This window comes from Amphiura filiformis, chromosome 12 (genome assembly GCF_039555335.1).
Source record: "Amphiura filiformis chromosome 12, Afil_fr2py, whole genome shotgun sequence".
In the NCBI taxonomy this organism is placed as follows: domain Eukaryota; kingdom Metazoa; phylum Echinodermata; class Ophiuroidea; order Amphilepidida; family Amphiuridae; genus Amphiura; species Amphiura filiformis.
In genome coordinates, this window is record NC_092639.1 from 46,630,026 (window position 1) to 46,692,262 (window position 62,237).

The 62,237-nt window shown below is 35.8% G+C and overlaps 1 protein-coding gene across 3 annotated transcripts; it reads right to left on the reverse strand.

Moving 5' to 3' along the window:
• Positions 1–24,005: 24,005 nt before the first annotated feature.
• Positions 24,006–60,298, reverse strand: LOC140166295 (uncharacterized). 3 transcript variants are annotated; one of them, XM_072189707.1, is made up of 7 exons: positions 60,090–60,298; positions 56,282–56,424; positions 33,443–33,526; positions 32,748–32,831; positions 30,559–30,663; positions 28,325–28,358; positions 24,006–25,726 (listed from the first exon to the last, which is right to left on the reverse strand). In XM_072189707.1, the coding sequence occupies exons 2-7, from the start codon at positions 56,282–56,284 to the stop codon at positions 24,426–24,428; spliced, it is 1,611 nt and encodes a 536-aa protein (XP_072045808.1). In that variant the 5' UTR covers positions 56,285–56,424; positions 60,090–60,298; the 3' UTR covers positions 24,006–24,425. The 3 variants fall into 3 exon arrangements, with proteins under 3 accessions (XP_072045808.1, XP_072045809.1, XP_072045810.1); XM_072189708.1 differs by lacking the exon at positions 60,090–60,298 and adding an exon at positions 57,020–57,237; XM_072189709.1 differs by lacking the exon at positions 30,559–30,663 and having other exon boundaries at positions 60,090–60,294.
• Positions 60,299–62,237: the final 1,939 nt, after the last annotated feature.

The window sequence follows — 62,237 nt, forward strand, 5'->3', positions numbered from 1 at the left end:
CCTTGTTTATTATGTTCTTTTACTACAGATTTTCAGTATTAAAAAATGACAAAGATTTTTTCATCTGGGATTTTCCAAGTCCAGCATCTTACATATTTTCATCTTAAAATGTTGCATATATTGGGAATTCCCAATTACCATTTTGATAGCTAATTGCTATTTCTTAACCAAAAATGTATGCAGTTGGGATTTTTTAATGCATTTGAGTCACTGAGACAAACATCCCTCTTTATTTTGCCTTTAGAATATGGGAGTCATTTTGATTGACGATGTAACTTGCCATGTCATATAATTGACTTCCTCAATCGAGCTTCAAATTGCTATGAAAATGGAAATTTTCTTATCATTTTCAGAAATCATTTATTAAATACTTTAACAGCACAAGTGATGCTATACTTCTTGAATAATCAGGGTTGGCGATTTTTTTTTTAAATAAACGGGATTTATTTGATTTAAATCAGATTTTTTATTTAGATTTTTTTTTAAATCAACTGCTAAACCCCATGATAAAGCCCAAAGAGTTCAGTGGAATGATAGACATATGTACAATCCTATCAGGTATTTACAAAAAATCAAAACGTGTTTTAACATAATTATGAAAATTTCAAACAAAAAATTTGGTAAAATCATGGGAAAAAACCTGTTGAATTCTGCACCTTCAAGTTGAATTTTTTTGCAATAGATATGCTGACATTATAGAAGTATTTAATTGCATCCAAAAGTTCAAGAAGCATTAGGAATGAAGTAAAACAGTTAATTTAAGAATGAAATTAACTTACATTTATCAAAAATTGTAAAATATGAAATACTTGATTTAATCAGTGATTTAAAAAAACATCATTTAAGATTTAAATCGCGCCAACCCTGTTGAATATGAATGCTGTAAAATTTATGTTTTGGCATCGAAACATAATTCATTGGTGATTATGAAAAATAATTGGTGGTTATTTGTATTTTAATTTAAAGTCTAACCAAACGCAAAAAAAGTGCGTATGTAGGCCTACATCAGGGTGCATTAACACATGCAAGATCTTTGCAGTGCACATCTTATGAGCTACCGTACATGTAGCACTGAATGAGAGTTTAAATTTTAATATTCAAGATCACTTAGCTGGTAGTTGGTAACAAAAATGTTGATATTACTAACGTATTCTATTACTAAAATAATAGAAGTCTTTATGTAATAAGATTTAAGATAATGATTATCAGAGTTTGTGGTTATTGTTTCAAAACTCATGGTACTAGCTAGTGTAAGATCTGGTATGTTGTTAAATAAAATAAAAATGGTTATTGATCATTCTTGAAGTTCTTTATTATGATTGAATGGTCTTATAAATTACTCCAATACCCTAATCTACACAGTGATTCCCCTGTTGAAACTTTGATTTTTAGATTTGAATGAAAATTCCTGAAAATTTCCAAAATACCCGAAAATTCCCATTAATTCCCGTTCATTCCCAAAATTTCCGGTGGAAACTTTCCACTCTGAAAATTCCCGGGAATTTCTAAAGCCCCTTTTTCAGCGTCGCTGTCACCCAAAGACCCCATATTTTTTTATGAACACATGTTTTATCACCCAAAGACCCCCTATTTTTTCATTTGATCTGTCACCCAAAGACCCTTACTTGTTCAATTTTAACAGCAACTTTCATTTATCACTGATTTTGTTACTTATTTTGAAAAAACAAAGAAATTTGAAGCCATTTAGAACTAGAAATTCTGGAAAAAAATGTGTTAAAAACGTGGAATGGTTGAAGAAAGTAATGTGTTTTCTGAAATTTGGTTAATTAATTAAATGACAAAGAAAATGTAAGTTTTTTGTATGTTTGTATACAACAATTGTAGCACTAGGCAGTGCATCAATGACATGATCATATTTTACAAAAAATGGTGTAGGAATGAGCAACTATCATGTTTTGGTTGAAATCACATTAAACATATCACAAAATTAGGTATGTGATTGAAAATCCTAAACACTTCTTGGCTAAACACATTGTCCTAAACATACCATGTGTTGATTGTGTTCAGTTTGAACAGTCAACACCATGATTGTTTAGAAACTAAACACTATAATGTCCAGGTCCACTAAACATTATATTGTTTAGTTTCTAAACATGGTGTTGATTGATGTAAAAACTAAATGTGTCACATCAGTGTCTAATAAGTGTTACAGGTAATTAAACATATCACATTGTTTAGTTTCTAAATGCTGTGACATGTTTAGTTTCTACAGCAGTCAACACCATGTTTAGAAACTAAACACTATAGTGTTTAGTTGAGCTGGACACTATAGTGTTTAGTTTCTAAACACGGTGATAAATACTGTGACACTTTTCATAAGTGTTACAAAAAGGTGTTTAGAATCTAAACACTTGAATTTTGCAGTGTGTACAGTGGGAAACGAGTGAGGAAGAATCTTGAGCTTGCTATGAAACAAATGAACTATGCAGTCACCAGGCATTGATAATGTACCGGTAGGGGAGAGGGGGAAGTGTTCGCCCTAGGGTAGGTTCGGCGCGGCGATGGCAAAATTAGGTGACATAGGTCATTATCAACTTCTCACTTAGCTACGCGACATTATAGGGACGTGTTCATCGAACTGCAGCCAAAACAAAAAAATTACACCAAAACGTATTTTTTCTTGCATTAATAATGTTGTATTATCATTGATACATAAATACAGATGGTTTTAATGGAAATCTGTATTGTGAACATATGGGATTTTGTCAAAGATTTAATGCAGTTATAAACTCCTTATTGGATTTGTAGTTTGCATACCCTGAAGAAAATACAAAAATGTGCACAAGGGGCACGTTCGCCCTTTTGAGACACGTTTAAGCTCACGTTGGACCCCTACATTTTACCCTGACTCGACCCCTGCAACAAATTTAGTGACTCCCCAGAAGAGAATGATGCCCTGTATACTTTTGCGAAATGTTTACATTGAATATGTTATTGTTATGCAATGTTTAAACCTTTTTTGTGATTAGGGTAACTTACCCCACCATATGGGCGAACCTGCCCCAATATGGGGCAAGTTCGCCACTTTGTAAAACTTTTTTGTTTGCTCTATCCTGTTGCTAAATTGTAAGGCATATAGTTCTGGGATTGTGGTCGTATATAACTAAGACAAAGTGCTTTCACATGGGTTAATCAGGTCATCCCTAACCTTAAAATTGACATCGCTAGGCTGGTCAGAAAAATAGGGCGAACACTCCCGCTCTCCCCTACTGGTTATGAGTTGTGAAAGGCAACTGGGAAAGAAGAGATAGGCCTATACCTAATGTGGCGTCTATGTTGTACCCCTAGCCCCCCCCCCCAATAATCTGAGGTAAAATTTATAATTTTAGGGTAAAATTCAAAAATTTAGGATACAATTCATAATTTTAAGGTAAGGGCCTATTTAGGTATAATTCAAAATATAAGGTATAATTCATGTAAAAATGTATCCATTTCAGAGGCTTCCGCGAAACACCCCTCCCGCACCCACCCCCTTCGGCGTTTCGCGTTCCTCAGTAGGCCCAAAAATCCCCCCCCCCCAATATTAAAAATCTTCTGGAGCCTCTCTTGTATCATCTGGAAAAAGAATAAATGGCCGAGAGACTGGTGTAATGCAGTATTTATTCCACTGCAGAAGAAGGGAAATTTGAAAGAGTGTGCCAATCACCGGACCATCAGCCTGATTTGTCATGCAAGTAAAGTGCTTCTAAAATCTGAAGATCATCATCAAGAGAATAAAGAACAAAATGGTGCAAGCAATATCTGATGAGCAGGCAGGATTTTATGAAGTATGGGGAACTATGGGACATTGTCAATATCAGGAATGTGATTGAGAAATGCAGAGATCAAAGATAGCTTTTATACATCTTCCTACTGAGGATAGCCTCATACGTACTTCGTGCTATCTACTATATATGGTTTGAAATTAATGACTTGCTATCTACTGAAAATAGCTTCTGTGTGTCTTGTTATCTACTAACATAACATAACAGAAAACTTTTGGTGCGCTGTTCCTTATGACAAGCTCGTAGCGCTTACAAAGTAAAAATAAAAACATCTTAAGATACACAAAGCAAAAACCCTTAAATAAATAATATTAACCTTAAATTTACATAATACAAGTCATAAAAAATCTACTGATGATTGCTTCATGGATATGTCTTGCTCTCTCCTGAAGACAGCTTCATGTGTGTCGTATACGTGCTATATATCATCGCAGATTGGTTTGGCAGCCCTGAGGATCTTCGAAAAATTTTATACGGGGATATGCCACTTTTGGATTTTTGGATGCTGACTTTCTCTATATCTACTTTTTGCTGTTGTTGCTAACCATCAGTATACCAATATGTATAACAAAAAGCATCCAAAATTTGCCCTAATCGGAAAACCCACCAATCTATAAACCAATGTCGCTCACAGTGAAAACTACCGGTACCCCTTAAGCGAGGCACATCGGCACATCCCCGTATGCCTTCAACCAATGAGACCCCCCGATCTGGAGCAGATATACGGTAGCCTATTTCTAGTTATACCTATTGAGGATAGATTAATGCTTCTCTTACTACCAACACTGAAGATAGCTTTTGTTTCTGTCTACTGAAGATAAGTCAGTGGACCATATTGGGGAGGTAAGGGGGGAGGACCGATCATGATGGGGGGGCACCGGGTATGAGGTGGGCACAAGCCGTTTTTTGGAAATTTTCCTATGGAATTTTCTAAATTTTTCAATCGATTGGGGCAGGTACCCTCTCCCCGTGCCCCTATGACGCTACGCCACTGAGATAAGTTAAAATGTATGTCATTCTATTTGTTCAAAATGACTTTGTATATATTATACTTCTTGCTATAGCCCCTACTATTTTAGTTTTTGAATTATCGTCTGGCTATCTGCCTTTTAGATACCCGGTATGTGTTGCTATCTACTCGAAATAGTTTCTGTATGCATTGCTATCTCCTGATAATTTCTTCTTGGGTATGTCTTGCTATCTGCTGAAGATAGTTCTTGTCGTACCACCTGATAGCTGTAAGTGTACGTTAGATAGACAGCTTTAAATGTACTGCTATCTACTGAAGATAACTCCTTTCTGTCTGCTGAAGATAATTTTACATGTATGCTATTCTGTCTTTTGATGACAACTTTATATGTACTTCTTAATTGCTTTTTAATCGATGGCTTTATGTAAATCCTTAGGAACATTATTAGATACCAACGAAGATTTAAAAAGGAGAAAATGTTTAGCAATAGCATCATAATCAACTCAAACAATTCCTGCAAAGCAAAAGAGCAAACATTACAACAAAAATGAGAATTTCTAATGGCCACTAAGGGTTAACATTTTGTCTTGCTACTTTTTGAAGAAATCTTTAAATTGATGTATTGCTATTTACTGAAGATATACAATTTATGTATAATAGTCATGATGTCTACTGATGACGATAGCTTTACGTGTACTTCTTGCTATTTAGTGTAGTTAGTTTTAGATTAATGTCTTGCTATCTACTGACGATAGCCTTTTAGGCATGTGTTGCTTTATACTGAAAATAGTTTCTGTACGGTTTGACATCTATTGATGATTGCTTTCTACTGAAGACATACTGTTTGGTATTGTTTGTCTGCTATGTGCACGGTGATTTCTGTTTGGTTTTGTTTGTCTGCTATGTGCACAGTGATTTTCATCACTCCGTGTACTTTTGTACTGTTTTCCTGACACTTCTATGGGCTCTGGAATTGGCCATTTTTGGCCATAGAACTTTGCCTGTTTTTGAGCCTACATTGGTTGTTTGGTTCATTGTGTCTGTTTATGTGCAGTGATTTTCATCACTTGTTCTTTGCTGTTTTTGCCCCCCCCCCATCTGCATACTGTCTATAGTCTGTATTTTACATGCTTCTTCATGTCAAGTTGGTGCACCTTGCTCTTTTTCTTTCCAGTGATAAGGTTCTACAAATAACCTTAAAGATTTAAATATACCTAGGGACGTTCTAATTAATTAATTCAGGGACTCATCACAAAGTTAAGAAAAGTGAAAAGTAGTGTTAACCCTTTTTGGTACTAAAAATCATTTTCTTGGATAAAGAAGCTTTTTTCTGTTCTACTTAAAACCCTTTGAGGGTTCTTTCTTAATGGTTCCTTAAATGTTCTTCAAGCTTAACGTTCTATAAGGAACCATTTTCTTGGCTAGAGAATTTTTTGGTTCTACAAAGAACCCCATTGGTTTTCATTCCTAGGCATCCAACACTTTTCCAATGATTGTTTTAAAATAAAACTCTACCATTTATGGGTTTACAAGACACATCATACCAGCAAAAATAAATAAATAAATAAATAAAAATAAAAGTAAATTATTCGACCTTGACATTGGGGTAAATAATTGTTTTCAAAAGCCAACTGTCGGTCCCTACCCCAAATGTAGGCCTACTTTAGACAACAGACCGTTTTTGCTATGTGCACAGCGATTTCTGTTTGATTTTGTTTGTCGGCTATATGCACAGTGATTTTCATCACTCCGGTGTACTTTTGTATTGTTTTCCTTTCAGGGGTGGTGCAATAATTATGTGTACCCCCGGGGTGGTGAATTCTCAAAATGGTCTGCCAAAATCGCTTGCCCCCCCTTTGGCCGTGCCAAAAATCTTTGCCCCCCCCTTTCGACGTGCCAAAAACCTTTGCCCCCCTTTTGACGTGCCAAAAATCTTTGCCCCCCCTTACATGCAAGATTTTGGGGAACCCGAATTTAAAACCTTAAATTGTCTTATCATTTAATGCGAGCGCAGCGAGCAGGAAAGTTTGCATATTTGAACGTGTTCCTAACGTTTTCTTACGCCTTTTTAGGGCGTAATATAAAATGGTACCCAAAATATCTGTGCCAAAAATCGCTTGACCCCCCTTTTGACCTGCCAAAAATGCTTCCCCCCCTTTTGGTCTGCCAAAAATCTTTGCCCCCCCTATAATTCACCACCCCGGGGGTACACATAATTATTGCACCACCCCTTATGGGCCATAGAACTTTGCCTGTTTTTGTGCCTGCATTGGTTGTTTGGTTCATCGTGTCTATTTATGTGCAGTGATTTTCATCACTTGTTCTAGTGTACATTTGTACTCCAATTGATGCTGGTTGTTTTTGCAGGTTTTCATGGTTTAGCACTTCTGTCTGTCATCTCTCTGTGGGTCTTGGAACTGGTACATTTTGGCTATCGAACTTTACCTACTTTTAATGCCCATACATTTGCTGTTTTGCCCCCCCCCCCCCATCTGCATACTGTCTTGTACATGCTTCTTCACGTCAAGTTGGTCTTTTTCTTTCCAGTGATAAGGTTCTATAAAGATGGGCCTAGGGACGTTCTAATTAATTCATTAGGGTGAGGCGCCGCCGCAGTGTTAGCTTTGGATATTTAATGATTTTTGGTGAAAATAAAGATAATAATTAAATATCCAAAGCTAACGCTAAATAGCCTACGGCGCCTCCGCCTAATGAATTCAGGACTCTTCACAAAGTTAAGAAAAGTGAAAAGTAGGCCTATAGTGTTAACCCTTTTTGGTACTAAAAAAAATTATTTTCTTGGATATAAAACCTTTTACTTTGAACGCTTCGAGGGTTCTTCAAAGGTTCTTCAAGCTTAAGGTTCTTTAAGGGGACACACCACTAAATAATCGTCCCATTGAAATACACGTGAAAATACAAGAAAGTAAATTCCTTTTTCCGAGTCTACCCTTACTAGTTACTTAGTTCCGAAAATGAGAAAATGTCTTATAAATTTTTAAAGTATAAAGTCTGAAATTTAATAAAAATTTATTTTTTGTGACCAAACTTGTCAAACTTTTGAGCTACGGGCACCTGTGAACAGCGCCCTCACGAATTTCAGCCGACAATAATCGCCTCCTTACCAGATCCGGCCTTGATATTATTCCGACAGCCTGTCACTAATTCACAATAATGTTGAGGTCCAAGGGTGAAAATAAGAGAGCTTGAACCAGGAGCCACTTTGGCAAAAAATTGGCCCCTGGTTTACCAAGATTTGGATTTCCAATTACCAAGGGGCCAATAAAAATAAAATAAAGATGTGTTGGATAAGTTAAATACCCAGCAAACACAAAAACGTTTTAAAAACGTTTTAAATAAGTTATATTTTGGCTTTTGGTTTAGGTAAAAACGTTTTAATAACATTAAAATGTCGGGTTATACAAAGGTCATGGTAACGTTTCAAAACGTTTTGTATGAAAACACACTACAACAATATTTCTAAATGTTTTCAAAAAATGTTATTGTAAACATTTTTTGCAAACTTTTTTGCCAAATATTGTGTCAATACTTAAATAACATTATGTTAAAATATTTAAACTCAGCAAACACATAAATGTTGTTAAAACGTTTTTTTTAAAACCTTTTAATAACATTTAAATGTCGGGTTATATAAAGGTCATGAAAACGTTATTAAAACGTTATTGAAAATATTTTGGGCAAACATTTTCCGCAAAATATTTTTTCAACCCCAAAATAACATTCTGTTTAGAATGTTTTGTATCAAGTTTTCAAGAATGTTTTTGGAATGTTATTAAAACGTTTTTATACCTTTTATATAACCCGACATTTAAACGTTTTCTGTAAAACATTTTGTTTGCTAAGCAGTAGATTATCAAAAAATGTGTTTTAAGGGTATGAAAACGTTTTATACTCTTAATATACCCTTTATATAACCCGACATTTAAACGTTTTCTGACAACCTTTTATAACCTTTTGCGAATGATGTCGAAAACGTTTTGTGTTTGCTGGGTAAGCACTATTTGCTTGTAATTTGATACTTTAGGTTCACTATCCAGGGGGCCAGTTTTGTGAGAAAAATGTCCCCTGGTCAACTAAAATTGAGATGGAACCAGGGGCCATTTCAGAGTTTCTGGGGGCCAAACGGCTCCTGCCTATTTGTATAAAATGATGCTCTAAAAAGGGGTCACAGGGTATAACAAAATGAAAAATGAGTAATTTGGTATAAAATTTTGATAGCCGACCTAAAAGTAAAGGGGTCATCCAGGGTATGACTTTGAAAAAGGGGGTCATCAAGTGTATTTGTTTTGTTTTTAAATGGAGCCTATTGACAGACTCATAGCACCTGTCACTTGTAAAGTTGAGTGCCCCCTGCCAAATCCATATGTTATAATTTCATAGCAAAGATTCCAATAGAGAATTTTGAACCAATTCCATAAACATGTATAGTCATTTTTGTAAACAATAGAGAATTCAGATTAATCAAGCTGCTGCACAGTAATGCTGTGATCAGACCATGATGCAGTCATGGTCCATGGCAAAGGCGATTCGACCTTTGTGGCATTAAACCCAGTTAACAGGAAATTAATCCAGTAAATCGATTCAGTAAAGCAAATGACGCTCTAAACAATAATTATAGTTACATGCATTTCAAGAAAAAAATCTTATTAAAACGGTAGGCCCTATGTTGTTTAGAAAAAATGTAGAAAGTGATGATGATGATGATGTCGATGATGATGATGATGATGATGATGATGATGTCTCCAAAAGTGTCCCGGTTTGTTTTTCTTGCCCTAAATCGTGCGTATCTATTAATAAGGCACTTCAATAATCAATAATCAGTCCGTGACGGCCTCCACTAACTAGCTACTAACTTGGGTTGGGCGCTGATATTTCATGTTCACGGTCACTTATTTATCAGAAAAGTGCGACCCTCTGTCAATCACCTACAGTACCCAATTTCGGCATACTATATAAGAAACTCATCATGATGATTGCCAAAGAATAGTTAAGATGTAGCGTGTACCGTTTTTGTGGCATCCTTCAGAAGTGAGCGGTCCGATACCAATATTTTCGGTCAAATCTCCATTCAATTAACACGGGGAGTTGGCTAGCTATGCCTTGCCCTCACTCATATTTTACAAAAGTGCGACTATTTCTGAACATCTAACCTAGTTGTAATTTTAGGTCATGTTAGAGAAATATATTTGCTAGAAGTTTGGAGAATAGCTAACATATTGGCTGGTTATTTTTCACACAGTGATGTTAACTAGGCAAGTGCCCATTCTTGCAACGTACATCATTTGTAGGGGTCACGCGTCAATGGTGAGAGCACTGTGTATTGTGTATAGGAAAACGGACAGTAACTGCAGTATGCTCTCCTCCGTTCTTTTACAATGAGACAACTACATGTAGGACACTACCCCACACCAATTCCCCTATTCACACCCACTGTCAAACCCCACCCACACAGGTGTCATTTTCATACCCTAGGTAACTCCGAAGGTAAAAACTACATGTATCACATGTCAACAGTCCGCTGCGGGGGTATTTGTGTGTGGGGGTGTGTGTGTGACACACTACACATGTATCTGAGTTGTGGCCGATGACTAGAGAAGTGTTACTAGGTTGCATGTGCCAGCATTAGGGTGGGGCGAAAAACACCTTTTTTCTCGGATCAACTTGGAACTCTCAGAGAATTTTACTAGGGTACATACTACTATCGATCCGAGAAAAAAAAGTGTTTTTTGGCCCACCCTAGCCAGCATACATCATTTGTCATCATCATCATCATCATCATCATCATCTTCATAATAATATTAATACTAATAGAAATTCACCCTTTCAGATTATGATTGTGTGATATTAATAAATTATTCTAAACATCTTTTTTAAAATTGGATAAATGTCCCGGACAAATGTTCAGTGACTGCCAGTAAGCAGTGAACACAACACATACAAACCACAGACACCCTAGCCCTATGGATGGGGGTGTACATGTCTGTGTGCATGTTTTCTCTCTTTCAAGAGTTTAGAAAGCTTCATGAAACAAGTTTTATACAGTCAAAATATTTATTAAATTATGAATATTTATCAATTATTTCATTAAAGATAACAGTATTGATTCTGGGAAGTGACAGATAAATCTAAATAATTTGGTGGATATAGGATATTATGACAGATCACAGATTTGCAGCTCCCCAATTAATAAGTAAATGGGCAAAAGTGAAGTCAACAATTTTGAATCAAATTTGAGATCTATTTTGACATTTTTTTCACATTTTACATGGGACCTTTTGTGTCCAAGTCTGAGCGGAGCCGAGTCTGTTTGTGTCCGAGTTCAACCAAAAGTGAACTTGAGTCCGGACTTGAGTCCGAGTCCGGACTCCAACAATACATCACTGATTTATGGTAAGATGTCACAACCTACTTTTTATTCCTTTTAATATTGATGAAGTAGATTTCGCAACTCATTCATTTTACACCAAAGGGCTATCCAACATGCAAGCTACATTATGTTGAGAACTGGCATTAACTTCACTGTGTACCCGGGCTATGTGTTTCACCCAGTATCAACAGGTACATTGAGAAGTTGATGGATATTTACATTTAAGAGACTGAAAATTAATAAATCAGCCACTTCATAGCTTGATAAATGAAGAAATTAAACTTATTTGACTTTTTACATTCTGTATGATTCAAGTTGTTTAAATTACAACCTCTTTACAAAAGAAATTTTGAAGTCAATGATTTAAATTCATTGAAAGTAGCATTTCATCCAACCCTAAATTGTCAATCAATTTACAGCCGTTTTAGCCTAATTATATTTAAAAAAATATTGAATTTTAATAATTTTGACCCCAAGTTTCCAAACCTGCCACTTGAAAGATTTTTCTTGGTGCAAAAAATTTTAACTTCAATCAATATCATGTGTGGTTTGTTTTAGGACCTGTGGTATTGAAGTACACATACAAATGTACTAGCTGGAGCATCAGAGCTGGAGCACAGGGTGGCAGTTTGAACCAAAATCTGTGTACATGCATGTGAAACAAATAATATTGTAAAACAAATTTAAAATACCCCGCGTGGGGTTCTACATGGGGACGTGCCATGATTTTGGGGTCCTTTTGGAGACCATTATTTGGGGAAAAGTGCCAAACTAGGGTAAATTTGGGTGCTTTTTTGTGAAAAATTGGTATACAGCAAGAAGTAGGCATAATTTTTCAGCCTGATGTGGCAGTGACGTAATGCGTTGAGGCAGCTGATCCATGCGCGCATCTATTGCACGTTTTTAATCATGGCTATCACGCATGTGTATGCCAGCGCTTTAAACATCCACCAGCTACTTGAAGCTCTGTAAATGAAATGCAAATTTGTTTATACTCGTACCCATAATTGGACCCATACAAGTCCCACTTTCCATACCCGTACTCTCTAAATGTAAAAGAGTGAAAAACTCACTCCCCAAAAGAGTGATTCACTTATAAGACCACTCAAAAAAGAGTGAAATGTGTTTTTTAACTTTAAAACCACTCAAAATAGAGTGAAAACCACTCTAAAAGAGTGAATTTCAACTTGTTCAAGGAGTTAAATGAAGGACAACACATTTTTTCAAGTTGTCCTTCATTTAACTCCTTGAAAGAGTTAAAATTCACTCTTTTAGAGTGGTTTTCACTCTATTTTGAGTGGTTTTAAAGTTAAAAAACACATTTCACTCTTTTTTTGAGTGGTCTCATAGGTGAATCACTCTTTTGCGAAGTGAATTTTTCACTTTTGTACATTTAGAGAGTACCCATGGCCCGTACCCATACTGGGCCCCGTACCCGTACTCGAGTCCCAATTTCGGTGCCCGTACCCGTACTTGTAGGCCCTACCTGTGGCTTCGGACCCGGACCCGTACTCATGCCCTATTGACTTTGGACCCGTACCTGTACTCATGGACTCGTACCCGTACCAATGGCTTGGGACCAGTACCCGTACCCGTACTCAAGGTCCGGGACCCGTACCCGTACACATGGCAGGTCCCAATACCCGGGTCCCAATACTACAAGTCTGTAATAAAATGAGTACCCTCGAGAGGCTGATACAGTTCACTATTTTTAACCAGATCTATACAGGATTAAGTGGTGTGCCCCCATAAAGAACTTGACGAACGTAACCCGGCTGTAGCCAGAAGAAGAAGAACAGGGTTGCCAACAAACTTCTGCCCGAATAGCAGGTCAAATAATCGAAAAGTCGCCCAATATTTCTTTTAACCATAACCATTGGTTTGGGGCAGGAAACAATCATAAGTCACGGGAGCTAATGTTGAAAAATCGCAATTTGTTTTTCTTAAAACCATTGCTTTCTATATGGGACAGTAAATTGTCAAAAGTCGAGGGAATGGGAACTTAAATCTTCACTTGAAAAGTCGCCGAATTGGGCTAATAATCACGGAATCAGTAACTCTAATCCGCGAATTAAATTATGTCACATTTTATGTCACAGCTCGTCGTATTTAATTCGCGTTTTACTGTTTTACACTTAATCGCTTTTACTCTAAGCGAATCGCTGGCATGTTCTTTGCGCAAAAACAAAGCATCATTTTCAACAATAGGCATGCGCACGATTTGCTTCTCTTCAAAAGCGATCGAGTATGAACTCAGCTTAAATTGCAGCCCGTCGTATTTAATTCGCGTTTTGTGACTGATATTTAATTTTTTTTATCGTTGAAACGAAAAAGAAATATTATGTTAACAAAACGACGAATTAAATGTTTAATTCGCGAATTAAATGTTTAATTCGCGAATTAAATATTAAATTCGCGAATTAAATATTAAATTCACGAATTAAATAATTTAATTCGCGAATAAAACATTTAATTCGCGAATAAAATAGTTTAATTCGCGAATAAAACATTTAATTCGCGAATTAAATTATTTCATTCGCGAATTAAATTATTTAATTCGCGAATTAAATTATTTAATGCGCGAATTAAATATTAAATTCACGAATTAAATGTTTAATTCGCGAATTAAATATTAAATTCGCGAATTAAATTATTTAATTCGCGAATTAAATATTAAATTCACGAATTAAATGTTTAATTCGCGAATTAAATGTTAAATTCGCGAATTAAATATTAAATTCACGAATTAAATGTTTAATTCGCGAATAAAATAGTTTAATTCGCGAATAAAACATTTAATTCGTGAATAAAACATTTAATTCGCGAATTAAATAATTTAATGCGCGAATTAAATATTAAATTCACGAATTAAATGTTTAATTCGCGAATTAAATGTTAAATTCGCGAATTAAATGTTTAATTCGCGAATAAAATAGTTTAATTCGCGAATAAAACAATTAATTCGCGAATAAAACATTTAATTCGTGAATAAAACATTTAATTCGCGAATTAAACATTAAATTCGCGAATAAAATAGTTTAATTCGCGAATAAAACATTAAATTCGCGAATAAAACATTAAATTCGCGAATAAAATAGTTTAATTCGCGAATAAAACATTTAATTCGCGAATAAAACATTAAATTCGCGAATAAAATAGTTTAATTCGCGAATAAAATAGTTTAATTCGCGAATAAAACATTTAATTCGCGAATAAAACATTTAATTCGCGAATAAAACATTAAATTCGCAAATAAAATACGAAAAAAATATTTAATTCGCGAATAAAATATTTAATTCGCGAATAAAACATTAAATTCGCGAATAAAATAGTTTAATTCGCGAATAAAACATTTAATTCGCGAATAAAACATTAAATTTGCGAATAAAATAATTTAATTCGCGAATAAAATAATTTAATTCGCGAATAAAACATTTAATTCGCGAATAAAACATTTAATTCGCGAATAAAACATTTAATTCGCGAATAAAACATTTAATTCGCGAATAAAACATTTAATTCGCGAATAAAACATTAAATTCGCGAATACAATAGTTTAATTCGCGAATAAAACATTTAATTCGCGAATAAAACATTTAATTCGCGAATAAAACATAAAATTCACGAATAAAATAGTTTAATTCGCGAATAAAACATTTAATTCGTGAATAAAACATTAAATTTGCGAATAAAATAATTTAATTCGCGAATAAAACATTTAATTCGCGAATAAAACATTTAATTCGCGAATAAAACATTTAATTCGCGAATTAAATAGTTTAATTCGCGAATAAAACATTTAATTCGCGAATAAAACATTTAATTCGCGAATAAAACATTTAATTCGCGAATAAAACATTTAATTCGCGAATAAAACATTTAATTCGCGAATTAAATAGTTTAATTCGCGAATAAAACATTTAATTCGCGAATAAAATAATTTAATTCGCGAATAAAACATTTAATTCGCGAATAAAACATTTATGTTTAATTCGCGAATAAAACATTTAATTCGCGAATTAAATAGTTTAATTTGCGAATAAAACATTTAATTCGCGAATGAAATAATTTAATTCGCGAATAAAACATTTAATTCGCGAATAAAACATTTAATTCGCGAATAAAACATTTAATTCGCGAATAAAACATTTAATTCGCGAATAAAACATTTAATTCGCGAATAAAACATTTAATTCGCGAATAAAACATTTAATTCGCGAATAAAACATTTAATTCGCGAATAAAACATTTAATTCGCGAATAAAACATTTAATTCGCGAATAAAACATTTAATTCGCGAATTAAATAGTTTAATTCGCGAATAAAACATTTAATTCGCGAATAAAACATTTAATTCGCGAATAAAATAATTTAATTCGCGAATAAAACATTTAATTCGCGAATAAAACATTTAATTCGCGAATAAAACATTTAATTCGCGAATAAAACATTTAATTCGCGAATAAAACATTTAATTCGCGAATAAAACATTTAATTCGCGAATTAAATAGTTTAATTCATGAATAAAACATTTAATTCGCGAATAAAATAATTTAATTCGCGAATAAAACATTTAATTCGGGAATAAAACATTTAATTCGCGAATAAAACATTTAATTCGCGAATAAAACATTTAATTCGCGAATAAAACATTTAATTCGCGAATAAAACATTTAATTCGCGAATAAAACATTTAATTCGCGAATTAAATAGTTTAATTCGCGAATAAAACATTTAATTCGCGAATTAAATAATTTATTCGCGAATAAAACATTTAATTCGCGAATAAAACATTTAATTCGCGAATAAAATAATTTAATTCGCGAATAAAACATTTAATTTGCGAATAAAACATTTAATTCGCGAATAAAACATTTAATTCGCGAATAAAATAGTTTAATTCGCGAATAAAACATTTATTTCGCGAATTAAACATTAAATTCGCGAATCGCGAATAAAACATTTAATTCGCGAATTAAATAATTTAATTCGCGAATAAAACATTTAATTCGCGAATAAAACATTTAATTCGCGAATAAAATAATTTAATTCGCGAATAAAACATTTAATTTGCGAATAAAACATTTAATTCGCGAATAAAATAGTTTAATTCGCGAATAAAACATTTAATTCGCGAATTAAACATTAAATTCGCGAATAAAATAGTTTAATTCGCGAATAAAACATTAAATTCGTTACTTTGTTAATATTGTTATTTTATTTTTTTGATGAATCTAAAAAAAATTAAATATGTCACATATCAGCCACCGTACATATCGCATGACGACAGGAGACAATAATTATGGTAGCAATGCAGTCTTACCCGGGAGTCTTACCCGATGCGCCAATTCCTTTCATGGATGATGATGGCCCTGCTTAATCGATATACATTTGGTCCTCTAGCTGCAAGGGGGGGAGCTTGTGGGGTACAATTTCTTTGTGGGGTATAAATTATGGAAAACATAGCTTATAAGACCCGGGGATAAGACCCCATGGGGCGAATTTCTCGACGGGTGGCTTAGCAATTGGCTTGTCTAGCCTCAAGGCTTAAGAGGTCGTAAGACCAGGCTTAACTGAAAACGTATTTCCCGAAGCACGGCTACCATAGCCTCGAGGCTTCGTTAGCCCGTGGGCTAGGCTTGTAGGATTAGCCCCAGGCTTCAGTAAAATTTGCATTTCTCGAAATCAGTCTTCTGTAGCCGTAGTCTACGCAAGCCTCTTAGACCAGGCTTACAGCGGCTTTTCTTGGCCCTGCCTCAGAGCAGGTCTTAGGTCGTAAGCCTTGGTCTATTTCAATTTACAAATTATTTAAATTGTAACGCAAAGTTTATCTTTCATATTTTTGATGGTCTTTCAATTAACATGAGTAAGCAGTCGCGTAACTAGGGGAAGCGGGGGAGATCTTCCCCCCCCCCCATGAAAAAGGTAAATTAGGCCTACTTCTGAGAGTTATTAATTAACCTCATTATTTGGTCATTTTAACCTTAAAAACTCAATTTTTAAGGTTAAATAAATTGTATTTATCCCACTTTTGTACCATTGGCCTAAATGTCACCAGCTTTAATACCTTAAATATGGCATTTGTACCATAATTTTTTTCAAACCCTCCCCCCCCCCCCCCATGTCAAAAAGAAATCTACGCCAATGTTCCGGGGACACATTCCAAGCAGATCTCATAACTCCTCAGACCCACTCCACCCCTTACAAACCCAAACAGCATGAACGATGCCTGCCCCTCATTTATTATGTTTGCCCCCGCTTTCCCCCACCCCACCCCAAATGAAAATGTCTAGTTACGCCACTGTGGGTAAGTAACTGTTCGATTTAGTTGAACATTTCAGCATTTTATTTTAGTGTTCATTTGAGTTAGTTGAATTTTTTAAAGTAACTGTTGCTATCATAAGACCTACTCATTTTGAATGATGGTTTTTTTAACAACGAATATAATTTAAAAAAAATTCTTTTATCATCATCATGATCATGATCATAATCATCATCATCATCATCATCATCATCATCATCATCATCATCATCATCATCATCATCATCATCATCATCATCATCATCATCATCATTATCATTATCATTATCATTATCATCATCATCATCATCATCATCATCATCATCATCATCATCATCATCATGAAGACCTATATGATACCAACTGTCCCTATCCAAGCCTTAATAGTTTGATACTCGTACTTTTCATAAGTAGGCATATTACAATATTATTTTGGAGTGCCTATATTATACCAGGTTGGACATCAATTTAATACAATAGAAGAAGGACAAAATTGGTAAAGATATAGTAAATATTTGACACGAAACAATAATGCATGCAGTATTAAAACTGAATTTACGGATAAGATGCATATAATATTGCTATATCTTCAAATATTGTACCAACAGATAACTTCATGTGAGATCTGAGAAGACTACTGATATCAGCAGTAGATAGCACGTTGGTTGCTTTCCTTTTAGGGAATCACAGATTCCTTTCCATTAGGCTTACAGTTTTACCCTTTTTGGGATGCAAAGAAAGGATCACGAGTATAAAGCATAGACGTATCATTCATACAAGTTGGACTCATAAAAAGTCAAGTGGAAATAAAATAATACATAAAAGACACAAAAACAGACACAATATTCTTGCATCAAGTTGTGTACGGTATAAGCCCAAGCACAAGACCGCGGGTCCAGGCTGAGTCTTTGCGCCGGGAACATTGCGATAATGAGACGGCAACCTTGTTAGTACGGTAAACCGTGAGGACCACAGCTTATGTACATCTACCTCCAACAGCCTATACAATTAAGTCGCTGGTTGAAAAGGATGAGGTTGTCAAGCGTTAAGCCTACAAGGCCGCTAAGACTAGGTTGAATTTGCTTTGAAGAAATCCGGCTAGAGTTAAGACTCGGGCTTCGAGAGCGGGCTAGGCTTAGTAGCCTCAAGGCCACCTTAAGACTACGGCTTAATAAGACTCCTGTCGGGAAACTCGCCCCATATGGCTTTAAACGTGCGAAATGCTGTTTTAAAGGGTACGTTATATGTGGGTCTTCGTAGAAAAAACACACAAACTAAACTATAAACCAAACCATAAAATATTGGTGGAACGTTTTTTTATACCCACAAGAATGATGTGATAAGAAATATACCCAGAAAGAACCACTGTCCTATTTCATACACACATATTTACTGGACTCCGAGAAAGCTGGTACGGTGTATAAGTATACGTGTGCAACCTGCAAGTTTAATTTATAGAGGTGGTAAGTTTCTGATATAGTGATATAGTCCCATGTGTATGGCCTATTTATGCGTGAATAAATGACAGGAGATACTAAATTACCGTAAAAACTCGATAGTTAGCATATGTGCTTACTACCGAGCGCTTTTGAAAACATGACATTGTACCAAAGTCCGGCGCTTTGCCGACTGAGCGTGTCAACGTCCCCAGTTCAAGCGCAGTAAATCGAGAAAAAACCGCACGTCCACGTTTGGAGGGTCCCGTTTGCCGGCAAATACCTATAGGCATGTATGTTGGGGGTTCGGGTGTGGGTGTGTGTTGGCTCCTCTATTCGGCCCATTGTCCCTCCCCTCACTGGCCCAGGCCCCATGGCACTGACTCTAGAACCATGGACAGTAGAGAGCTATGCTGGAACTGGCTTCCAATGAATTTTTAAAATATCACTCACTCAAAGAAAATCTTAATACACTTTTGATATAGATTATAAGAAAAAGTACACAATTTTTATTCATATTAAATATAGTAACAATTTTACACAGGATGGATTAACTATTGTAATTACAAAATAATTATAAATCGGTCGCTCTGTACATAAATAATTAATACCGTATGCATTATAGTAGTTCATAATACTTTTCATATTTTGTTAAAGAATAAAATAATAAGTTTACATGTTATTGATTTCAATGTTGATCCATAAAGAGTATATTTTTACAGTACATGAACAAAAATAAAAAGCAACAGTCATACTTAAAATTTGATTTTGTTGTTATGAATTCCGGTTGGAAATTGTTTAATAAAACCATCTCTCTTTCATGGAGGGTTTTACGGAATATTTCCCTTTTCACAGAATTGTCTTGTTTTTACAGGATTTTTTTATTTTTGGAGAAAATATTTCTTTTTTTTTGACAGAATTGTTCTGTTTTAAAACGGGAAAACAAAAACACGTTGTACAAACTACACATTAATGGACTTTTTTGGTCAAAATGTTATTGCGGCTTGTTACGGCTTATAAATAAAAGAATGTGTGCATATTCAAAAGAAATATTCGTGAACCAAATTCTTATAAAAAAAACACGACACTTTGCCATTAACTAACAACAAATACGCAAACTGTCAAACAAAATCAGACATTTTTATAATATTGTGATCCCAGTGGGCAAAAGTGACTTGTAATCAACGTGTTGACGTGAAAACAATATAGTCATTAATTAAGTTGTGTTTGGATTGTCTCTTGGTTTTAAGTTTTTTAACGTAAATTACGTTATACAAAAATAACGTAAATTACTTTTTTACCAACGTTATTATAACATCGTTAATGCTATTAATATTGTGAAAACGTACAATAATGAAGTAAAAATGATGTTAAAAACTTGCATTCACCAAAATACAATCAAATTAGGACGTCAGGACTTGGCCAATAGTGAATATATCATTATTTAGCCATTCATATATATTATGACAAATCACAATCTGCGTATATAGTCAACAAGATAAAATGGTGTATACCTATACATATTAAGTAAAACACATTTATTAAGTAAATTTCATTTATATGTGTAAAATGTAGAACTATCTACTTTTTTTTTATCACGAGCTGTTTCAACTGCATTTTTATTTCTGACATAATATCATTACAGAATGTTACAGAATGCAAAATATTACAGAATAACAATATTTTTACAACAATTACACGAATTCGTACAGGTATGCGTTTCATAATATATCCTGGGTTAATATAATTTATAATCATGATAATGCAGAGTGTACCATAACAGTGCCGAAGTTTAGCCGTACTTCCGAGCCTGATTGAATTACTAAAATGAAGTTACTCAATTTCATTACAATTACTCCCGCAATTACTGCATGAAATGTATCGGACAAGGTCCCAGTTTTGGGGTTGAAGATATACTTTCAGATCGAATACCACTTCCAAAAGTGGGTAATTACTTACGCCCAGTCACAATAATTGTCAGGTTTGGTTATTAGGGAAAACCTTGACCGAAAATAATTGTACATTATTATACCAAGCCTCCATCATTGAGTATAATTACACTCTGACTGCAAAAACAGTGTTTAGCATTTACCTTGCTATCTTCAGTAGATAGCATCGAACTTCAATGTTGGGGAGCATTGCCTTAACTTTGTAAATGTGTTTAAATACTAAACATGTTTAGAGTATTGATGGCTAATGTTTAGCCATTAACCATTGATGGCTAGAAATTCGATACGTAATGTTTAGCTTCTAAACATGTTTACAAACTGAAGGCGTGTTCAATAGATAAACTCAGTTTTTAGAGTGTACATGTAGAGAAAATAAAGCGTGTTTCAGAATACAGTATAGAGGTAAATAGTTTAAACCCGTAAGCCAGTTTTTCTACAGCGAGATTTTAATGTCCTTCAAAGTGACATAACATGAAACAAGAAGAGACAAAGAAAGAAGAAGACAATATAAAGTGAAAAGTCAAAACGACCTATTGTCAAACATACGAGGTTTTTTTTTCAATCAAAAGTTTCCAAAAACATTCATCTAAAGCGCTGAATATATCTGACTACAAGCGTCACAACTAGACACAATACCAATATTAATAAGTGCATGGGAAATCTAGTTTTGCTTTGCAGGCTTCCTGAATAATTTCAATGAAATCCGATGAACCATTTCAGGGATATATAACATTTAATTAATTGGTTGCCATGGTTACGTTAAACGCAATCTTCAAATAAATCGTGTTATTTACACCAGATTTTCAATACCGTACAGCCAACTACTGAAGTATAATCTATGCAGATTACTTTTAGTGGACACTGCCTCTGCGGTGGTGGACGAACCTCCTACAAAGTAGACAGGTTTAGATTTTGTGCGCGTGGACGCGGTATGCGAACGTATGACGTCAACCCGGGGACGTCAATTGTATGTCACTTCAACTACTGTAACCAATCTGCATCCGAATCTGCACGCTTGCATAAATTATACTTTACGCGGTCACGTACGAAAATCTAACACTTGCTACTAGGCCTTTAGTTGCAAAACGTACTAAGTCCACAAAGTACAATTCTGAGAAAAACACGTTTTTCTGATATGGCAATTTTAGTTTGGTTGATTTTGTTCATATTGCTTGTGGATTAAGGTATCGTCATAGTGAACCAAAATTACCTGTTTATTTGAAATTTTTAAACTTAGTATATTTTTTATTACATCTTTTGTTAAAAAAAATAGTGGACTTAGCACGTTTTGCCACTAAACAGATTGACCCCCTTTCTAGAAACCCCCCTTTTTACCGTTTATTATCTTAAATTAGTATGTCAGTCTTAAGAGCTTGACAACTGCTTGTCATATCAAAAAGAATTAATCAAAAATCTCATTTCCGTTTTTAGTTATGAAGTTTTTTATCTTTTAGCCAAAATGACCAAAATTGCCAATTTTGGGGAATTTTCCGAAAATTCATGAAATTTCGTTTTTTGCTAAATTTTGACAAAATTAATTATTTTGAATGGGGTTTGTAGGTTTTAAATGCAAAAGAACACTGTTCTGTGGTCTAATTAAACAAAAAACCATTAAAATGTGAGTTTATTGGTCTCTTATAGCTGTTTTTATTCAAATTTTACCCCATTTTCCGGAAAATAACGAAGATTTCCGGAAATCAATAATTTGAATATCTCGGCAACGGAAAAAGATATGAATGTGAAACAAAGACCAAAAGATGTATTTTAACGTGTTTTTATACGTTCATATCAAAAACTCAATTTCGACCTCGGGTGGACTTAGTACGTTTTGCATCTAGTACCCACACAAGAGTGAATGAGCAATACAAATGGTTTAGTTCCAGCATAGGCAGAGTTTACACGTTTATGGTTAGGAAAACAAATACCGTAATTTTACGATGGTGTGAGTAGTCACGCCATGAGAGCTTAACTATACGACTGATGCACACTGTGTTTGTCAAGTATTAGGCCTTCCATTTTTACATTCTAAATGTTATATTGGTCTGACAATCTTTATGACGACATTTCAAACTAACTTCATACCGTATGCTATATATATACCTTAAAAATACACTAGTTATGATTAAACTTATTAAAAGTGAATAAGATTGTACGGTATACTATAATATGAATTGAATGTTCGCTGGATGACAAATAAAGTTAATAAATCGAGTAAAAATACATTCGAGGCACGATACACACATTTTTATTTGTAGCCCTATATCTCAATATGCGTACGTCCAAACACATACACATGCGCGGGATAGGCCTAATATTAAATACTTGATAATTCGCACAAACAAATAAGTACCCCCCTCCAAAACACGCCATATATATCCCCCATCCAAGCCCCTACCGATACAGAATTACAAAACCCTGCACATCGCTATACCAAATCATATACACTGGGGTGGGGTATGTGCGAATACCCCACCCCATACCCACCATTACAGTTTATTTTAAGAGTCTTCACGTGACTTTTAAAACTATTCTGCATAAGCATTAAGATTTGGCCCAGAAACCAATAAATCATTTCGGAAAATTCCGAAAGCATTCACGATTGAAACCCCGATTACGTGTCAATACGTATTTTACGTGCGCAGTGAACGTACGCAGTGAAGATTAGTCTCCTCAGCAGCCAGTTTGGTTCCGCTCCCTTCTCCACACAAACTTGTGGAGGAGCGGAACCAAACTAGCTGCTGAGGAGACTATAAAAGTGAAGATGTGCACATATCTGGGCATCGACGAAACGTCATCAGGTTTCAATCGCAAAGGTTTTCGGGAAGTCCCGAAATGGTCAAATTCATGGGGTGTTTTTTTTCGATTAAAGAGGTAGATACAACCATAAATATACATGTTTTTTGTTTTAGCATCTTATTACCATTATAAACAAAGTACAAATTGGGCTTTTACTATATTACCAAATGATTTATACTATAATTGTTTTGAAATGTTAGTCGCTTCATTTTGTTCTTCTTACAAAGATATCCGTCGACAGAAAGTTGCCAATTCAACATTTCAGAAGTGCAATGTTATTGTTAAATTAATCAACTTTCCGTCAAGACTGATATTAAAATATAATCAACTTCATTAAATAAATAACACCATTTATCCGAGGGTTTGTTTTTTCATATAAATTGTGCTGAATACCTGTCGTGATAAATGCCCACCATAAAAAGTTTTCTATGCCAAAACAGCATTTTCACAGTATACATGGTATAGATGATGCATAATGAGTTTCATTGTACCGTTGACTTCTTGGAGTAATCGCTGGGCTATATACAATTTATATTATAATTATTGTACATTACAACAACAACAAATGATAATAACGGATAATAATATTATAGTTATTTCATTTTGTTCCCATGAATATAGGGGTTGAATACTTTAGTGCTTTAGTCGATGTACATTGAATCCGATCATGACGTAATTTAATATTAAAATATTAATTATAATCATGATATCAATTACATCGGACAATAATCATAATATTGCAAGCACCATGGAATCAAAGCGCCATTCCTGAATCCGCAAGATTTCTAGTCTAATCAGACCTACCATCCTAACTCCGGATCTTTCCAGATGTATACAAAATGCCTCTTGCCATCCTTATAATGCCCGCCATACAGTTGCTTACTTGGAGAACCACTCTTCATCTTCTTCAGAACAGGTACGACGTCCTTGGATTGTGTCTTACTACTCTTAGCTTTCTGAATACCCGCTAATGGGTTCTCGAAGGCGCAAACAAAGAATGCCCCATTGCCAACTGCTTCAGGTTTTTCCTCTTCATGTTCCGCTACTACTTCTGTTGCTTCAGGTTCGGCTTCAGGTTCCTTTTCTTCTGTTGCTTCTGCTGGTTCCGCAGTATCTGGTTGATCTTGTGGTTCTTCCGCAGGCTTGTCTTCTTCCTTTGTCGCCTCTTGCGGTTCAGTTGCAGTGGTATCTTTTGTTTTCTTGTGTTTACGCAAACTAAATTTAGCCTTCTTTTTAGGTTTCTTCTCCCCACTATCGGCTTCATCTTTGCCAGCGGCGCTTTCATCTGGTTTCTCTTCTTCAGCTGGCTTTTCCTCCGTGGCTTCCTCTTTCGTCTCTTCTTTTGCCTCTTCTCCTGTTGCTTCCTCAGTAGCATTTTCTTCAGGTGCTGCTTCAGCTGCTGGTTCTTCAGTCTTCTCACCTTCTTCCTTTACCTCTGCAGGAGCTTCGGTGTGATTATGTTTAGGATGTTTCTTTTCTCTCTTCAAACTGAATCGCTTCTTTTTCTTTTCCGCTTCTTTCTTCTCGCCATTTGGCGGGTCAAATTTCTCTAATTCTTTATCCTCATCGAGTTCTTTATTTTCTTTAACAACCTCGCCATTTTCGACATTCTTCTGATCCTCTTCTTTATTCTCCACTTTCTCTTCCTCTTGTTCCTTCTCTTCTTCAGCTGTATTCTCTTTAGCTGGTTCATCTGCTTCTTCTGGCTCTGCTTCCTCAAGCCCTTCCACGTTGGAAACGGTAAAGGCAATGCCTCCTTTGACACCTGTTTTGGACCGACCATCTCGGCTGGAGACGTTGTACGTATGCGACTCTCCTGGCTCAATTAATCCGACTGGCTCAGATTCAAATTTACCCGAATGGAAATAACTAGACGCCATTTCTAACTTGGTTTTCTTACTAAGATTAACGACAGTGATCTCTAATGGCTTTGACTTTAGGCCCACTAAACTAGCCTTACTACCCCTTGTATCATGTGACCTTTGACCTTGATGGAGACATTCCATAGACAAAGTTGCCAACTGCTTGACCTTCCAGCCTTGTAACCATGGTGTGGTCTTTCCTGCTTCTTCCTTAAAGGATCCCGCTTCAAGTGGTGTTTCTGTGGAGGAAGAAGAACAAAATACTATGAATATGCAGTCGCAGTTCAATCGGGAACAACCTCACATTTAACAACTTGCTAAAATGTCGACCGTTGTGTATAATCTCAGTGTTTTGTACGGTGTTCTACCAACACACACTCAGGTTTAACGGGGAAGCCCTGCCAGAGTAGTTCTTCTGGGGTGAACCAAACCTGCCTCACTGACACGGTTATCTCCAGTAGCGTAGCCGGGGGGGGGGCACAGGGGGCAGACCCCCCCCTGACAAAAAAAATGAAAGAAAAAGTGCCCCCCCGACAAAAAATGAAAGAGAAAATCTGAAGGACAAAGGAAAAGAAAAAGTTATAGAAAAGGGGCAAGGAGCCCTTTTCCACCTAAATTCATCCCGATCATGGGCCAAAACAGTGCAAAATACAATTTTTTTGTCACAATAAAGCTATTTTCAATCCGATCATGTGTTAAATACAAAATTTTTACGTGCGCACATCGTCCCAGACATGTACAGTCTCTCTGCAACTGCATTTTTTTTTCGGCTGATGCCCCTGAAATTTGATTTTGCCCCCCCCCCTCCCCCCAGAAAGCTGCCTATATATACGCCCCTGGTTATCTCTGAATTTGACAGGTGCTTATTGATGCAATAACATTAAACATCACCCCAGAAGAACTGCTCTGGCGGAGCTTCCTCTTTAAGGCCTGTTTTACAAATGAGCATAATTGAGATCGTGATTTGTAAAAATCAAAATTATTTGATAACAGCAAGATATTCTTCGTAATCAGAATTCATTTCGATATGTCTGATGTGCTCTCATGTCCCACAAACAATACTGTGCAAACGTTCATACCCCAGCCCTTAAACGTGAGAACTCCAAAATGTACAAGAACAGACTGCCTGAAAAATCACTGGTAGGCATGAAGGGAGCCCTCTTTCAAGAAATAAAAAACAATTGTTTAAAGCAAGGCAGGACACGAATCACTCAGAATGCCATGTAAATTTGTAGTATCGAGACTATTTATTACATTATAATATCGAGTAAAACAGGAAACGTTTATCAGCATTAATAACAAATTTTTATATATCTCAAAAATCGACTATTACATAGTCTACCCCGACTTGGTCCATTATCCTCGACTGACTGACAAAAAAAGGGATGTGGCTTTGTTTAATACTCCAAAGATTTTCAAGAAACCACCAGCGTCACAGACAGACAGACAGACAGACAGAAGTTGGTACTGATAGACATTCAGGGCGAACATGTCTTTTTATGTCGACGGTCATATTACTGCATGAGTGATTGAGTGTACATTTGGATTGGGTTCCTTTGGTATAGTTTACTTCCCTGCAAATTTGTAACATTCAAATTTTTTAATTTTAAAAATTATTCAAAATACTGCCATACATAGCAACACATTCTGTCACGAATAGCAAGAATCCTAATAATGATCCAAACATGCATTCCGAAACATCTTTTTATAGAGAGGTTAATGGAAGGCACATATTCACCGGGTGTTTTTAAACCATGTGTGATCTCAAAAACACCTTTCCCATTCTCAAACCAGATTCCATCTCACTGATGATGTTACTAAGATAACAAAGATTTCGAAACTAATTTTGAAAGAAAATATATCCATCTGTTTTTCCAATGATACTTCTCACACATGAAAATATATGACATCGTTTAGCTATCAGTCGTTCTTTGTAATTATCCACGAAATGACATGTCTCATTTTGAGAACGTACACAATTTTTATTGCAATTTTGGGATATTTAGTTCTCAAAATATTAAACGCTATCTCAAGAACCACTGACCTAATACTGGGCTTATTTGTACTCATTTTAATGCATTTTCATGTTGATTCCAAATATTGTCATGAAAATTTACATTTCTGAAATGTTTGAATTTTTAAAGAAAATTTCGAACTTGTCGTCTGCATCGACACCCGCTTGATTAAGCATCAATCCGCAACATGAGGTCAATATCTGATCACTGATGAATATAGGTTATTGAACTATGTCATGAGAAAGAGGTTATTTTTTTTATGTTCGGGTCTAAAACGAGTGGGTTAAAACATGGACTGTACAAATAACGTTTTTTCTATTTTTGAATATTTTCGTTAGACTGCTTGCCTCAATATTTTCGTAACCTGAATGACCTTTGCGTACGAATGCAATGTTAGTTTTTGTCTACAAAATCCATATCCCACATTATTGTGAAAATGAATCGTGACTTTTACTACTTTTACTCACGATAATAAATGTAATTTCAATAACAATATTTCTTGTATTACGCCAAAAATTAAATGACTCCTACAAGTGTTTTCCTTTACAATGTCATTATCTAAACATGCATAGGCTTAGGAAGGGGGGAGGGGCTCAGCCGCCTCAATAATTTTGGTGCGGGGGCTCAAATACCCTTCAGCAAGAAGTAAAAAATCAAAAATGTGATCATAAACCAGGAAAATGGGTGTTTTCACATTTTTGTGCAGAATTTTCTGACTCCGAGGGGCCCCCTCAAGCAACCCCCAGAATGGGTCATCAACGAATGTTCATTTTGTCAGCCCCCTGTTGAAAATCTTCCAAATCCACTGAACTGTGTTCTTACCTCTTTCGCTTAATCCTTTTAATTTCCGCAGCTCCTGAAAGATAATGAAGATTTAGATAAGTCTTGATAATAATTATGTCTGCATCTAGCTATATGATAAATTATCGATTATCGATCCCATAACATCAGGTGAAACAGGAGCACCAATGGTGCTGTAGCTCACTAGCTAAGAAAATAAACCACCATATGTAAACAAATAGGGGCCTACCAGTGAAAATCCTCGTTCGTATTCTCTAAATAAATTTCTTTAAAAAGGGCGCTGATCAAATCAGCAGCCCATACCTCTCATCTTATCATGCACTTTTCCCTGTCAAATCCAGATTTTGATACTATTAGATAACTCATATTTTTCTCATTAAAAGTGCACATGAATTAATGTTAGAGTTGAAATATGTTTTATTTGGATTCTACGGTTTATGAACCAAGGTTTATACATTATAAAGCATATTTCTGTGTGTCAAATTAGGACAGAGACGTCCATGGAATTCCAGGTGCAGAGTGGGAGTCAAGGTTATTCCATCAAAATGAAAAAAAAGCAGGTGATGAAATCGGGACATAACATATCAAGATATTAAGTGCGACATTATAGACATTGTTTTGTATTGTACTTTAAAGTAATGATGATTAAGTACATTATATACATTTTCAGAATGGAAGTGATCCAGGAATCCAAATACGGTATTACGGCAGATTTATGCAAAAATGAGCAGTTGTTGTGAAAGGTGCCAAATTTGATTTTCCATGCTATTTTTTCATCCATCATTAAAAAAATTAACATAACAACTTATCCTAACTAGTTGTGTGTCTTTAGAACATAAATATGTCGATTGAAAATTTTTAAGGTATGTTGTTATGGTATTTGGTGGACGAAAACATTATTATTGGCATGGAAAATCAAATTTTCTCTAACTGCAAATTTTGTCAAAAATCTGCTGTGCTAATTCGATTTCTTGCATAATTTTCTTTCTGAAAATCATCATTACTTTTTTTAAAGATATACAATACAAACTAATGTCTAAGAGTGACCCTTCCTACCCACTTACTTACATTCGACACAGAGAAAGTCATCCTTTCTCATTATGCACTGACAGTGATATCCACATTGATTGACGGGACGTTGGCACACAATAGTACTGCGCAAATGATCTTGGCATTTAGAAGGTGAAAAGTAGGCCTAAAGCTTACGTGCGTGTCTTTGTGTAAGTATTAATAACATTATTTTGCCAAAACCATGTATGAGTAGCCTACTAACCCGTTGTTAGTATTTTCATCATTAATATAAGCAGTGCATCACGTTTTGCACAGGTTGGCGTGATTACATATACCATAACATCACGAACCTTCCATCAAACATGGAAGTATTGAGAAATTTAAGTTAATTAAGGGAACAGGATATTATTCAGCGAAACATGTTACAACTGTTTGAAGATGTCAATGCGACTGTTCAGTGCCAGAAGTGGGTAAATGCAATAGCTGCCCTGTGAACATTTGGCAATGTAGGCCTACACACAATATATTTACTCATCTACACAAGGCATCTACACATGGCAGCTATTGGACTTACCCACTTCTGGCATGCACTGAGCAGTCGATTGCGAGATTATCATGATAGTAATATTCTCATTATAGTCTAAAACAGTCAGCATTCATTAGTAGATCGTGAAGATGGTGATTGCATGATTTTAACATACTGATTGAAATATTAATAGCCAGATCAAGATCGACACTTGAAAGTCAAACCGATACTGATCTTAATTTAATTGTCAACATGAAGATGTTTCAGAATATTGTTCTTAATTTAAAGGGGTGTTCAGTGGTCTAGTGGTGGTGATAACCTCTGTAGTTTTGTCCCTAAATCGTAAAAGTGCTGGAAAATACACCTACATACCGAATTTATCGGTTTAATTTTATATTAAAATCGTGTGTATAATCTCGTGTTGAAAAAGCATGAAAAAGTCTACCGTAAGCAATTCGTTATGATCATAACATATTAGATTCTAATATTGTTGGATTTATATTTATCGATTATGATAATTCTCAATTTCTAATTTTACCAATATTACACATATTCTGCCATGCCCCGATTTTATACCGTAAATTTCGGAATATAAGCCATGGAGCTACAGAAGCAGCGCGGTTTATGCAGCGGTGCAGTTTATCTTCCAATAATTACGGTATAATGAAATCACTAAAATCGGTTTGATATTTCAACCATCGAGTCATGCATCCTATACCTCGTCCAGGCTAGAATGGCGTTCGCTTGAGTCTCCTAGTTCCCTCTCCAAAAGCTCGCATTTAGCTTGCCATTCTGCTAATACCCGTTCATCATGTTCATGTTCCTGGAAAATTCATAGCACATTTATACGTGGCTATTGTCCTAATGGGCCGACAGTCTCTCTTGAATTTTCAATTTTTCAACAAAAATACATGTTTGCTGTTACTATGTTCAATTAGAAACAAGCAACATGCTGAGTATCATAATAATGACATGTGTGAATACTTAAAGAGGAAGCTCCGCCAAAGCAGTTATTCTGGGGTGAACCAAACCTGCCTGGTTATCAATTTAATCAGTGACAATGATATCTCTGAATTTGACAGGTGCTATCTCTGAATTTGACAGGTGCTAATTGATGCAATAACATTAAAACATCAATTTGCACATGTCACATTCAGAGATAACCTTGTCACTGATTAATTTGATAACCAGGCAGGTTTGGTTCACCCCAGAAGAAGGGACTCCCTCTTTAAATCAAAAGCAGTCTTGAATGGACATGAAAGACGAAATTTAAAGGTAACATTGACGATATGGTTACAAGGGATGGAGTTGGGAGAAGGACGGGCGAGGATATCACACACTACACACAACGGACTTTGTGAAGATAGAAATTGGACATTGTTGATGGACACAAAAATAAGAAATCTGAACTAGAAACGTTATTGTTTTTTATGGGTGGTATATATAAGTTGTGACACCTGACTTCGATAAATTCGACGGGTGAAAGATAATCTTTCAAATTAACAAATATTATCAAGAAATCAATGTTACAGAGAATTATTTTTAGCTTGAGTGTCTAAAATCAACGCCGTCAATGTCAGCAATGGTGACATTTAGAACGTGGAGATATTACTGAAAAGGGTACGTTTATAAACGTTTTATAAAAGCATTTTTAACAAATGTTTTGTAAAGTTGTCCATCAACCTATCTAATGTGTGCAATGTGTGGGTATGAAGGGTAAATGAAAAACGTCTTGAAAACCTGATGAATGACCAGCTGGGATAATAGCCACGGGTATATGGTAATTAGTTAATGCATAAATTATGCAAATAAATGCAATAATCGGTAATGAAATGAATATTCATACGCAAATACATTGTAGTAATAATACAATATTTGATTAAACAAATAAAGAAAGTTTCAACTTGTACAAGAAAATAAAACGGTATTATCGTATACATATCGGTTGCGTATGTATTTGTCTTCGGTATCGGTAAAATTGGTAAATTTGGTGCATACTAAAATTAGAATTGATTAGGAAGAGTGTTAAAATATTATGGTCCTACTAATTAAGAAATTATGTGCAACTCTATATAATACTACGATGTATCCGAGTTAGCATACATTACATTTCCTTTATATTATGGTTTAACTATATCATGTATATCAATGCTCCATTTGCAAGTTACATGTCGAACTGGAATATACGTACGCTTTTTCAAAATTGAGTATAGGCCTACCTCAAGAATTTGCTGAGCATCTACTCAATCTTTGTAACATTATTTTCTGGGTTTCTTGTGGCAAATATTGAAGTATTAAATTAGCTTGTCCAAAACAAAACTAAGTATCCGGTGGGTAAACACTGATTTTTTCATTGATGCTCATAAATCAGTATGATCTATAAACAGAAACTTTTACAAACTTGTGAAATATAATTAAATCAAAAAATCAGTTCGACGATATGAACCAAATGAAGTCTTTGCTATTTGCTATTAACAAAATAGTATTCATGCAAAATATAGCTAATTTAAAGTCTATAGTACTTATAATCGAATTTGTGTCAATATTCATTTATCAATTTTAAGGGTTTCTATTCTATCTTATTAGTGTGCATGCAAAATTTTGTTCTTCCTTCATGTAAGCAAATACAAAATTAGCCTAGTGTCAAAACTCCAATGAGGGGTTAGACAGATTTATTCTGTAACCTGTTCACTGCACTAGGCCTAGGCTAAATCTGAATATGCTTTCATGAAGGTATACCTATAGTTTCAGTTTTAGCAATATGGACATATAATACGGTGCAGCATATGGGGTGGTTATAGCTGTTGGGAGTTAACATGGTTAAAGGTGTGATTATTCTATTATATTTACTGCACTCCCAAGCACTGCTTAGTTAATTACAACTTGGTAGGCCTACACGCCTTATACCTTTGTCAACTCCTGTTGTCTCATCCGTGCAGCATCCCTTTCTTGCTCCATATTCTCGTATTTTTCCTGCCATTGTTCAAGTTCCTGAAAAACAATATTAGACCATAAATGTTGCATGATAATCAGAGCAGATAGACAGATTATGAGAATTATTTCTATACAATTTTATGTGAATTAACTCGAGTGGGTGTACGTATATCTTCCCGGGATATCTTCCTCTTGAATGTTTTGTATTATAATTTCATATTTGAAAATACCCCAGGACAACATAATTAGCATAGTCAACGTAATACATTCCCACCATCAGTATAAATTAATCACTGGAGTAAACAGGCTACTGTGTGAACACATAGTTGGTAAAGTAAATACCAAAGAATAAGAGGGCGCACCACTAGGTTGCCGGCTCTCTCATGTGGCAACAGAATGAATAGCCACTATCACTGCAGTCGAGATGATTGACCGTATATACCGTCATTATTGTTTGTTTGTTTGTTTGTTTGCTTGTTTGCACTATCGCTCCGTGCAGAAACACACCTGTGTCCTGATAGGACCAGGCTAAAAGAAAATGCTCAAGCTATGCAACAAACAAAAGCATTTTCTATCTCTAGTTGGTATAATAGTTATTTAATCATTTTATACAAATTATACGAACTATAGGTAATGTCAAAAGGAGTTTTAATTGAATTAACTGGTACCTTAGTGAGTTCATCCACTTTATTATGTGCATTATCTCTCTCCTTCTTCACCTTATGGTATCTCTTCGTTGTTACTGTGACACTCTGTGTGAACAAAAATGAGAAAAGAAAACAAAAGTGGTAAATTCAATTATTTCAGTATAATGACCGGGATTATTTGAATCACTTGAGATAATCTATCTATAATACTTTCAAATTTTGCATCCCATCAGGGATGGCGAAAGTCCAATTTAATTCTATAAATTATATTATTTTTATGTCACTTTCGTCTTGTACACACATTTATTATTCCTAGATCAGTGACCACAAAGAAAAAATAAAAGAATATGGTTCGCTTCACTTTAACAGGTTACAGTTGGTCACTGGTTTGTTGTAAGATAATAAAAAATATATGAATCGTCTCAAAATTGGAACGATGGTAGACCTAGTCTCTGTTTAATTATACTTTGAAAGGTAAATTAAATTGATACCTAAAGGGAAACTTAGAAAGCTTAAGCAATGTTGTGGTATATATTAAATCCAAATTCAAAGATATCAACAATAATTTTATATGTATAGCAAACATGATGTTAAAGAAAGGATCGAAAGACAAGCATGCATAATTTGTGATATGTATACGATTGCTTGCTTGATTGCTTACTTGCTTGCTTGATCGCTTGATTAATTGATCGATCGATTGTTTGGTTGATTGATCGATCGATTAATTGATTGATTGATCGATCGATCGATCGATGGTTGATTGATTGATTGATTCAAACAAGAGTAAAAGTGATAATGAAATCATATTGAATTGGAACAAAGCTTGCACTGTGTTTCCTCGCCTCTTTTTGTAAATTACAACTTCACATGGCATTTACTTGGTAAAATTCCGACGTAAAATTGGTATAAATAGGTCAAGTATGTTAGGAATTGGTAGACAAACCACTAAATGCACTTTCGAAATCCCTATGGACATTTGGGGTCAGAAAACGGATTGGACCTCTTCTCGCATACAACCCATGCATGCAAGCATATACACGAACATCATTAACATGATTTATGCTCATAGTCATTACGTTTTTATGTGACTCACTTCAAGGCTGACATTCCTTCGAGTTGGTCAATCAGAGTGGTCAATATAACGTGAATACTAGCTTCTATTACATTTTGGTGGGCCCTGCTCATTAATAGTAGTAAATGTTGGCATAATACATTAATTAAGCATATGATTCATTGATGTGAATGTAAGCCTTTTTGCCCTGTCGGACATTACCCGGGAAGGACATGATTATTTTTTATTTTTTTTTATTTTTATATTTTTTTTTTTTTTATTTTTTTTTTTTTTTTTTTTTTTTTTTTGAAGTTTTTTATTCCCTGTTCTTGGAACTGGTGGAGGGAGAAAAAACATACACAATGGGCCACCAGTTCCCAACGATCATGAATTAAAACATAATATTATAGTCAAAATTTTTAAGAACAGGTACAAAGGACAATCACAAAAGAGACAAAGACGATGGACAAAGAGAACATTGGGCTATTCCAGAAAATGGATGCACACCCCCTATAGAGGAGTTCGGATATCCAGACTTTTTGTCCAGTCGTGACTGTTGGAAATCCGGGCTTTTAAAGTGTCCAAAGGCGAAAAAATCCAGCAGAAAAATTGTTCAAAATCAAAAATCCTCAATTTGAGAGCTCATTTTGGACATTTCCGTGATTTTTCCTTCGTTTTATTAGATTTCCAGGCTTTTTCAAGTGACATTTGCAACTGGAATTCCAGTCATTTTCAGAAAGCAGACCTGGAAATCCAGACATTTCTTTGATTGAAAAGTTACTCCTCTATAGGGGGTGTGCACTTATTTTTGGAATAGCCCATTCACTCTTACAAACAAAACACAAGCACCAGTCTTGTGTCAAACAAGTGCACACATTACTTGGTTACACCCATCTTGATCCTGCCATAATCAGTTTGAAAATAATTGAAGAAAAGGACAACAATTTAAGATGCTTCAAGATCAATGGTCCATTTTTTGAAATGGAGCCGCAGTTTACTTTTACTTTCAGCAATTTTATACTCAATTTTCTGCTTCAATTTGACCAAATTCAGAAAAGCATTGAAACTAAGGTTAGTCTGTTTAAATCTGCACTTATGAATGTAAAATTTAAGGCACAGAAAAAGGAAATTACTACACAGGTCATGTTCTGAGGTATCCCTGATACCAAACAGGACATGATTATTTTGACGTTAACATGGTTAATTAAAAGAAAACTAAACAAGAAACCGCCTGATTTGTTTTGCAAATAACACACAAACTCTATGAGTTTATATGAAGTTGTTGCCAGGGTTATAGTGGATGGATGGATGACCCATTTGAGATTAGACTGGCCCCAGTCCCGGTTCGGTTCCATCTCTGGATAATGTAACAACAAATAATTACTTAATGCCCTATGAAAAAAAATGCCAGTCCCCCCCCCCCTTATTTTCTTCAATGCCAAAAACCCATTCCTCTTCATCCACAAATCGACGCCACTAATTACACCCACCACAGTCAACCATGCAGCAATATAGAAATATACTCGTATTATAACCCCGGGGGGGGCACTCAAGTTTTTTTTTGGTAGGGGTGTGCCACCGCCAGTTTCGAACTTGAGGTCTAAGGAACTGATCGGCAGGTCAAAAAGGGGGTCTAGGGAACTGATCGGCCGGTCAAAAAGGGGGGTCTTGGGAACTGTTTGACCGGCCAAAAGGGGGGGTCTTGGGAACTGATCAGCTGCCAAAATCTGAAAAATCTCGGCAACTAAACCATGCAGGCCAAACCAGGGTTCAATTTTGTTGCGTTTTTGCCACAGATTTTTGAAGGAATCGATTTCACTTTGAATTGTGCATTAAATTATTAAATCAGGAGCCTCATTACGATGAAAATCTCAGCAAAGCAAAACAGCATTCGAATCAAAATTAGGCCTACTAGACCCTGCAGACCTACAATCTATGCTATTAGCCTACTGATAATTATAGCAGCAGCTAGCAGTATTACATAAAAGCCCTCCATAAAAACAAACTCACAAGAATATTTTTTCGGTGCCGAAAAGAAAAACATTTTGACTACATTGAACTGCATGAGATGATTGTGTGAAGTGTGCAGAATTTGACACCATTCCACTAGACCAGTAGATCGTAAATTACCTTTTAATTCACTGTTATGGCCAGCTGCAAAGATGTGCACACAATTATTTGAGGTACTTTTCCTCATATTTGGCAATTTTATTCCCAAAAGAGATCTCAAAATCATTTATTTCTAGCAAAATGTTCATCAGCTGAAGGCATCGGCACTCAGCAGTGCAGTGCTGTTTATAACAACAAACCAGTGTTGCCACTACTAAAGGAGCCCAAAATCCCGCCCAAAGTTCACCTTATTCCTAATACAATGTGTTTCAATGGGGAAGAAATTTATGGAAAATTCCCTTTGAAGTTTTTGGGCTCGCAAAAAAGTAGCTTTTGGGCTTGAAATAGTAGGACAGAAAACACGCCTGTCAAGATGCCAATGAGAGCGGAAATCGATGATCTGAGGGTCTGTGGAACGGCTAGAAAAATTTCGGGGCTTCAGAGCGGGCAGCGCAATCAATGAATTCAGAGGGTCTAAGGAACGGCTAGCGGCTCTGAAAAAGGGGGTCGTCGCCGCGGCACATACCCGTATAGCTGGGAAATGTGAGTGCCCCCCGGGATTATAACTTAAAGTGAACGTGAAAGTCCATTGAGCGCTGATTCCGTTGATTTTTAATGCTATGTAATCTACATTACCAGTCGTTCTCCATGGACCCGAGGGAGGGTCTAATTTGAGATGTGATGAACTCGGAAGTGCGTGTAACACGCGCACTGTTAATAATTAGTTAATTATTACAACGAAAGTTTTATTAAGAAACTGTCCCGGGGGAAATTGTTAAATAAAGCCATCACTTGAAAAGCAAGTGTAAAAGTTAGAGTGTAACTGAAAAGTTGTACGTAGGCCTATTAATAGCCCAACGTGTACTATGTAGGGCGAATTGGGGAAAAGCACACCCATATTTGTAAGACTATCCCTGTGCAATCTTTGCTATCTGTATGGAAAGTAGACCATTTTTTCTGTGTAAATAGCCTGAGATCTCTAAAATATTCGGATCAGAAATAGTAAGTATTTTAAAGAAATTTTACTAACAACATTATTTACAATAGTTTACAATAAGGTGAATCCTATACTGTTCCTACAATTCCGTCTCACTCTATGATTAATAAAGATAGGCCTACATTGTGATAATTTTGCGCTCATATCATATAAAATTTAGCGACTTTTCGACAATTCTGCAGAATGGGACGTCTCCTAACTTTCCCCATTTATATAATACCAGGTCAGTTGTGTTGTTGTCACCAAACAAGCTACTTTACTATAATTTAGCACATCGACTTCTTGTGATTAATATCGTAAACATAATGAAAAGAAAATATTTTGCGCCTCAGGCAACTTAAACTACAAGTTATTTAGACGGCATTTCTTTTCCTTTTAAAATTCTTATTTGGAAAAATTTTATACGGCTCATTTGACGACGAGAATGCATGAAAAGAATGGGACAAGCAACCAGAAATGTGTAAGGTTGACCTTCAAATTTTACTACGAATGAACTTGTATTTTCCCCATAACTTATGTGGTCTTTAGGGAATTACTATAGCAACTAGACGAACTCCATTTAATGCATTTAATGACGATTCCAAATTTCATATCACTTCCCCTTGAAAACGTACATGTAGGCCTATTGAAGAAATTGAGTGGCTCAGTGGTTAGAATTTTCGCTTGCTGATGGGATATTGAGCTGGACAAATTAAGGCAACATCTGTAGATTATTCAGACATCCGCTCTCCTCATTGGGCATTTAGAGTTGGGTATATGAACCATGATTATGGCCTTCGGAGGGGACGTTAAGTCGTCGGTAGGCTTAACAGTGTACAAAAGTGCCATATATATAGCTCGCATACAATTTCGAGAAGAGAAGGGTTCCAACCACTGGCTATGCCCGACCCGTTCAGGTGTTCAATTGGACCCCAATGGAAATAAGCTTCATAATTATGAGGCTTTCTTGGATTATCCAGTGTTGTCAAATCAATCTATATAGGCTACAATAATTATTATCTATACTATGAATGGTCTATTCCTTTTGAATCTTCCAAATTATTTTGCATTTTATTACAGTATCTCCGTATACACATGAACTTTCCAAACTGCAGCGTTCCCTCTATGTCTAAAGCATGCACAATTAGCTTAAGGGATCGGTCACTGACCGTTGCACCGTATTTTTTGTGGGACCACATCAGACACACCAAATTGCATTGTGAATACGAGGAATGTCCTTCTGATATCAAATAATTTTGGTTCTAAATTCTTGGACCTAAAATGTGCATCTTCAACACAAAATGTTAACATTTTCAAATGATAGTGGGCTTTTCATCCCTAGCAGCTACATACACTTTAAGTACATATCACTAGATGTATAAAGTTGAACTTCGAGGACTGTTAAATGTCATCAATATTAATTTTTAAATAATTTGTTAAGTAAATTATGTCGCGAATTAAAAAAAAATGCTGCAATTTGCTGTGTCTGATGTGCTCTGAGGTCACACAAAAAATACTGTGCAAACGTCGCTATCCTAGCCCTTAAGTTAGAAAGTCCATCATTTCAAATGACAAAATTGACCAACCGAGTAATTAAAGGCCACTCTTTTGTAATTATATTCTGTGTCCTTTATCCAGTTCATACGGCCAATTAGTTCCCATTTCCCAATATTTGGCTGTACGATCTTGATGGGAACACGGCCAAATGGATCATCGCTTTGAAAAATATGTGAAAACTTAAAACAGTTTTGTTTAAATATAGATCACTAATTAGGCATGATACCGTCTTTGTAATGATCTGGAGTATGTTATTTACATGGCAATATAGACCTATATCATTTCTGAATGTAGTATCCATTATTAAACTATGGTTCAGAATCATGAGAATGAAGAAGTATATGTATAGGGAGTTACCAAAAAAAAAATTTAAGATATATGCGTGTAGGGGAAACCTAAAATTTCTATGACGTCCTAAAAACGAAAGTGCTTTTGTTAGGAGGCTGACCCTCTATAAACCTGAGTGTGAAATATTGAAAATTCCAACCTCAAAATATCAACCGATATTTTGTAAGAAACGTCATGGACTTTTGACCCCTCCCCCGACGAATTAGAGGACATTCGTTTATAGGACATCATCGCACTTTTCCCTAAGTTAAAGTAGTGTATGATACAACATCCCTGTCATTGCACAGCAGATACAGTAATTTCCACATTTAACACATAAACAGTGAATATATTAAGGTCGAGCCAGGAGGGGGTGGGAAAATCTTGATCAAAACAACTCATTTACCAAACATATGGAACAATTTCAAGACATTTCAACATATGGAGCAAAGTGCCCACGGAACAGTCATGGAATAAATAGCCAACGTGGGGGCCTATGAACTCTTTTCTGCAACTTGTTTAAAACTTTTCTCCACACTATATGCTTTAGCATGTTAGTATGAAATATGAATAACACATGCTATATGCATGACATACATGCGGCAACAAACTTTTCATACATGTAGGCCTATATATGTTCTCTTTTACCATTGACATCACATATTATTTTGTCCAGAACATGAACTCATATCACACATTGGAAATGTGCTCAGATCAAAAACCCATCTGATATGATGCTCCTTTGTCACAAAAAATAATAAAAATTCCCTTTAAAAGGGAAAGCCAGCTTCAATGTAGAAGAAATTATGTAATTAGTTTGGGTGGACATTGGTGGAAGGCAATTTTAGGATCACGCTTCCATGTTTCATGACAGTCCACCAGACCATCAATGATGAGAACAAAGAGCAAACCACACCTGCCAACTATTCTCAACATTTAATTCATTACTTCAAATTCTTTCAAATAAACGCACTAAATTAAAATTAGCTTTGCAGGATTTGTGCCTTATGGATATAATTTATTTGCTTTTATTGACACGGCCTGTATTAAAATGCGCGCGAAGCGCGTCGCAAAATCTGTACACCGCAACTATAGTCATCCCTAAAGGCAACACGAGTAATCATTAGGCCCTATCATGCGTCAAGGTTCTCGAGCCCTTTAGGTCCAATTTCTCGAAGCTTGGCTTGTGGTCAGGCTTCCTAAGCCAGTAATCTAGTGTGGATCCATTTTCTTTCTAGGTGACGATGTGAAATTGTATTGTAAGCACCGGTATGTATGGGACTAATTGGTTCTTAAGCCTGATGGCTTTGGAAGCCTGACCACTAGCCATGCTTTGAGAAACCGGCCCTTAGACTATACACAAACATGACAATACCCTTGGTTATAATTGGCGAGTTGTGAAAGACGATTTGTAATTTACACTAAGTAGATGTTGAACAGGATTACTGTATAAAATATGGACATGATTTATGAATTCGCACTGATTTAATCGTGTTTTTATTTACTTGTGTGTACAAACTAATTATTATCCCGGCTTGTCACAAGCTATATTGTTATCTCGCGGCGTAGGACATGCTTGAATGAAGACACTAACACGCACCTTGATGGAGCTATGATTTGAGTTGCTTCAGCATCAACAATTTAGTTGCTTTGATATCAACCATACCCAGTGACGTAGCTTGGGGTACAGAATGACGCCACAAAAATATTTCTTGGCGACTGAAATCACATATATTGGAACAAAAAAATTGTTGACCCCATTTAATCTAAAAAGTGGGGCATACCATTCAAATGCACAAAATACCATGAAAGAGTGCGTGTAAGGTGAAGGTCTTGCATTTTACATGCCATACATGCAACGGACTTCATTTATATGGATAGACCTAGCAGTTTTCTGAACTCGATCCATAGACCTATAGCACTACACTGCAAAAACAAGTGTTTATAATTATTTAAACACCATATTGTGTTTATCAGAGCAACACTTAATAAACACATAATTCATGTTAATGGTCTAACACTAATGTTAATGGTTCTAACACCAATGTTCATAAATTAACACTTGGTGTTATATTACAAACATTAGTGTTTGTAATATAACACCAAGTGTTAATTTATGAACATTAGTGTTAGACCATTAACATGAATTATGTGTTTATTAAGTGTTGCTCTGATAAACACAATATGGTGTTTAAATATAAACACTTGTTTTTGCAGTGTAAACGTAACCCTAAACAATTTGGTGAAAGCTGGTCCCATCAGGACTCAAGCGTGTTTTCGCACGGACCGTCCAATCATAAAATAGACAACCAAACACACAAACGACCCTAACCCCAAGTTTATAAAATAACACTAATCTTATACCGGTACATGATAATAGACCGACCCTTAATCAAATTATTGATAGGCTGAATATTATAAGGTTGAATATATGTTTTATTATAAATATAAACATATTATCACGTCAAATGTGGTGTCGCCTGTGGGTCGAACTATAGCGATCTTTGTTAAGAAAACATTTATGTTAAGGACACGACAAACGTCTTTAGGGATTCTTTGTATTTTCTACCTCTATAATTCGATATGTTCAAAGTTCAAGATGAAATAATTTCTTCAATTTTCTCCTGGAATGTTTGTCAACATTTTAGCAATTTATGCGTTTATTTCTAACACAATGACATTGCCAAATAATGTGTTTGTCAACTTATGCCACTGTACTAGTGATGCAATTCCTCGGATTGCGATTCAATCGAGCGCGAAGCGCGAAAGCGGGCCCATTGAGTTTATGTAGACGCTGTCCTATCTCTGGATGACCAGATGGCCCAGCAGATGGCACAGATCACACTGTTGATAATATTATGCATATTTCAAGCACATCCAAGGCAACAGAGAAAGTAGGCCCCAATACATCTCTTCAACAAAACAGACAATTAATATAATAAATCTATGATAATTAGCTGATCTAAAAGGTACTGATTTGTAAATCACAACACATCCAAATGACAGGACAAAATCAAACATCTTACCCTTCCCAGAATCCTTTGCAACACGATACAGGCTCATTTCAACAAATGACACTCATTACTTTGTACAGGTTGCCTTTGTTTTCATTTTAGGCCTAATATTTTATTAGCCTAATAATACATGTATACTGGCTGTTCATTGAGGTACATTTCGTCACTATCGACCCATATGTTGCAATTTATAATAGATAGCAAATCAGTACAGAAAATTGAAATGAGAGAAATGCATTATGGGAAGTGTAAGATACCTTCTATGATCAAACATTATGAGAGGCGAGAGCTTCGGTTGTTATGCTTTCGTCATTCGTGTACCTTCCGTATTTACCAACAATTTTCCATTCATCAGAGCAAAATGTTGACAACATCCCCAAACAATAAATTCCTCAAGCTGTCATCATTACTAGTTCAAGGTCAGTCAGACTGTGGAGTTGGACTGATCGTCAACTTGAGGAATCCCCAGCAGACCCCCGTGCAATAATTCTTCACAGTCTCTCACTATTCTTGGCATCTGTGAGAGTTCAAAGATTAATTGTATCATTGAAATTCAGGAATTCGCCCCAACTGACTTGAGAAGCTGTTCAAAATTTAAAGGGAACCACAAGTGCAGTAGGTCTAGTATTTAGTCACGGAAACCACGCACAGGTATCTTTCTTTTCGTTTTAATGGTTTTGGAATCTGAAAACTCGTGTACCATTTATTTTATGCGAGTGTGCAAGTTTCGAGTTGCGAGTTGCGAGATGCGAGTTCGAGTTGAAATTTCAACTCGCAACTCGCAATTTTCAACTCGCAACTCGCAAAATACCTTTACCACCGGCAAGCAGGGATATGAGGGGATCTAACGCCCCAAAATGGTGTGTGTTTTTTTACATTTTCTAAACTTTTCTCCAATTGCCCCCTCCTCCTCCCTCTGACTGGTCTAGATCAGGGAAGATCCACAAGGTTTGCCGGGCATTTTAGATTTTATGCAGGCTCCGGGGCAGGCTTGGCCAAAAACATCAAAACTGATGGTACCATGATCACTGATGTATAATGGCAATCCATAAAAGAGCGATTTCTATCCTCCTGAAATTAATATAGAAACATACAAATATATATGTAGGCCTTAAATATAGGTACTACTTCTTGTGTGTTCCAAACTCTTGATGGAAGAAACGAAAAGTGGTTTTAAATCTCACCACTTTTGGGATTAATTGAAATCATTGAATGGTCTCTATGATTGTAATTTTAAAGAAAGTTGACAAAAAAAGTCAAATTATGATGCAATAATTTATTGTTCGTTTCTATTCAATGCAAGTAAATTTTTCAAAATCAAAAATGCAGCTGAAATGCCATTGACAAGTAAGTGCATATTTTGCATTGTTAAATGGTGACAAACAAACAAACACAAACGCTATTTATTCTATTGAAATTCTCGTCACGTTTCACGGACGACAGAATCAATATAGAAACACTTTCTTTTTCCTGTTCGATGGGTTATTGCAAGAATGTCCTATCTGCAATAGCTGCCAGGTGTCATATTTTGTATAGATGTGTATATTATAAACTACAGAAACTGTCAAATATAGGCCTATATAGGGCAGCTATTGCAGCTCCGCAGATATGGCTTACCATGATAATAACCCTTCGTTCTCGTCTGACCCCATTCCATTGCTATTTTGATGTGATCGTATATTGATATGGTGTCATTTTGAAGGCTTTGATTTGAAAAATTCTGTGTTTTTACTTATTTTAATGTTAGAATTAAGGTTTTCGGACTTTTCCAACCGTGCACGAAGAAAGGTGGAGGCCATTTTCTTTCTTTTTTCTTATTTATTATTTTTTCAAATGTGAGATTCTGAGGAATAACCCCCCTAGAAAAGGACTTGGAAGTGATCATTGTTCTCTAATAAACTTGTTTATATTATACAGTTTTCCTAAAGCTATTCCAAAGTCTTGATTTTTTTTTAAGTCTTGACAAATCCCAGAAAATTATTGAGGAGGGAGGGGTATGAACCAAAATATTATTTTTTCCGGCTTAACAATGAAACTCTTTCACCGTCTGCACAGTACATAGACCCTGGAAAAGAAATGTTTCCAGGAGAGTCGGCATTTTTTCAGGGGCAGGAAAATGAATGTTCTGTTAAATATTCCATTTCCACGTAATTTATGGGGAATTACATATATGCCAATGACAAAAGATACATTGTGTTTAATATCTGCAAGATTTATATGCATGTATGATTATAAATACGACGAAGGAAGCTGAAGGACAATGCAAATGAAATAGCCTATATAATTGTAAGTTTTGAGAACAGGTTAATAAAATTATTCAAGGAAAATACGGTTTTTAAGGACATCCTCATTTTTAATTTATCGTGTTTAGTAGATAAAGACATGGGGTATACAAACTTTTTTCCAACCCTGTATGGCAAAATAATGAAATGAAAGCGTGTCGGTAATCGTGCCGAATAGTTGGACGCTGATCAGTTTACGAAGCTCTTTGATTGCGACATATTTGAGAATGCGAAATTAGAATATTTTTGATATTCCGTGGTTTGTAGGAAGGTTAATTTTAATACTTTCAGGAATGTAAATATCCTGTAATATTTCGCTGTACTTATTTCTAGGCATGTAGAGAAATCAGCAAGGACGGCTGATGTCGGTATTTCGCGGTTCATCATTTCGGCAAGGACGCTCTTGGTATTTCGTCATTTCGTACATTTATTCATGGAAGAAGACAGTTTATTTGTAGGCCACTCCCGATGCCTAAAACAATTATTATTAAAAACTTTCAAGTATCGTTGATACTTGAAATGCAATGGTAAATTGCATTGGTAATATCAATTTTTAAAGTATGTTGATTGCTTTTCAGTAGTTTGGGCAAATATTGTACAAAGAATGAGTGGTTCAGCCACCTGTTGAATGAAAAATAAAATTATGTTTAATCAACCTCTACTGCAAATATGTTGGGCAGAAATTTACTATCGTTTGATAAGATAAACACAATTTGGTGCATAGGGCCTATCAGGCAAAGTAGGGCTAAGAATCAGTGTAACTTCTGAGTATTTTTAACATTGGGATAAAATTGATGTGTACTTATTATTGTCATAACTGCCACAAGACAAACGTCATTTTGCCCATTTCCATCATTTTGCCCGTGCAAATTGAATTACTTCAAAAGATTGCTTGAATTGCGAATGCATAGAACATGCAGAGGGCTATGGCATGGCAGGCCGAGTGTCCAATAAACCTCGAAATCTTGGATTGAACCGATAATCCAAGATTTTCGCCGAAAATCCAAGATTTTCACTTGAAAATCCAAGTTTATCGGTCCGTACATGAGAACTTGGATTTTCAGTCGATAATCCAAGATTTTCGACTTGAAAGTCTTGGATTATCGGTTGAAAATCCAAGATTTTCGATCGAAACTCCAAGATTTCGCCGAAAATCCAAGATTTCGAGGTTATTGGACACTCGGCCTGCCATATAGGGCATGCAGCTGCGCTGGAGCACTTTATATCACACTGTTTTCACTCTTTGAAAAGAAGGCCCAAAAGATTTTTTTTGTCCTCTCAGACCCCGGATGATATGGGTCTTCTACTTTATGGTTCATACAAGAACCATAAAAAGATCTTAATGCACCGATGCTCATGAAGAACCTTTAATGGTTCTACAAATGGTTTGAATTTCATTATCAAGGTTCTAATGGGAACCTCCCTATATTCAACCCTTAAGGTTCTTACAAATTTAGAACCCATTGGAGAACCAAAAATGTTCTATAAAACTGACTTTCATAGAACCAAAAAAGTTAACCAGAGTATCCTAAACTCCGTTTATGGTTATTCTATGAACCTCCAAGGGTTCTTCTGAGATGATAAAGCTTCCTTCTAAGATATGCATCATGATGGCACACAGGGTTGATTTTTAATGTTGTATAGTCTACATTACCAGTCGTTATCCATGGACCCGAGGGATGGTCTAATTTTCATCAAGAGTTCAGCTTTTATTTTCCCACATTCACATTATACATGTACTAGACTGTATATAGGGCCTACATGGTATGGTCACGGTGATACCATATTAGATGATGATATCTTTTACATGACCGATTCTAAATAGTAGTATTTATTTCAAAACTACACGTATCTGACGGTGTAATCAATCTATTCTAGCAATATTTTCACAACTTATGTTGTGTAAATAAAATTGAAATATTATATGGGATTTATTTCCGAGGTTTGTTATTTCACACGCTTGTAAATTGACAACAAACAGACCTGCAGTCACGGCTTTAGAACAGGTCGAACTTGAAAGTGAACTTGATGACAGGTCTTTGTGAATGACTTCAAATCTGTTCTAAAATAATTGGTTTAATGTAAAACATGGTTTTACCATATTTACAGATTTTAATGTAATTGAGGTCGAGGACAACAAAAACATCCCTTATTTGTTAAAAGTGGATCAGGGCTAATTCACAACTTTCCTTAAGGGATCTGGAATGAGCGTTTTGAGCGTTTCGACAATATTTTTGTGGGACATAGAGCACATCAGACATATCGAATTGCATTCTGAATACGAAGAATATCTTTCTGATGTCAAATAATTTTCATTTTTTGAAATTCACGATATAATACAAATTTTATGACAAATTACTAAAATTTGATATTTTTCACATTTTTGATATAATAACAGTCCTCGAAGTAAATTTTATAAACCTAATGTAGTAATGATATATTCTTAAAGTGTATGTAGGTGGGAGGAAAAGCCGACGATCAATTGAAAATTTTGACCTTTCATGTTGAAGATATGGATTTTTTTCCTAAAAGGACCTACACTTTTTTTGGTGTTTTGGGAAACAAAATCCATATCTTCAATACGAAAGGTCAAAATTTCAATTGATCGTCGGCTTTTCATCCCACCTACATACACTTTAAGTACATATTATCAAATTTATAAAGTTTACTTCGAGTACTGTTGAATATCAAAAATATCAATTTTTAATGATTTGCCATAAAATGTGTATTACATTGCGAATTTCAAAAAATCAAAATTATTTGATATCATCAGGACATTCTTCGTATTCAGAATGCAATTCAATATGTCTGACGTGCTCTAATGTCCCACAATAAATACTGTCCAAACGTTCCCACCCCTTAAAGTGACAAAAAATTGAAAAGTGAGAAAACCGTGGAATAAAATGATGCTGATCTATTAATGTTGTCTTACCCGATTTGGCAATTCCTTTTATTTAAAAACTATATGCCATATATGGTCCAGGCCGACACCGGAAGTGAATCCGGTATCTTTATATGTGCAACCCTACAGGTACATCGTACATGTGTGAGTTTTTGGTACAATTTGAAGCAGTATTCAGACTTTTTATTGTACGTACAATATTGTGTGCAACATATCTACGTTGTTTAATCTATTGCCATTATATTTCCAGTAATATTTAAGTTCTAACGAATGTTTGATGACGTAAAATCGATAATATATTTCTACTAGATATTACATGTAACATATTATCGATTTTTCTTCATCAAACATTCGTAAAAAGTTAAACATTACTGGAAATAGAATGGCAATAGATTAAATAACGTAGATATGTTGCATACAATCTTGTACGTACAATACTCGGAGTCTGTGGAGCGCTTAAAGGTGGGGGTGTGAGTATTGTGGTCCGGGATTGGGGTGCGCGAGTAATGGGTGCATGCATGTTGAGGGGAGGGTAGGGTCGGGGGGGGGGGGTGTAGGGGTGGTGTCGGGTGTGTATGTGGGGTAATGTGCGTTACGTTGTGGTAATATGATTATTTATTCAGAGCATGTTCAGAGCGGATATCGCCAAAGTTCGTTGACCGACCTTGTCCTCAAGCGCTTTCTGGCCACGGTCAGCTTAAAAGTCAATCCCGAACAAGACGCTAAATTTGTACCATTTATTTATTTTTAGAAATTTTCCCACAGTTGTATAGGCCTACCTACGTTTTTCCTGCGTCTTATCACAGATCCTCTCGTATATCTACACGGCCTACCCATTTAGGGACCGTTCAATATTTACCCCGGGGGGATTTGAGTGGCTCCGAAATTGTTTGGGGGTCTTGACGGGGGAATCTGAATTTTTTTATTTGAACCATAACCGAGGATTTAAGTTTTAAATGGAGAAAATTGGGAAAACAAGGGAGGAATCCGGAAAGTTTGATCGGATGCGAGGGGGAACGCGAAAATGTGTGTCAAATTTTCCTTCAAAACTCACACCCCCCGATATAAAAAATCGATGGTCCCTTATTGCCTTGGGTGCAATTTGAAAAGTAATATGAAGTTAATATATAATCTATCAACCTCTTTAGATTGGTGCGACGATAATTTAAGATATTTACGTTGAGATAATAAATAGGAATGTCAACCACCGGTCAGTTTATGAATCGTGTGCCTGTAAAATGTACTGTTCCAATAAATAACTTTCCTTTTACATCATGTTTTATGGTAAATTGTGTTATCAAGATGAAAATAACTCGCCTTTGTACATTTCAATACTTTACTAATGAATATAGGCTAGTAATATGCAAAAAGGGGAAAAGTACAACGAAAGTTGCAACTGATCTTGATATTGTGTAAAACATTCTCTTAATTGAAATTGAAAAGTGCTTGAACCTGACCAACCCCTAAAACTTTAGAGTCAATGTGATCATCTCCAGTGGCGCGTGGCGGCCGCTCAATATTTGCCCCCCCCCTTGAACATGCCAATTTTTTGGGATCCCAATTTGTAAACCTTAAATGGTCTAGATATATGTTGTGAGCGCAGCGAGAGGAAATTTGCATATTAAAGCGTTTCCGTACTGTTTTCCCAAGCCTTTTTAAATTGAGCGTTTAATTAAAAAGGCGCCCCATGAATGTGTGCCAAAAATCGTTTGCCCCCCCCCTCTTGACTTGCCAAAAATTGCTTACCCCCCCCCTTTCGGCTCGCCAAAAATGTCTTGCCCCCCCCAATTTGACCCTCCCAAGGGCTGATAATTATTGCACAGCCCTTATTATATAGCCAAATGCACCTTCCTTTGGGGCTAACCTGTAACCAAAATAATGCCCCCTAAATTATACTGCTTCCGCCGCCACTGACAGTACATCACCTTTTATACATTAAAGGAAAGGAGAAATAAAATGGAATGGAATAAGATAAAAGATATCAACATACATACCATACATATCAGAGATCAGTGGGATCAAATAACATTAAAACGGAAGGCATTTCTAATCATATCGTTGCTAAATTAAGGTCAATCCGGGGCAATTGCACTGGGTCTGATATGAAAAGGATAGGTTTTGGCTTATTACGGAGCTTTCTATTGCACATTTATGCTCAATAACATTACAAGAAAATTTGAAATCCTACCACACATAATTATATTATCAGAGAAGAAAACGTCACCCAACTTCACAGTATTTTTGTGGGGCCTGAGAGCACAAATAAATGAGGTAAAACGAAGAAAATTGCTATTTCAATTCCAGCGGCTACAATGTGTGTATTAGCTCACCGATCGTATTATTATCATTATTGTGCGGAGCTTCACGCAGCTGGGATGTAAAAACAAGACGTAAGATGAATAGCGATATACACACCACCGGACATTACAATCATGCAAAAAGTAGAAAATTGAGGGCGTTGCTGTGGAGCAAATCACACATTATGGCTTTAATGTTAAAAGGCAGAACTCGAGTCTTCGGTTCATTGTTGAACACAAAACCATATACAAAACGTGCTTAAAATTGGTCAAATACTTTCATTTCAATTTCCATTATGGAAACAAGAATTTATGGGTGAAATTTCAACACAGCAATTTGGCCAATATTATTGACATTGTAAAGCATGAACCACATTTATATCTAAGCATAAACCATCGTTGAAATGTGAAATATTCGTCAAAACAACAACATTTTAAATTTATCTTCCGATGCAACATGGTGGAATATCGGTTATAGGCCTATCACGCCTCGCTTTGCACCACTGAGGTCCCGGGTTCGAGTCCCGGCTTTTACCAGACGACTAAATGTATATTTAGTGCATACTGCCCTCTCCGGCCGCCCGGTCGACTCTGACCAACATGGCCAATATAACCAATCTCCCAACCCACCCTACCCAACCCGATTCAAAATTTATAATTTATATTTAGGCAATTTAAAATGTTTAATGCATTATATACAATTTGGGACATATAAAGTCTACTCTATACTATTTATTTAATATTGCAAATTAAAGGTATTTTTTAATGGCATGGAATGCACTGTACAGAATCTCAGCAAGTGCTTGATGTTGATGCAGCGCATAACTTTTGACTAAAACTTGTATTTTTCCAAACGCAAGAAAATACTTTGGTTATTGTGTGCCAATATAGTATACAGCTATTTTTACCATTTAGTAAAATATTCACGGTGAGAGTAATTCTTGTAAGAATTGAGAAATATTTCAAATAGTTGCGTGGCAGTCTAGCGCTGCTAAGCGCTTTAATGCTTCTTTTCACAATGCTTTTTATTCAGAAAGGATAACAAAGATATTCAAAGAGTCATTCAACAAATTTTACAATCACTGGTTTGAGTCTTGTGATGAAATTATGCTTGATTTTTGACAGAAATGGCATACTTTTGCAATGAATTTTCCTTGCCACAAACGATGTCCCCACACCGGCCATCAGATGAACCCTGGACTTTCATTTTTGCCCTTTCAAATCCAAACACACCTCAAACATTAGAATGTGTGGACTAATCTATTTAGACTATAAATTTCTAGGTTTTGGACTTCAATAATAAACTGACCATCCCACTGGATAGGATTTAAACAACAATTTGATTCTTTTTCAGGGACAGACATAAAATTGTTTGCTTTAGTTACCGTACGTTCCAGCAAGTATTGCCAAATCATCATCATCATCATCATCATCATCATCATCATCATCATCATCATCATCATCTTGATCTTCATCATTCTTTTCATCCTCATCTTCATCATCCTCTTCATCCTCATCATCTTGATCTTCATCATCCTCTTCATCTTCATCGCTACTTCCATCTTCATCATCATCTTCATGTTGATCTTAATCGTCCTCTTTATCTTCATCTTCATCATCCTCTTTATCTTAATCGTCCTCTTTATCTTCATTGTCATTTTCATCTTCCTCTTCCATCATCCGCTTCACCGACATCATCCTCTTCATTTTCATCATCCGCTTCACCTTCATCTTCATCATCCTTTTCATCTTCATCTTCATCTTCATCACCATTTTCATCTTCATCAACCTCTTCATCCTCATCATCATCTTCATCATCCGCATCTTCATCATCCTCTTTATCATCCTTATCCTCATCTTCATCATCCTTTTCATCCTCATCATCTTCATCATCCTCTTCATCATCATCTTCATCATCATCTTCACCATCCTCACCTTCATCCTCATCCTCATATTCATCATCCTCTTCATCCCCATCTTCATCATCCTAATCTTCATTTTCCCCTTTTCATCTTCATCATCCTCTTCTTCATCATCCTCACCTTCATCAACCTCTTCATCCCCATCTTCATCATCCTCTTCATCCTCATCCTCATCATCCTCATCTTCATCGTCCTCTTTAGCCTCATCTTCATCATCATCATCTTCATCCTCCTCCTCATCTTCATCATCCTCTTCATCCCCATCTTCATCATTATCTGCATCTCTACCATCCTTTTCATCTTCACCGGGGGGTGGGGCACTCGACTTTGGAAGTGACGGGGATGTGCGGGGTCTTGCAGTGAGAGCTTAGCAACCAAAAAATGTCTCCCGGTATAACTTAGGCTAAAAATGACTGGAAACAATTGTGGATCAAAATATAAAAGTTGATACAAAAGTCATCAAAAAATAATGAAAAAAACCCGGGGTTATTCGGTGATAATTTGTCACGGTCCAAAATTCTAAGGCCGTAAGGGGTCTTTCGGTAACAGGAAAACAAAAAGGGGTCATTGGGTGAGAAGGAGTTGAAAATGGGAGGGGGGTCGGGGTCAATGTGATCGCACATCCCCGTCACCCATTTTTAGTGAGTGTCCCCCCTGATCTTCACCACAACGATACACTAATTTATTGTTAAATTATTAATTTTGTTTTCATACAAGTTCTCTACTTCACTATCTTATTCATCAAATCACAGTCAATCAGCCAAACTTCAGTTGTCATGTTGCTTCTGGGCATAAAGCAAATTACAAACATGACAAATGTAATTGTTGCTTTATAGATTTAAGTGTGTAATTTGGCCAGAAAGACTATGTTTAACTAAAGTGTCACCAGTAAATTACCTAGAACAACATAACAAATATTCTTTCTCTTTATGACACAAACGTCATCAGCATTCAGAAATGCACAAAAAGAGACGCCATTTTGAATGTATTCATAACCCTGCCTTTAGTGTATCTAATCTTCACATAATATACGATAACAATGGGAAAATATGACATTTCTTATGTGCTGTCACCTATTAAGTGCACAAAACCGTGTCAAAAATATAACCTCGAATCTGCGATTGAAGGTTATTTTTTTCTTGACAATTATTTCAATTATTTGTATGGATATGTCAGAATTGCCAAGTAAAAAATATGTCTTCTCATTATCACTGATTATTGGATAAAATGGTTTACATTAAAATTAGTGCGTACAAATTAACACACAAACGGGATAGGCTATTAGTAAATAATAGACAAAATGCAATATTGTGTATGGACAATACGGTACTTTAACCAATTATTATGTTTTTACTGTAAATTGTTATATTTTTGTCACAAATTTAAGGGGCGAAACATAAAGCCCACATTTGTTAGGTGTCCAGCTGGCAAGGGACGAAAGGGCGAAAGTCATAGAGCGAGTTGAGGGAACCCCTTGTTTCAGGTACTTTTTTAAACTTCAAATATCCTTTATGTAATTTGTGAACTTTTTGTTCATACTTGTTTCAAACAGGTTATACAGGGTGTCCCAGAAAAAATTACCGGGCGAATGAATTTGAACGTAAGTCGAGAAATAGACATCAGAATCCAACAATCTAAGAATCAGCGTGTAGCCCATCTTATTCTGCATCTTATACGCTAATTTTACTGGAATCAGTTGACTGATTGTGAAGAAATGAGCGATTACATAACGCATGCGTCAATTCACTTCATTCCAAGTTTGATAGAACGATCATTCAACACAATGCGCAATAGTGGTTAACTGTCAATGGGTTTCCTATTTTGTACCGTGAAATCCTTTTCGTTCTTTTTAAATAATCTGTTTCTTGCAACACATTTACTTAGGTTGTGTTCAAATTTGAAAACCTACACGACATTGAAAATGAAAGCTTGCATGTAAGATGGTGCTCGGTACTTGTAAATATCTTTTTTCGTTAATGTTGCATAAAGAATTCCATCTGGCTTTAAAAAAATTCTCAAACACATTAATGTTTTTGGAATATTTCCAAGAAATTGTAATGCAAAGTTTAAATCTTTTAAAACTTCAACATTAATGTTGCTTGGTATCAAAAATCACACGTAAAGCTGTAAGCACTTGTTCATTGTCATTCTTTGGAAAATTAAAATGTTCTTTGGAAAGTTAAAATATAACATATTTGCACAACCTAAAGAATTAAAGTTAGAAAGCTTCCAATTGCAGAAATTGAAGTTTTCTCGGACAAACTGTTATTCATCTTCAGTGAAAACATGAATAATATAACACGGTAGGATTATAAAATAGATAATGTGGACTGAATTTAATGAGATACACAACCTTTAGGAAGCGGTGAGCGAGTATGAAAAAAGCGCCTGTTGATCAAACTTGGAATGAACTGCATTGATGCGCCCATTATGTAATTGTTAATTTCTTCGCAACCATTCAACCGAATCAAACACAATTTTCGTATGTGACAGTGTTGTAGGTCTCGAGACCAGGTCTCGGTCTCGAGACCATCTCGAGACCTTTTTTGTAGTGTCTCGGTCTCGGATGTCAAGGTCTCGGTCTCGGAACTCAAAAGTATCGGTCTCGGACCTCAAAGTACTCGGTGTCGAACGTTTTTTGTTCGAGACCTGTCGAGACCTGAAGAAAAAGATATGATTTTCTGTTTTTGTTCATTATTTATTCCTTACCCTAAATTTCAATGAATGTTGAAGAAATTGTTAAGAATAAAGATACACAAATCATTTTATAAGGTTATAAAAAGTTATAAATGAATCATAAGTGAGCTTGTTCGGATGTGAGCTTCCAATTTAATTTCTTGAACAGTTGGTACAATGATGGGTTCCCTTTTAAATTCTCAGCGGCACACCCCTACCCTTGAGTATCACAGGGGATTAAACCAAGGTCTCAGGTCTCGGTCTTGGTCTCGGAACTTAGAGGTCTCGGTCTCGGAAGGGGTGGTCTTAGTCTCGGAAGGTTTGGTCTCGGTCTCGGTCTCGATCTCGGACGGGCAGGTCTTGGTCTCGGTCTCGGACATAGAGGTCTTGACTACAACACTGGTATGTGATGCACAATAAAATAGGCTATGCGCTACATTTTAAATTATTTGATTTTGATGTCTATAGTTCTCGACTTACGTTCAATTTTATTCACTCGGTAAATTTTTCTGGGACACCCTGTATTCATGCACCCTGCAGAATCGGCAAAGAGAGAGATAGGCCTACATTGTTGCAATTTTCTTTACAAAATTTTACTGTTCTCAATCAATAGAGGTCATATTTTCGCTATAAACTCGCATAAAAAGTGTCAAAATGCATGGCTGAACGATCCCCATAAAATCCACATTGTCTTATTATTATGATCCCAAATGAATAATACGAGGTATCTACATATTGAAAGGGCATCCATACATTTGCTTCACTAGTGTTTCAGCATTACGTAAAGTTCACATGGTGTATATGTACTAAATGTAGGTTACTTATGATATAGGTTCACCGCCAAGGCAATGTGTTGTCAAGTCATACCAATATACGATAAATACGAGATCAAATTGAAAGGAAAGGTGCGTACATTGATTGGAGCAGCCTGAATCCAATCCAAAAGTTCCAAAATTGCGCTTATTTATGTTTTTTCAGAGCCACCATATATGCTCCTATGAGATAAGATCGAAATGAAATACATGTGCTACGTCGTACAATAACCGGAACCTGAATTAAATCCAAAAGGGTACTAGAGTCCACAATTGCGAATTTTCGCTTTAATATAGGGAACCTATTACAATACACATAAACGGCTCTTTTCAGAGCCACCATATATACAAACATGGTGCGTAGCTGTTATAGAAATATGACACCATGAAATACACGGTTTCTGGGGAGCTATCATTGGTTATATCTTTAAAATGAGGATAGAACACAAGGCTTACGGTAGTTGCTCACGTCATACTGTACCAAAACATCAATAAAATATTATTGACAGCATCAAAGATATCTTAAGAAAAACATGAGAAAGACTGTTTGCATTTTGCAAAGGAATTTAATTTTAAACCATGTTTTGACTTCATGATCAAGCACGACTGTTTTTGTCATAGCACTAGCTACTGCATGAATAACAATTCTCTGGAACATGAATGTGCCAAATCATGTACGTCACGTACTATAGGTATATTGAAAATCAATACAATGCAAACGTATGTATTTTGTCAAAAATAACTAGGTCCATTTTTTATCAAATGTTATTTGTCATACCTGATCGCCACAATGCACATAGACATACGGAACGTGGCGAATATTTCATTCAAATAAAACACAAATATATAGGCCTAGTATTAGTAAATTAATTCCATCAACGTAGTGAAATGTTGGTTAGTACCATATTTATACCCGGCGATTATTTCTTCCTTACCATTTTGTCGTGTCCACACCCTGCACTTCACTTTATATAGTACAACAAATATCAGTGAAACTGTATATCTCCTTCGCTTCTGCCAAATCTCAAATTGTAACTTCTCTCACCCTCACTCCAGAAGTCAGATCTGTATAAATAGGCTGTTGGCATAAAAACAAACAGCAGAATTGCCATTAACCATGACCGCTTAAAAGTTTTTTTGTTATGGTAAAATCACTTTAGTATAAATTACATACAAAATGGGTGAATGGGGCGTGACGCGTGGTCGTTGATCATGCTTACGCGAGCGTGTTCAACATTTTTACTACGGGTTATTTACATCGGCGAGCAACTTGAATTTCAACTTTTAAAAACCATTTTCATGTGGCGTTCACTATACATTTTAAATCATACGACATTCTTTCTGGTATTTCCTTCCGCAATGATAAGTTTAATGGAAATACGCACCTGTTCGCACCAAATTAAATCTGCGTTATTTACTTGTTTTATCCGCTGCAATCCTATTAATGTCACGAGTGATAACCATAATTGTGGAGAAAACTAGGCTATTTACTAAAGGGAACTTACTCAAGATAAAAGGCTGATGGACAGAAAATGTGAAAAGTGTCTCAATTAATAGTTTGACACTTCTCGATATATTACCACTACCACTGCGCTATACCATACCATTTATGTTACCTTACTTGCCTACCAATTATACGGAGAGTCACCAAAACGAGCAATACAATTTCTTACCTTTATCCAAAAAACTTTTCTTTCTGCTAAAAACAATTTTTCGTATCACAGCAATATTCAAAATAATCCTTCGTGAACAAAATACTCTCCAGATTATATCTACAAACTATATTTTGATGTTGATAATGCATGTCATGAATGCTCTTTCAGAAAAGTTCAGAACCGTGTATCAAGATGCGAAGGCAAGTAGCGAGCAGTAGCGTTACTCCTAACGTACAAACCAAAACATAAACCTCCGCCCCGCCCCCTGCACGCTTCAATGCACCACACATTCCAAACTTTAAGTGCACAAATTTGTTGGCTCCCGTTTCAAAAAGTTCTCTCCATCAGAATCTTGAAGGTTATACAAACTGGGAACCAATGAAAAGTTCGTAGACTTACTCCAAATACCAGCGGGAAATAGCGCTCGGCTAATTTGTTCATTCTAGAAAAAAGAACCCGTTGTTGTAACTAAACCATGCGACGAATAGTATTATTTGATATATTTACAAATAAAACATTCATTTGAAAGACTATGTATGTTTTTTTTTTTGGTGATTCTAAGCCGATTATAAATTTAGGAAAACTGTAAATATTCACACTGTGTTGAAAAAAAAACCCCGATTTTCACAACAAAAATAACTCCGTTTTATCTTTAATATCAAATTGCGACGCAACAGGTGTTTTAAGTTGTCGCGCCATGACTGCGCGTTATATATTTAAACATTTCAATGATATAAATATATGAATGGCAGAAATTGGTAAGCTTACATGTACTTTTATGAGGTTTTTAAGGATTACTTAAACATGCTAAAAGGATGCGTACACATAGTGAAGCATAGTGACTTACTCTAGGATCCACAACTTGCTCATCTATCAGGGCACAGTTCTTTAATCCCAATACATTTGTATATTCATTGAATGACCTCTAAAAATTTGGGTACAAAAACTTATACCCTGCAACATGAGGTCAAATTTTGCACTATGATTGTTTAATTGAGGTTATTGAACTATGCAATTGGATTGAGGCCATTGTGGTCCATATATTAGTGTTAAGGATGTCTGCGATTTCCTGTCTTCTCTGAAATGCACAACGCCCATTTTGGACATGGCATTTTGAAAAATCTGACGATGAAGACCAAGATAACTTGGTTATCTTGTCGGGCAGACATGTTTCATTGTCGGGCAGACACGTTTCAATTCAGAAATATCTTAAGTCATGCTTAATCAGGAATTGTTGCTACTACGTAGCAGAAAATAGCTTGATTTTGTGCTTTTATTTTTTGGCACGTACAACTCTTTTGATTTATCATCAAGACGTTGTTTTATAACGATGATGACGATTAATATACTGTGGGTACAGATAAATAAACTTTTCTTGAGAACTTGTGAAGTTTTATTGTGTGGTTATGCTGTACGTGAAAATACTTTTTTTTTGTTCCAAAACGCGTCAATCTGATCTCACCTTTAATTATTAAACCATGTTGACGCATTTAATACACATCATTGAATTTCATAAGAAACTTTAAAGCCACATAATGAACTGTTTTTTATTTGGGTTTTAAGGGGGGTACTACACCCCTGGCCAATTTTGTGCCTATTTTTGCATTTTTCTCAAAAATTATTGCACATTGGTGACAAGTAAGATATGTATATTATTATAGGGGCAAGGACTACAACTACTGTACTGAAAATTCAGCAACTCAAAGCAAGTAGTTATTGATTTATTGATCAAATATTGGTTTTCCCTTATTCTTGAGTGTAACTCCACAACTGATGTCTGTGCTGAAATAAAATTGCCAGTGCAGTAGTTGTAGTCCTTGCCCCTATATACATATCTTACGGTACTTTTCAACTATGCGCTATAATTTTTGAGAAAAATGTAAAAATAGGCACAAAATTGGGCAGGGGTGTAGTACCCCCTTAAATCAAATTGTTTTGGCATTTAATTGGAATCAGCCATACGACGACCATGTTCTCTACATTTTCAAGGCGACTTGTCAGCGAAAAAAAAATGGATCTTCTTTTGATTTTTTTGAGATTCTAATAGGCAATAACCATAACATTTGGTACTTAATTATGTGTGACATAAGTTTAGAAACCCACTTCATATAAAGACACTTAATGATCAAAATAATGATCACATATTTATAGCATCATATTAAATCATTATCATGATATGTCAAATCGTTTTGGAATCATGTAAAAAATACGTCCTTGTATTTAAAGTAATTTCCTTATCCAACGTCCAATGATGACTATAATCATGATAGTAATGCTCATAATTTATATAATCATTCAAATGATTGCATCCACATCATCCGCCATTAAGGTGGTACTATACACCCTTGATAAATTTGTGACTATTTTTGCATTTTTCTCAAAAAATAACACATTGGTAACAAAAGTTATGTATATTATAGGGGTAAGGAATCCAGTTACTACACTGGAATTTCAGTGACTCAAGACAAGCGGTACGTTATTTATGAGGTACCGCTAGAATGTACCTCATTTCTTAACATATTTAATGAACCCCTTGTCTTGAATCACTGAAATTTCAGTAAAGTAATTGGATTCCTTGCCCCCGGGCTTGCCCCTATAATATACATAACTTTTGTTACCAGTGTGTAAAGTTACTTTTTGAGAAAAATGCAAAATTAGTCACAAAATCTATCAGGGGTGTAGTATCACCTTAAGCATTGATGTAAGTTACAAAATGAATTTAAAATGATAACTTGAAAATCAAAACAACATAACAAAATACAATCGATGGTTGCATCGTAAAACACACATTGTGCAAGATTTCAAATGAAAACAAAACAATATATATAATTCTTTGAACAAGTTCATTTAGAATGTTAGATTCAATTGTTGACATACCGTAGTTCTTTATGTGCAATTCCAGTAAAAAAGCTGTTGTTATTCACATTTTTAGTGACGTTTCACCACTACACTAGTGGTTTCTTCAGACTTCAGAAACTACTAGTGTAGTGGTGAAACATCACTAAAAATGTGAGTAAACAACAACGTTTTTTACTGGAATTGCACAACAAGAATCATGTCAACAATATATAGAATAAAATGTACTTACCAACTTCCGATATTGAAGTATTTCGATCAAAGGCAAACTTGGCAAAAGGCAAAATTCCACCTTAAAAGAATAGATGACTTAATCACATTTGATGGACATTCACAAATTGATTGCAGTAGTTGTGTCGTCATCTTCTTGACCTTCAACTATAGTGTATACTCAAGAAATGCATCATGCAAAAACCCTGTTAAGTTTGTAGGCATAGATATACTTTGGAACTGTCTTTGAACTTCAACAGCGGTTGTCTATATTCTGATCTCTGATGGCTTCGGATGGGTGATAAATATGCCAAGCATGAAAATATGTCAACTTTAAACGGAACTATGCAATTTACTAGACAAACTCGTTTTCTATAGGGCTTACATTATTATAGGCATCTACAGATTATGTCAAGTTAGTTTAAACTTCAAGTTGAGAAAAGACCATTCGTGAGATTTTGAAACCTCTTTTTGCTCTCAAAATTCTTGCGCTCGAACTTGGCTTGTGGAATTTCATGAAATATTTGAGTTGTATAGTATTTTGTAGATATCGCATGGTATTTTCTCACCTTCGATTGACTCGGTGAATTCCTATCTTGACTTCATGCTTGATCCCACATTGACCATGTTGACCCCAAGTGTGGACCAGGTACCAAGTTCGAAATATACAGGGTGTCACATGCAGGTGAAAGTTTCAGTAACTTCATGCCCTTTTAAAAATATAACAAGGGCTGTGTAATAATTATCTGTCCCCACGGGGGATGGGGTGGAAGTAATAATTATTTGAGCAGAAGGGGGAGTGGCATTTTTTTGCTAATAGGGAAAGTAATTTTTGGCAGACATTTATGGGGCACCTTGTATACATATTTAATCCATGTATCCATTTTGGCAGATCGGCAATATTTTTTGGCATGCCGAGAAGTGGGGCAACCTTTTTTGGCAGGCAGGCCATTATGAACTCCCCCGACAGATAATTATTGCATAGCACCCTAAAGGGTGGGGAGTGGGGGGGGGGGACGTCAATCCTGCTTTATTTCCCGGGCTTTACTTGAATAAATCATTCAGGGATGAGGTTTATCAAGTACGTGAGTAAAGTGTGGGTGTAGGATCAGTGCAGTCTGCAGTGATGGTGCAGATATCTTGTCACTGATTAATTTGATAACCAGGCAGGTTTGGTTCACCCCAGAAGTACTGCTCTAGCATGACTTCCTCTTTTAAAGGTAGACCATGGCGGGGACCATGGTGTCTGTGCATAGGCCTACACGAGCAAGTGAATGTTTCCCGGGGAATGTTTACTGTTTATGTGCACGTCTGTATACAGTCTCTGTACTTTTGTAACGTTCCAGCAATATTTTAAACCTGAAGTTGGCTGATGGCCCATATACGTAAAAATCAAAATGAATACATAAGGCGTAGGCGAGACTTTGGCAACCTGACATTCATAAACATTTGTTGAGAAAATTATAAATCCTACGCTTCAGTTACTGTGGTTCAAAGGTAACCAAATTCATCAAATATTTCCTTGATCTATCAAATTTACAAATTTTATTTACGAAGGGCCTTGCATTTTTTATGATAATTGATTTGCAAGGGATGTATTAAATGTCACCTTAAGTTTGACAAATATTTTTGGGAACATGCGCAAATGAAGTTTAGCAATGACTTTACACCGCCCTGACATATCATATAGGTCTATATCTAAGGGGCTGTGCAATAATTATGAGCCCTGGGGAGTAAAATTGGGGAGGGTAAAATGGGGGGGGGGGTTTGGCGAGCCGAAAGGGGGGGGCAAGCAATTTTTGGCAAGCCGAGAGGGGGGTAGGTGATTTTTGGCACCCATTCTGGGGGCGCTTTTTAAATAAAACGCTCTGAAAAGGCTTATGAAAACCGTACGGAAACGCAAAAAATTTGGCATGTGCAAGTGGGGGGGCAAGCGATTTTGGCGGGCCGAGGGGGGAGCGATTTTGGCGAGCCGTTTGGAAATGTTACCCCCGGCTCATAATTATTGCACAGCCCCTAATCTACATGTATAGTTTAAACTTGAAGCAAATGCTAACATTATTTCATTGGAGTGGAGTGGAGTGAAACTGGCATTGAACGCAACAGTTGTCGCAATTACGCAGAGCATTTCAGCCATCTGCATACATATTAAAGCATTTTTCTATAAACC

Coding starts and splice junctions, on each gene's coding strand:
- LOC140166295 (XM_072189707.1), bottom strand. Junction 32,832..33,442: donor AAGTGGATGAACTCACTAAG/GTACCAGTTAAT, acceptor ATTGTTTTTCAG/GAACTTGAACAATGGCAGGA. Junction 25,727..28,324: donor AAAAGGATTAAGCGAAAGAG/GTAAGAACACAG, acceptor CTTCCTCCACAG/AAACACCACTTGAAGCGGGA.